This window comes from Oncorhynchus masou, chromosome 13 (assembly GCF_036934945.1).
Source record: "Oncorhynchus masou masou isolate Uvic2021 chromosome 13, UVic_Omas_1.1, whole genome shotgun sequence".
NCBI classification, from domain to species: Eukaryota; Metazoa; Chordata; class Actinopteri; order Salmoniformes; family Salmonidae; genus Oncorhynchus; species Oncorhynchus masou.
Genome location: NC_088224.1, coordinates 46656546 through 46728060, shown reverse-complemented (window position 1 = coordinate 46728060; position 71515 = coordinate 46656546). Strand labels below are relative to the sequence as shown.

Below are 71515 nucleotides of genomic sequence, written 5' to 3'. Positions count from 1 at the left end.
AATAATGACATTTTTAAACTTTTACTTGAAAAAAAGTAATGTATTTGGATTTGATAGTTGGATTTAGATTTGAGATACAGATTTAAAATACAGAGAACTCTTCCCTGTCCACCTGCGGAAGGAAGGATTTTCGCCAACACTTTTCCTTTTTTCTTTTAGGTGTTGTCTTTTTTTTTACATTTAATTTAATGTATTATTTATCTTGTCTAATTCTACATTATTTTTTGTTAGGTTATCTAGATGTAAGGTATGGAGGTCGACACAGCATTTCTTGTTCACAGCATTCCTTGTTTGTAATTTCCACTTTGAAATTTCAGACTTGATTTTCCCTTATGAAAAATGTATCAACCACCAACAAAAAATTATATGTATTATAATCCACATAACAATTCACATGTCTTGTAACTGCAGGATTATTTTCCTGCTGTAGCAAATTAACTCAAATGAAGATCCTACATCTGTACCTCTTATAATGCCTAAACACACTCATACAGTACAGTGCCTCTTTTATTGTTACATCTAGGCAAACCTGTAGCTTCACAGTCAAAGTTCAAGGGGTTCGACAAGGATAGGGTGCAAGGAGTACAAGCCCTATTCAACCAGAAGTATTGTATATAATTTTATTTGAAATAACTATTTAAAAAGGTATTGTATGTCCATGATCCAGCAATTAAATAACGGTCCTGGTTTAAGCAAGCTTAAAACATGTAACCACTCAAATTCACAGTCAGAGTTCTAGGTACGGTAAGGGATGACATTTGATTCATAAAAACACATGTGGTAGCTGTGCCTTGTTGGTTTACATTGTTGATATTCAAGTTAGCAGATTTCTTGTTTTCTGGATCACTGGTAGAAGGTCGGAATAATTTGTACACTTTATCTTCCTTCACTAAAGCCTTCTTTCGATTTATGTTTAGATCAATAAGGTGGACAGGGCAGAGTTCCATATATGGCTTGGCTGCCAAGGTGATCATTGAAATAGAGGGCATGCCTGGTGGGATAGAGTTAAAAAAAAGCCTTCCCAATATGGTATGGACCAAGCATTTACCATTTTGGATGCCAGCCGTGGCATCAGGTTAACATTAAGTAAGACACAATGCTCTGTACAAATGTATCAATGCAGAATTGTAATGTCTTGGTCATTGAGATGAACAACATTGACATGTACAGTACAGGCAGTGACTTGACCATTTCTTTAGACAATCAGGACATTCGCTTTAAACAGATACCCATTGTGGCCATTGCTCTCACCTAAGGTCAATAGTGGGCTTTGATTTTAGAATATCTGTTTGCAGCTGGGAGTGGAGTGGAGCTGGGCCTGGAGCTGGAACAGGGCCAGTAGTTGGTGCTGGGCCTGGGCCTTTAACTGGAGGTTGGGCGGAGGCTGGAGCTGGAGGTTGGGCTGAGGTGTACCCAATCCATGTCTCAATTGTCTCAAGGCTTAAAAATCCTTATTTAACCTGTCTTCACCCCTTCATCTACACGGATTGAAGTGGATTTAACAAGTGACATCAATAAGGGATCATAGCTTTCACCTTGTTTCACCTGGTCAGTCTATGTCATGAAAAGAGCAGGTGTCCTTCTAAGGTAGGACCACAACCTCTCCATCTGTTCTCCGTCAGCAACCCCACTACCAGTCACATACCTGACACCATCAGTGACCTGAAATGTGAAGTACAAACAGAAACCATAATGAGTATTACAATGCTTGATGATGATTACTGTTAGGGCAACTGTCTGCAAATACAAATATGTGGTGTTAAACAGCATAAATGAACATTTTATTTATGACCTGACAGGGAACATCATGAGCATAGGCATGAAAGGCTGGCACTGCAAATGTGGTGTCCACCATCAAATCGGAACTGTTTTTCTAAATGTCAAAAATGTAGTTAGGGTAGGAACAGTTCGGTTGTGCATTTTTGTGTAAAACATTACTCATGATTTCAAAGCAGGTATGCTTTGAGCAATACGTTTCAAGCCATTCATAAAACTGTATCAAGAGATTCATGAATCATGGCTACATGGCTACGTGATTATTGTAGCTCAATGGGTGTAACTTCTGTTGACAATTTCGATACCTTTTGGAAACAAAACACGTTTTATAAGGAGGATGGGATCCACCCAAATCATTTGGGTTCCTGGATCCTTTCACAGCATTATAAGGCTGCATTGAGACATTGACCCAAGCCCAGTTTAGCTAATCCCTACCATTATGACAGAGAGTTGTCATAATGCTTTAGCGAATGTACATTCAACCGGGGTGTTGGTAGACACAATGTAAGTAACCTAACTTGTCCCTCTAACTGCCCTGAATGCCTCTGCTGATCCTATAGCTATTGTATGCTATTGTATGTGCCTATGAACCAGATTTATACTGTTAGCACTGAGGCGGTCTGCCCTAGGAGGAAGTCCACTGTGTGCAGCTCACCCTGCACTAAAATAAATATGGGCATATCTACTTCTGCTAAGCTTCCCAGTAAAGCAACGTAAACAAGTAAGCATCTCAGAGGAAAAGGGCTCAAAATAGCCCATGTTAACATATGTAGCTTAAGAAACAAGGCTCGTGAAATTAATAATTTGCTAGTAAGAGATGACTATTCATAATATAGAACAATATGTTTTGTAGTGATTCCTATGTTGTTGATGTAAAGAATATTTGTTGGACCGTTGTGTTTAAAAAGAGGAGCAAACAGATGCTGCACTTGACACATTTATGAAATTGCTTATTCCAGTTACTAATAAGTATGCACCCATTAAGAAAATAACTGTAAAAACTGATGATAAAAATGATGTTTGACCAGATACAATACAAACCAGTAAACAAATTGACATCAAACATTCAGCATACTTATAGGGAAGGACATTCAACAAGCACAGCACTTACACAAATTACTGATGAGTGGCTGAGAGAAATTGATGATAAAACGATTGTGGGGGCTGTTTTTTGTTAGAAGTATGTCGATAATAAAGCACGGCTCTAAATGTTATTTTTTTGTACTTTTACCCCTTTTCTCCCCAATTTCATGGAATCCAATTGGTAGTTACAGTCCTGTCTCATCGCTGCAACTCTCATACGGACTCGGGAGATGCAAAGGTAGAGAGCCGTGCATCTTCTGAAACACAACCCAGCCAAGCCACACTGCTTCTTGATACAATGCCCGCTTAACCCGGAAGCCAGTCGCACCAATGTATCGGAGGTAGCACCATACACCTGGCGACCGGGTCAGCATGCACTGCGCCTGGACCACCACAGGAGTCGTTAGAGCGTGATGGGACAAGAACATCCCTGCCGGCCAAACCATCCCCTAATCCGGAAAACGCTGGGCCAATTGTGCGTCGCCCCATGGTTCTCCCGGTCTCTGCCGGCTGCGACAGAGCCTGGACTCGAATCAGGATCTCTAGTTGCACAGCTAGCACTGCGATGCAGTGCATTAGACCACCGCGCCACTCGGGAGGCGGCTCTACCTTCTTAACAGAATTATCAACTAGGCAGGTCCTACAGGCCCTAGTTTTGTCACACCTGGACTACTGTTCAGTCGTGTGGTCAAGTGCCACATGCCAGAGTGTGTGACAATTCAGGGTGAAAACTGCAAAACTGCAGCCAGACATTATGCGCTCTTCCTGACATGAGGACATTCCGTTTCTTAGATTGTATTCCTAAACATTACATCTGATGTTGGTGAGATTCATGTCTTTTAAGAATGTAGATTGATCAACATATTTTCATCATAACAACAGAGTGAAGAGTGAACAGGGTTATGGTAAACTAAATCAAATAAAATCAAAGATGTACAATACAATGAAATAAGTAGATTACTACAGTGTATTAAGTACAGTACAGTCGGTGCCAGTCGTATGGCTTTGAGGGAGAAACTGTCTCTAAGCATGGTGCTGCTACACTTAATGCTCTGATACAGTTTGAAAGATGGTAAAGGAGTCAGAAGTCTTAGTTTCCAATTTTTATATAAGGCCTACCTCTAACGTCAACAACAGACGGTTGTACAGAATGTGACAGTCATGGTCATCTTGTCTCCGCCACTCCCATCGTATGCCCAACGGGACACATGGGATGAACTGCCCTGACTAAGACAGACAGACTACAGTAGCTGCAGATTTGAAACTACACTATCAGGGGATATTTCCTTGCACAAGTTGTCAGAAAACTCCAAATCAAATCAACTCCAAATCACATTTACCTTACCGCTGCAGGGAACTGTAACATTTATATAAACTGAACTATACATGATCAACATTTTTGACTGGGAAGCCATTTTTTTAAGCCAGAGGTTGACAGGTTTGTTGATATAACATAACATACATTTCCGTCCATAACCCTAACTGTTGGACATTGTTAGGAGTGCTTTGTGTTCTCACAGCACAGGTGGCACAGAAATATTTATCTGAGCCACAATCTTTACAGCACCATAGATCAGCCTCCTCCAAAACTCTACACACACCGCAGATGGCATTGGGTGGAGGACATCCCAGCTCCACTGCAGGCATGTGGAGTAGCTCCCTCAAATTCTGCTGCAGAGGGAACCAGCTCTGTTCTCCCAGGACTCCCTAGAGAGTAGTGACAATTGTTACTGAGTATAATATTCTGGTTCAATTAAGTAGAACAGAACTGAACAGAGAAACGTTCTCACTGATTTAAGTTGATGGCAGGGGTGTACGCACTATCAAGACTCTAGTCAGGTCTCTGTAAACCAGTGTGGCTCTTTTTCTTCTAAAAGATGGCATCTGTAGAGAAAAACAAGACAATGACTAAGTTTGACATTCTAAATCAGGATACAATTTTAATTACATTTAAATGATCTGATACATAGGACATAATTATCTATCATAATGCATGACTAGTGGAGTTACTTTGCTTACACTCGTATTTCCTTATAGGGACTCTAAAGACAGTTATGGGTAGGAAGATGTGCTTAAGATGGAGATTAAGTAGTATTAATTGGCTCCAGAGACAGTTGATGACATATTTGGGCTTCAACAAGCATGGGACAGGAATATATTGTTTTCATGTCCATCTAATACTTGCCTAGTCCAGTAGGCCCAATCACATCTTGCTATGCCCATAGAGCCCCCAAAGTACCCCTTCATATACATTTTAAATGTAGGCATATATGAAATGAGTCTTTCTAAGTAACCACATTGGATATTGATTTCTGGTTGAATGAATGGTGTAAGCATTGGCTAGAGAGAGTTTAAATCCATGCAAGATAGTGTACTAGTGCACACTTTGAGAAGTATGGAGATTTAAGACACAAGCAAAAGACGCAGCCCCAAAAATTTGACACAGCCTTGCACCAAAAACAGGAAATGACACTGTGCCATGGTTTACGGGAAATTTAAGCTGAAAAGATTGCGAATGCAAAATTGCAAATCCTTTCAAATGTATTATAAATTCAGATCGAATTTTAGCAGGCTATCCCAGTGTAAAAACACTTTAAAAAATAATGTGATTACGTACCGTTGATGAAGGGAAAGATCAGAAGATCTTGTTCTAGTTTTAGTTACAGCAGAGTAAAGATGGGCATTACCGCCACCACCGTATACAGGGTGCAATAACAGCCGAGGTTGATACTTTTTGCCTACTCGGAAATTACGATATGAAATATTGATTTGAACCTTCTGACCAACTAGTCTAGTGGGTCAGGTGATGCACCACTGTCAGATTCATATCGCGTGATGTCTGATGATAGCCATAGTGGTTATGGCTGACTTGCTAGATGAATTTTATTGGCGTTAGAGTCATTTGTTTTTGTTTAGAATATTGAGCCATTGAAACTGAAACAGTGCATCCCAAATGGGTGGAGGCAGCAAACAATGTACCAGGCCAGCTGTGATTTACAACATGATAGCAATATTTTTTGGACAACCAAAAAATGTATCTGTGAATAATACTGGACAAAAATATAAATGCAACATGCAACAATTTCAAAGGTTTTACAGAGTGACAGTTCATATAAGGAAATCAGTCAATTCATTAGGCCCTAATCTATGGATTTCCCATGACTGGGAATACAGATATGCATCTGTTGGTCACAGATACTTGGGCCACAGGATCTCATCACGGTATCTCTGTGCATTCAAATTGCCATCGATAAAATGGAATTGTGTTTGTGTCCATCGCTTATGCATGCCCGTACCATAACCCCACTGCCACCATGGGGCACTCTGTTCACAACATTGACATCAGCAAACCACTCACCCACATGACTCCATGCACGTGGTCTACAGTTGTGAGACCGGTTGGACGTACATGCAAATTTGAGAGAAATAAGCCTTTTGTGCATATGGAACATTTCTTGGATCTTTTATTTCAGCTCATGAAACATGGGACAAATACTTTACATGTCGTGTTTATATTTCTGTTCAGTGTAGCTAGTTAAATAGCTACCGGACTCTCTTCATTGACCCTTTCTGAACTTAGAGTGCAGTATAACTGCAGTATACTGCAAAAACCACGTCCAAAATAAAACTACAATTTACTGCAGTAATTTTGCATTGTAACTGCAGTTATTTTGCAATTACTGTGTCCGAAATACCATAGTTGACTGCAGTTACAGCACCTTTACTGCAATTTCAAAACTGCAATCTTTTTTTGTAAGTGTTCATGCACAGCGCAAAATTGGAGTTGCATGTCGCAACCTACACTACATTTGTCTGTCCAATGCATATACATAACAGGCTGCTTTAGCCACTGGTAATTTCATGTCAATTTCAGAGGTTTAAAAAGGAACAGAAAGGAACGATACAAACCATTAGTTCACTTTGGTTCAAAATGGTTCAGAACTTTTTTGCTGGTCGGAACAGTGGAACGGAACGAAAAAAAGAATGGTTCTGTTCAGAACTATACCATATATTTTTGGTTACAACCCCTGATCCAATGATTGATTTATTAGATATCATTTTATTTCACCTTTATTTAACCAGGTAGGCTATTTGATAACAAGTTCTCATTTGCACTTGTTCTTAAGGAAATTATAGTCTACTTTCAGACATGTTTTCATAGTGTAATTTACTTCTACTGAGGTGAAACTAGGAAGGGGAGGGACCAGTTTGGATTGCTGACTGTCTCTCACTGGTTCCTTGGCCTTTTCCAGGTTGGTGTGGTAATGGTAATAAAACACCACAGCTGTCAGTGCATGTCAGGGTACATCCTGAGGGGTTCGTGCTGATTATAAGGAGATTGTGACAGCCGGTTAAATGGCATCCCTTGAGAAAGCAAGAACAAGATGTATATCAGGAGAAGTGCAGTATTATAATAAGGAGACGGGAAATGGCGGGAAAAAGAGAGGCTGAGGAGGTCTAAGAGAGAGAGTGAGGAAGACAGTGAGCTTGAGTCGGTTAAAAATGGTGGGGAAAAGGGAGATAGTTTGTAAAAGAGGAATGGAAGAAAGTGTAAGCACAACGAGCTGAATACAGGAGGAGAAATGGAAGTGAATGAGGGCTAAGAATCAGAGGTTGAGGTGTGGTGAAGTTCTTAGTGCCCGAGGCTTGCACCGATGGACAAGATAAAGAGGAGTCTGTGACAGCAGGAGTAAAGTTTTGGGAAAAACTGGACCCTTGTCTTTTGGCTGATCCATTTGTGGTTTCACAGTGGGTGAAAACAGAGTTGGGTACTGTGAAATTTGTGAGGGTAACCAGAAGTGGTCTTCTGATAATTGTTTGTTTCTGCTGGTCAGAGAGAGAAGGCGCTCGGCGTTAAACGAATGGGGGCAAGAAATGTGAATAGTTTCACTCCCAAGAAAAGGGTGCCATTGAAATTAGTGATTACCGGGGTAGCAGTAAATATTGACCAACTAAAAGGGGAAGATTCCTTGTGTTTGTGATGCTTGTCGTTTGGTGCAATGCAGACAGGGTGGCGAGAGTGGTGAAACAGTCATTGTCTGTTCTTTTGAGTTTTGATGTTGCTCGAAAAAGTGATGTTAGGATATATAAGTTATTCTTTACAAGCTTTTGTGCCAAATACATTACGTTGTTACAGTTGTAAAGCTTATGGACATGTGGCAGTGTGTAGGAGCGAGGTTCCTAGGTGTGAGAAGTGTGCAGAAGGGCATGAGACAAAGAAATGTGTAGCATTGGGGAAAGTAGTGGTATGTGTTAAATGTAGGGGTGCCCGTAGGGCTGGGGATCAGAAATGTCCCGTGCGAGAGAGGCAGGGTTAGAGTAGTGCAGAAGTTGTCATATGCTGAGGCAGTGAAGAAAGTGGAGGAAGATGGGTCAAGGGGGAGGGATCCTGAGAGGAGTGATGTGAGCAGTAGATCTGTACCAGTACATAGGGATAGGCCAACAAGTGATATGTGTTTCAGTAAGATTGGATTTTGGGCATTTATAGCAATGGTTATCAACTGTACTGCAGGGATATTGCAGAAAAAGTAGGTTGTCGTGACAGCTGCAGAGAGGTATTTGGGTGTGAGACTTGACATCAGAAGAGTGACAGGGTGTATTAAGTGGTGATTTCCCGTCCTTTCAGGTTTGTTGGCATGAGGTAGGCCTAAACTGATTTACATTTTATTTTTTGTGAGTGTAGTGTTAAATGATTTGTTTATTTTTTCAAGCAAAGTATAAGGGAGTTGTACTCAATCTATTAGGTGGCGTTAATGCAACATATTGGATGCCAACTGCTGTTAAACCTCATCAAAGGCAAATATGCATGTCGGGGCAGTGTGTTGCTCGATGCGGGGTTATGCAAGTACTAGCAAGCTGTACAATCTCCGGGAATTGAACAGAAACAAGAGGACACAACTAAATCAAATCTGAGATGCCCAAAGAAGCATCCACTAATTACTACGCACTTCAATTGACAGTGTTAACTTGGTAAGCAGAGAAATCCATTGTTATCAAGATTCGTTGCTAGCACTACCAGAATAACGTCACTGCCTACAGTAAATCTGTTTTTACTTTCGATCTACTAAGTTTGCTTGTCAATAAGCTCTCAGACGAAAGGTCCTAGGTCGATGAGTGATATACTGTATCTAGAATCAGATGATGCTAGAGAGCAAGGTTTTTCTTGATAGTTGAACTCTTACCTTAATGCCAAAAAGGAGGTAAAATGCTGTTTTCTTGTGCTCCGGTGGTTTAGGGACAATCTTAAAAAGTGCAATACCAGTGATTAAGTGTAAGCATTCCCATTCAGGAGGGTTAGAGCTAAATTACTGTTACACACACTGTATAGGGCCTCCAGTCGCTGAAGGGCCAAGCATTTTTATTAATTACATCTAGCTACTAAGATATTAAACCACAATGTGAAGTCACTGACCCCCCTCCCTCATTCATGCTATATTAATTATATTTCTAGTTCTTGTGATTGATCTAAATTTCAATACCTTTCTATCAATATGAGCTACAGGTCTACAGACAATTGCGGTGGTTTACTTAATCTCTTCTTCTATATCATGGCGGTCCGCAAACAATTGTTTAAGAGCATGCTGCTAACTACTGTGCTGGAATGTACGATCAATCATGATCTGCCCAATTCTGTACTACCATGAAAATAAAAAATAAAATAAATCCCTACTAACTTCTACCACACCTTCCCCCCTGCCCCCACTCCATAAAACATTATCTATATATTGCTGAAACACTCCACACTTAGGATTGTTCAGCATGTCAAAAACATATGTTAGCCCCAATATCTCTTTTGCTGTCTCCACAATAACGATCAACCTGGCATTTTTGCTTTCCACAACTTGAGGCCTATTGATAACCTTACCAATAAAAGCTATTAAAGTCAACTTTATTCATTATCAGAGTTTCCTTTGACACCGCACATTGGTGAGCGCAAGACTTCTGACTACAACATCATAGCATGGGGGCGTGCATATTGACATCTCCCTTTACTTGTCTTGTGAAAGGTACACCGTTTATTTTTTCCAATTCTTCCCCCTTTTTTTCCCCATACATATCTAATTTTCAATAGTTTGTTATCCAAATGACATATACAGTGCCTTCAGAAAGTATTCACACCACTTGACTTTTTCCACATTTGCTGTGTTACAGCCTGAATTTAATACTCATTCTGTGTAATTAAAAATTAAAAGCTGAAATGTCTTGAGTCAATAAGTATTCAACCCTTTTATGGCAAGACTAAATAAGTTTAGGAGTAAAAATGTTCTTAACAAGTCACGTATACTCACTCTGTGTGCAATAATAGTGTTTAACATGATTTTTCAATGACTTCCTCATCTCTGTATACATACAAAAATCTGTAGAGTACCTCAGTCGAGCAGTGCAATTCAAACAGATACAACCACAAAGACCAGGGCCATTTTCCAATCCCTCTATAAAAAAAGGCCACCTATTGGTAGATAGGTAAAAATGTAAAAGCAGATATTGAAAATACCTTTGAGCATGGTGAAATAATTAATTACACTTTGGATGGTGTATACCCAGTCACTAAAAAGATACAGGCATCCTTCTTATCTCAGTTGCCGGAGAGAAAGGAAACCGCTTAGGGATTTCACCATGAGGCCAATGGTGACTTTAAAACTGTTACAGGGTTTAATGGCTGTGATAGGAGAACCTGAGGATGGATAAACATTGTAGTTACTCTACAATACTAACCTAAATGACAGATTGAAAAGAAAGCCTGTACAGAATAAAAAATATTCCAAAACATGCATCCTGTTTGCAACAAGGCACTGAAGTAATACCGCAAAAAAAAAATGGGGCAAAGCAATTCACTTTTACAAAGTGTTAAGTTTGGGGCAAATCCAACACAACACGACATTAGTACCACTCTCTGTATTTTCAAGCATAGTGGTGGCTGCATAATGTTATGGGTATGCTTGTAATCGTTAAGGAGAGTTTTTCAGATTAAAATCATTAACTGAATGGAGCTAAGCACAGGCAAAATCCTAGAGGAAAACCTGGTTCAGGTATGAACAGAGTACCACATAAAACCTAGCATTCAAACAAGGTAATGGTTCCAATCGTTTTTCCACCATACATTTTTCCTATAGGGGATTTTAGAAACACTATAGTGTATATATATGTGCTATGTGTAGGCTTAACCTGGCGTGACATTTTGATAACCGTGTAAACCTCTCGAGGACAAGGTGACTCACCTGTATTTACCCCTCAAAATGAAACACTAATTAGCTGTAACGATTATCGTCTGTTGAAGGAGAAGCAGACCAAAATGCAGCGTGGTGGTTATTCATGTTCTTTAATGAAATTAACTCGACATGAAATAACTAAACATACAAAACAACAAACGGAACGTGAAAACCTATACAGCCTATCTGGTGACAACAAACACAGAGACAGGAACAATCACCCACAAAATACTCAAAGAATATGGCTGCCTAAATATGGTTCCCAATCAGAGACAACGATAATCACCTGACTGATTGAGAGCCGCCTCAGGCATCCATAGACTATGATAGACACCCCCAAGACAAAACACACCACAAAAACCCATGTCACACCCTGGCCTAACCAAATAAATGCAGACAAACACAATATACTTCGACCAGGGTGTGACAGAACCCCCCCCTAAGGTGCGGACTCCCGGACGCACATCAAAACAATAGGGAGGGTCCGGGTGGGCATCCGTCCATGGTGGCGGCTCCGGCGCGGGACGTGGACCCCACTCCATCAATGTCTTAGTTCCTCCTTCTCGCCTCCTAGGATAGACCACCCTCGCCGCCGACCATGGCCTAGTAGTCCTCACCCAGAACCTCACTGGATTGAGGGGCAGCTCGGGACTGAGGGGCAGCTCGGCACTGAGGGGAAGCTCGGCACTGAGGGGAAGCCCGGCACTGAGGGGAAGCCCGGCACTGAGGGGAAGCCCGGCACTGAGGGGAAGCCCGGCACTGACGGGAAGCCCGGCACTGAGGGGAAGCCCGGCACTGAGAGGAAGCTCAGGCAGGTAGTTGGATCCGGCAGATCCTGGCTGGTTGGCGGTTCTGGCAGATCCTGGCTGACTGGCGGATCTGGAAGAGTCTGGCTGACTGGCAGATCTGGAAGAGTCTGGCTGACTGGCAGATCTGGAAGAGTCTGGCTGACTGGCAGATCTGGAAGAGTCTAGCTGACTGGCAGATCTGGAAGAGTCTAGCTGACTGGCAGATCTGGAAGAGTCTGGCTGACTGGCGGATCCTGGCAGACTGACGGATCTGGCTGCTCCATGCTGACTGGCGGCTCTGGCTGCTCCATGCTGACTGGCGGCTCTGGCAGCTTCTTACAGACTGGCAGCTCTGGCGGCTCCGTGCAGACTGGCAGCTCCTTGCAGACTGGCAGCTCCTTGCAGACTGGCAGCTCTGGCTGCTCCATGCAGACTGGCAGCTCTGGCTGCTCCATGCAGACTGGCAGCTCTGGCTGCTCCATGCAGACTGACATCTCTGGCTGCTCCATGCAGACTGACAGCTCTGGCTGCTCCATGCAGACTGACAGCTCTGGCTGCCGGGAGACTCCGGCAGCGCAGGAGAGGAGGAAGGCTCCGGCAGCGCAGGAGAGGAGAAAGGCTCCGGCAGCGCTGGAGAGGCGAAGCGCACTGTAGGCCTGATGCGTGGTGCTGGCACTGGTGGTACTGGGCCGAGGACACGCACAGGAAGCCTGGTGCGGGGAGCTGCCACCGGAGGACTGGTGTGTGGAGGTGGCACAGGATGGGCTAGACCGTGAAGGCGTACTGGAGATCTTGAGAGCAGTGCTGGCACAGGACGTGCAAGGCTACGGATGTGCACAGGAGGCCTGGTGCGTGAGGCTGGCACCAACTTCACCAGCCGACTAACACGCACCCCAGGACGAGTATGGAGCGCTGACCCAGGTGCCATCAAATCCCCGACACGCTCCGTCGGGCGAATTCCATGCAAAAAGCACCAACACAGCAACTCCCTCATTTCTCTCTCCTCCAATTTCCCCATTAACTCCTTCACAGTCTCTGCGTCGCTCACCTCCAACACCGGCTCTTCACGATAAACAGGGAGAGTTGGCTCAGGTCTGACTCCTGACTCTGCCACACACTCCCTGAGCTCCCCCCCCCAATAAATTCTTGGGTCTGACTCTCAGGCTTCCTTCCGCGCCGCCATGCTTGCTTCGCCAACCTCATTCTCTCATAACCTTCCACACACTGCTTCATCGAATCCCAGGCGGGCTTCGGCACTCTCTCTGGGTCGACCGCCCACCTGTCTATCTCCTCCCAAGTTGTGTAGTCCAGATATTGTTGCTCCTGCTGCCGCTGTTGCTTCTCCTCATACCAGCGCCTCTCAGCTCTAGCCGCCTCCAGTTCTTCTTTGGGGCAGCGATATTCTCCAGGCTGATCCCAGGGTCCTTCTCCGAACAATTCGTCCTCCCATGTCCATTCCTCTCTTTGTCGCTCCTGCCTGTTACCACGCTGCTTGGTCCCGTTGTGGTGGGTGATTCTGTAACGATTTTCGTCTGTTGAAGGAGAAGCGGACCAAAATGCAGCGTGGTGGTTATTCATGTTCTTTAATGAAATGAACTTGACATGAAATAACTAAACAACAAACGGAACGTGAAAACCTACACAGCCTATCTGGTGACAACAAACACAGAGACAGGAACAATCGCCCATGAAATACTCAAAGAATATGGCTGCCTAAATATGGTTCCCAATCAGAGACACCGATAATCACCTGACTCTGATTGAGAACCGCCTCAGGCAGCCATAGACTATGCTAGACACCCCTAAGACAAAACACACCACAAAAACCAATGTCACACCATGGCCTAACCAAATAAATGCACACAAACACAATATACTTCGACCAGGGCGTGACATTAGCTGCTAATAAGGCTATCATAAAGAACTACAAATACCATGATAATCTGAACGAGACTGCCGACTTGAGGAATTAATAAATTGGCAAAATTTCTTTAGATATAAAATTCTGTGAACTGTCTTGTGCAAGTTTTAAATTGACACAATACCTGTTAGCAAAGGTGGCAGCTAGAGATGACCTGCAGGAGCTTGCAGGGATTAGTAGTCCCTCATGATGTCTTTTTAAGTGGGAGAACTTGCACAATTGGTGGCTGACTAAATACTTTTTTGCCCCACTGTAAGTGCTGTTATTGTGAAGTGGAAACGTCTAGAAGCAACAACAGCTCAACCACGAAGTGGTAGGCCACACAATCTCACAGAATGGGACCGCCGACTGCTGAAGCATGTAGCGCGTATCATCCATCCTTGGTTGCAACACTCACTACCGAAATCCAAACTGCCTCTGGAAGCAACGTCATTCCAATAAATGTTTGTCGGGAGTGTCAGCAAATGGGTTTCCATGGCCGAGCAGCCGCACACAAGCCTAAGATCACCATGCGCAATGCTGGAGTGCTGTAAAGTTCACCGCCATTGGACTCTAGAACAGTGGAAACGCATTCTCTGTAGTGATGAATAATGCTTCACCATCTGGTTGCCCGACAGACTAATCTGGGTTTGGAGGATGCCAGGAGGTCACTACATGCCCCAATGCATAGTGCCAACTGTAAAGTTTGGTGGAGGAGGAATGGGCTGTTTTTAATGGTTTGGGCTAGGCCCCTTAGTTCCAGTGAGAGGAAATCTTAAAGCTACAACATGCAATCACATTCTATACAATTCTGTGCTTCCAACTTGTGGCAAAAGTTTGGGGATGGCCCTTTCCTCTTTCAGCATGAAAATGCCCAGTGCACAAAGCGAGATCCATACAGATATGGTTTGTGGAGGCTGTTATAGCAGCAAATAGAGGACCAACTCGATATTATGCTCATGAGTTTGGAATGAGAAGTTCGAAGAGCAGGTGTCCTCATACTTTTTTATGTAGTGTATTTTAAGTGTTTCTAAAATTCCCTATGGGAAAAATGAATGGTGGAAAAACGATTGGAACCATTTCCCTGTTTGACTACTAGGTTTTATGACACTATGGCTCTATTGTCTTCCCTTAACCCTATGACCTACACTACAGTTTTTGAAAGAAAATCACATTTTTGTATCAATTAAAATAACACAAAATTGAATATCTACATAGGCGTACAGAGGCCCATTATCAGCAACCATCACTCCTGTGTTCCAATGGCACGTTTTGTTAGCTAATCCAAGTTTGTCATTTTAAAAGGCTAATTGATCATTAGAAAACCCTTTTGAAGATCTCGTACAACGCTGTGTATTACTCCCTTCACAGAACAGCGCAAACTGGCTCTAACCAGAATAGAAAGAGTGGGAGGCCCCAGTGCACAACTGAGCAAAATGACAAGTACATTAGGGTGTCTAGTTTGAGAAACAGATGCCTCACAAGTCCTAAACTGGCAGCTTCATTAAATAGTACCCGCAAAACACCAGTCTCAAAGTCAACAGTGAAGAGGCGACTCCAGGATGCTGGCCTTCTAGGCAGAGTTCCTCTATCCAGTGTCTGTTCTTTTGCCCAGCTTAATCTTTTATTTTTATTGGCCAGTCTGAGATATGGCTTTTTCTTTGCAACTCTGCCAATAAGGCCAGCATCCCGGAGTCACCTCCTATCTGAACTAAAAACTATTTTGGCATGTCTGTGCATCCTTGACCATCACGAATCAATATCCAAAAGCAGCATACGTTTTTTCCGCGAATCTGCAGATCATCCTCTTTCTTTTGTGGCGCCAATGTGAGTGAGGATGTACGACAGGTGAAACGGTGTTGCAGTGGTCTAGTGCACGTGTCAAACTCATTCCACGGAGGGCCGAGTTTCTGCGGGTTTTTGCTCCACCCCTGTACTTGGTTGACTAATTAATGTTAGTAACTCCCCTCATCTGGTTGTCAAGGTCTTAATTGAAAGGAAAAAACAAAAACCTGCAGACACTCGGCCCTCCTTTGCATGAATTTGACACCACTGGTCTTGTGTGTGGTGCGGGAATAATGACGAACGAACCTGGGGAGCTTTGTCTTCACATTGCCCTAGAAAAGGAAACCGAAACTCAAACCAATTCTCGATATAGTCTCACTTCGGTTTGCTTCGGGGGGCTCTTTGGAGGGGTCAGAGTTCCTTTGGAGTGTGCACACTGCACGAAAAATGAAGCGAACTGCAATGAGTTCACAAAAATTGCTCCTCTTCAAGGACAATCAAATTATTTATTTGCACCTCTACTCACATTGGTTGAGCGCCTTCCACTTCTTTCCAAATTTGAAAACGTTAACACTTAATTTAAGGTCACTTTTTTACCACTGACATTAAATCCCTTCCCCCCCAAATACTGGCTTGCCTCTGCATGAAGGAAACTGGGTGGCCTATCCTATCTGGTTAGAAATGTGGCATTACACACCAGATGGTCCTGTAAGTGGTGGTGGTGTATGGCCCAATCCCAAATCGATCCTTATGCACTTGTGGAGATCTAAGTGGATTTGACAGTTGTAAGCAATATGGCAATAGCTCCAATTTTCCCTCTCACAGGATTAGGTGTAAGTTTCACCATACTGCTTATACCAATCTCCACATGCAAGGGGTTGAGTGGCGCAGCGGTCTAAGGCACAGCATCTCAATGAAAGAGGCGACACCACAGTCCCTGGTTCGAATCCAGGCTGAATCACATCCGGCCATGATTGGGAGTCCCATAGGGCGGTGCATAATTGGCACATCGTCGTTCATGTTTGGCTGGGATAGCCGGTCATTGTAAATAAGAATTAGCTGACTTGCCTAGCTAAATAAAAGGTTAAATATATATATATTTTTAAATTGGGTATTGTCTCTATGACATTGCCCTGTGGAGGATGCAGTCTTTTGGAAGGGGCATTAAACAGTGTCTTGACTATGATTATTGAATAGCTTAACATGGTAGGCCTACTTCTCGTAAGAGAGGCTTAAATTCCCAATTTGGACACTCTACCACAATGTTCATGTAATCATTCCCCTAACAAGTAATTATAGCTCATGAATCCACTCTCCTCCCAAGCAACTTTTTAGCAACTAAAAATAGGCATTAAAAAAATTATATTTGATTTAAACAACTAATAAAAGATTGTTTCGGATGGCCTTCATCAAAACAATGACACAGATGGAATGGACAGATACATAGGTCATAGGGAAGAACATTTGCAAAGAAACTATTCAGCTGTCGGTACATCCGCAAGGTAAGAGGTACTGTGGTCAATGGCTCCACCTAGTAGCAAAATTCAGAATCGAAAATAATAAATCAAAGGCAGAGGCAAGGCAAGCATATTACAACTGCACAAGAGCGTAAAGCTGTAAAACCAATGTTAGAATAAAAATACCTAAGTAGGGAGTGTTAAATCTGTACAATATTGGAAAGTTTTCAGTGTTTGATGTCAAATCCATCTGGATATAGCTACAGAATATTATCTCTACGTGACAGTAATAGGACAAATATTTATAGAGAATCAAAGGGGAGGAATTTAGAGAAAATTAGCTGAATCTTTTATAAGAGAGGTAAAGGAACCTACCACACTTGTTCGTAGATCTGTAGCTCATATGGACAGTGAGGTGTTGAAAAGAAGACCCATAACTGGAAATATTCATATAAGATCAGTATAATGAAAAAAATAATTGTAATGGGTGTACTATGGAGGAGAGAGGTGGCCTAAAATCAAGTGGCTAGAGGTACATGTAATTTGGATAAGAAACTATTGAAAATTGTATCTGTATGTGAACAAATGACCACAGCTGCAATAAGATACATATTTGTACAATATCAAAGGGGAGGAATTAAGAAAAAAGGTGTCCCTTTGGATAGAGGTAAAGGAACCCACCGTATTTGTTTGTAGATCTGTAGGACGATATTGAAAATGGCATGTTACAATGTATAGTTGTAGCAAACAGACCAAGCAGTGGCACGAATGAGAGCCATGAGCATACAGCCACCGCTTGCTCCTCATGGTCTCCCTACACTGCAGTGGCACGCATCAGTTTAATTTCAGATGATGTCAACATAATTTTACTTTCATGCATTGGAGTAGAATGTATTTCTAAAAGGTCACCAGAAGTGACATCGTCACAGTCATTCTATATAAAAAATTAAAAACCGACCCAGGAAAAAAAACACCCCACCCATACCTTTGATTTAAAATATCCTAGGGGAAACACTAAAGATAATAGGCCAATTTGCTTTATGGCCTAAACAAAATCACATTTCAAAATGCAATGGTTGTGGGGGGGATTGTTGTGGTTTAAAATCTCTAGATTTTTTAATTGAGACAAACATGACATTTTCCTGTAAATACCAGGGGGCTCATTTATCATTATTGCATAGTGATGGGTTTGGATTGCTGAACCACTATTATAACTAATGATTAATAACATTTAGAGACCTGAGGGGTGCCATAGCCGAGGGGCTACACCAGAGTTTAATGGTTATCTGTAGGAGGAAGGTATATGGTGGATGCAATTAAGCTTGGAATGTACGGAGTGTAGAGAAAACGATCACTTGGCAGGCATTGATAAGGGGAGAGAGCCATGGATTAGTTATGAAGGGGGTCGAGGTCTGGTCACATTAAGGGAGAAGGAAAAGTTTATGGCCTGTATCACTTAGTTTCCTGCCTAGCAAAAAAGATACAATGTTTAGCAAGGAGGAAACTCCACCCAAGTTGGGGTACATATACACCACTATTGTAAATATATTTTTGTCTGTTCAGCTGTTAGATCCTTTGGGAAGAATAAACTTGGTTTAAGCTTTCATAGTTTCCGTTGAGTTCTTACTCTGATAATTAGAACCTAACAGTAGAAACTACTCTAAAATACTACTTACTAACGGAATTTAGAATGTTCATACGCATAGAACAAGTGTGATTTATCAAACAATCCTACGGGTGCCAAACGCACAACGGTAGGAGATAACCGTTGATAAATACTAATTGTTCTCAGCCTCAGTGCGCCTGCACGACCTTGGCTATTTGTATTTCGAAACGCCCCTAATTAACCATATATGGTCAAAATCATCCCTTTAAACCTGTGAGAATATACAACACCGTACCATGAAATAGCCTACAATGGAGCAACCAGAAAAAGCTTAAAATAGTTTTTTGATAATGCAATAGAAGTGCTGGTGTCAGAGACTGAGCACAACCAAAAAGGTTTTATTTGGCTCACTCCGTTGTAAGTTTGACCAGTAAAAACATAGCTACAAGGAGAACCATTAGGACAATTTGAGGTTGCTGTAGCAAATTGACATCAAATGAGTAGGCAACACTCACCAATAAGCCATCCATCCTCAACAGCTCAGTTCTACCTGGCCACCACATTCAGCAGTGTTTTTTTGCGCATTACATGACCTATGAATTCAATTTGCTTTATTGGCATGACGTAACAATGTACATATTGCCAATATATCACCTGCACATTGAGTGGAAGCCTGTTTTGTACACATACACAAATGTACACATACACAGGTGTCCACCTGCTTGTCGAACATCTCATTCCAAAATCAAGGAACATAACATCCTACACTCTTCTGGGAAGGCTTTCCACTAGATGTTGGAACATTGCTGCGGGGACTTGCTTCCAATCAGCCACGAGCATTAGTGAGGTTGGGCACTGATGTTGGGCGATTAGGCCTGGCTCGCAGTTGGCGTTCCAATTCACCTCAAAAGTGTTCGATAGGGTTGAGGTCAGGGCTCTATATAAGCCAGTCATATTGTTCTACACCGATCTCGATAGACCATTTCTGTATGGACTGTTCACAGGGGCACTGTCATGCTGAAACTGGAAAGGGCCTTCCAAAACTGTTGCCACAGAATCGTGGAGAATGTAATTATATGCGGTGGCGTTAAGATTTCCCTTTATTAGAACTAAGGGACCTAGCCCAAACCATAAAAAACAGCCCCAGACCATTATTCCTCTTTACAGTTGGCACTATGCATTTGGGCAGGTAGCGTCCTCCTGGCATCCGCCAAACCCAGGTGTCCTTCAGACAGCTAGATGGTGAAGCGTGATTCATCACCCCAGAGAACGCATTTCCTCTGCTTCAGAGTCAAATGGCAGCAAGCTTTACACCACTCCAGCCGACGTTAGGCAGTTTAGAACTCGGTAGTGAGTGTTGCAAACAGGGCAGATTATTTTTACACGCTAAGCACTTCAGCACTCACCGGTCCCATTCTGTGAGCTTGTGTGGCCTACCACTTCGCAGCTGAGCGGTTGTTGCTCGTAGTAGTTTCCACGTCACAACAACAGCACTTGCAGTTGACTGGGGGAGCTCTAGCAGGGCAGAAATTTGATGAACTGATTTGTTGGAAAGGTGGCATCCTATGACAGTTCCAAGTTGAAAGTCACTGAGCTCTTCAGTAAGGCCATTCTACTGCCAACATTTGTCTATGGAAAGTGCATGGCTGTGTGCTCGATGTTATACACCTGTCACCAACGGGTGAGGCTGAATTAGCCAAATCCACTAATTTAAAGGGGTGTCCACATACTTTTGTACATAGTGTATTTCAACTGTTTTTAGGATGGTGCTGATGGAAACACCTCTTGATTTCAACCTGTTGTGCGATGGTGTATGCGAATTGTATGTTACAGTTGGTTTGCTGATGATTGATTCCAAAACATTGGCTCATCGAGGGAAGTGAGATGCCGATCGGAACGCTCCCGCTGTAAAGTGCTTGTTGCCGAGGCTGAAAAAGATGGCGGACTGAACACAGCAGTGTATATCACCTCAAGATAAAAACGTAATATTCATTATTGGTAAGTTAGACTAAATATTAGCATTTCACAAACTGGTCTCACCTTCAATCTAGATAACAAAACAAATCATGAGGCGAGAGAAATGTGCCGACAAATATTACGAAAACAAGCAACACCCAAACATGATGGAGAGTAAAACTGGGGAACCAATCCCGGATAGGAAACGTGACTCTTCGACAGACAGACAATTTAATATTTTCACCACCGGGAATGGTAAGGGTGGAAACCGATCTGTTAAAATCAATAAATGACAAACTGGGAATACTTTAATTAGTCAGTAAGGATATAAGAGGAGATGAAAGCAAACCTCTAGATGAGTGACGAGAAATCTGCGACATTGGAGAAAGATACAAACAAGCTAAAAGGGACAGTCAATAAGATTGAAACCGATGTTAATGAACTTCTTTCTGAGAGAAGCCTTACTTGAAATACTGTACAGACTAGATCCATGAGAGAAAATATGGTACTTACGGATATCCAATAGAAAGAAGGAGAAGTTCCTGAGGGAGTTCCTCTTTACAGGGAAGCTGTCGACAAAATCCAACTCGAACGTGTACACCGTTTTGGGCAGAGATATGAACGCCCAATCGTTTCCAAAGTTGCTTTCTTTAAAGATAAAATAATGGTTAAAAGCTAGGTGTAAAAGACTTGCTGGCATGAATGATCAGTTCCCGAAAGAAATTGCAGAACGGCTCGAAGTTCTGTATCCAATCTTCAAGAGAAATAGATTGAAAGGGAAACGTGTAGCTCTCGTAGTCGATAAACTGTATATTGAAAACCAAATGTTCAGACACAAAGACTACTCCATGGCTATTCTAAAAATTACAAAGTTCCCATAGAGGAGTCGAATAATGGAACACGCAATACTAGACATGGTAGAGATTGTAATAAATAATAAATATAGAAAAGCAATAAAATACAACAATTGTTAAATAAATAAACTACACTATACCATTCTAGATAGGGAATGTTAGAAAATCACTCGTTTTAGACTTTCCATTTATAGTATTTCAGAAATTGATGACAGCATTATAGAAGAAAGGAAAATTAGCAAAATAACACATCTTCAAATATAAGGAACTGGAACACAAAAGTACTCAATCAACACGGTAGAGATAACACAGAGGACATGCAAGGCACAGTATGTGAGTAAGTACACATGTATTGTGATGGAAGGTGGGGTGTGTGTTTTTGTGTTTGGAAAGTGTGGAGTTAAGTGAGTGAAAAAGGATACGGGTTGCAGAGCCATTGTGTGTTTGAGAGCAGGGGTTATAAAGAGCAAGCTTTCAATTTTGTGCAGATGTAACGGATGTGAAACAGCTAGCTAATCGGTGACGTCACTTGCTCTGAGACCTTGAAGTAGTAGTTCCCCTTGCTCTGCAAGGGCCGCGGCTTTTGCAGAGCAAGGGGAACTACTACTTCAAGGTCTCAGAGCAAGTGACGTCACCGATTGAAACGCTATTTAGCACGCACCACCGCTAACGAGCTAGCTGTTTCACATCCGTTATACTCACCCCCCTTTTGACCTCCTCCTTTTCCGCAGTAACCAGTCATCCGGGTCACGGCACCAATGTAACAGTATAACTTTAGACCGTCCCCTCGCCCATACCCAAGCGCGAACCAGGGACCCTCTGCACACATTAACAACAGTCACCCACGAAGCATCGTTACCCATCGCTCTACAAAAGCCACGGCCCTTGTAGAGCAAGGGGAACTACTACTTCAAGGTCTCAGAGCAAGTGACGTCACCGATTGAAACGCTATTTAGCGCGAACACCGCTAACTAGCTAGCCATTTCACATCCGTTACACAGATATGGGATATACATTTTAAAATAAACGATTTATTTACTGTCCTATCATGATGGAACTGTTCCCAACCCTAGTCACCCACCTGAGCGACCCATACACTAAGGTGAAGTCCTTATCTGTTTTATTGGCCAAATGTAAGTATCCTTTACACAGCCAAATCAGAAAGATTAATGTGGTCAGAGACCTACTAAAGCAGGACTTCCCCCTCAAGATTTTGAGCCTGCCTGGCAGGGTTGGTCCGACAAAGTCAAAGCCCCCTGATGGGAGAGCATAATATACAAGGAAATTCTCAAAGCTGCTAATGAGAACCTTGACGACCTTGTATCTAGCCGGTGGGGATTCCGGTCACACTCAGATGGAACAACTGTTGAGCATCTGAGTGTATGGTTGTTTGTGAGGGAAAGGGATTGAGTGTGTGTGTTGCTAGGGAGTAAACATGTTAAGGACAATATACAGGATGAATCACAATAATTGTTTGATAAAATAATAATTGCGTGCCAAATTGTAATTTTTGTAATGGCAATACTGGTAAGAGGCAACAATCCTTTTCTTAAACTACCTACATTATTACAATGGTTAATTATGGAAATTAAGATAAGCAGGATTATTATCTACAGTGGGGAGAACAAGTATTTGATACACTGCCGATTTTGCAGGTTTTCCTACTTACAAAGCATGTAGAGGTCTGTAATTTTTTATCATAGGTACACTTCAACTGTGAGAGACGGAATCGAAAACAAAAATCCAGAAAATCACATTGTATGATTTTTAAGTAATTAATTTCCATTTTATTGCATGACATAAGTATTTGATCACCTACCAACCAGTAAGAATTCTGGCTCTCACAGACCTGTTAGTTTTTCTTTAAGAAGCCATTCTGTTCTCCACTCATTACCTGTATTAACTGCACCTGTTTGAACACGTTACCTGTATAAAAGACACCTGTCCACACACTCAATCAAACAGACTCCAACCTCTCCACAATGGCCAAGACCAGAGAGCTGTGTAAGGACATCAGGGCTAGAATTGTAGACCTGCACAAGGCTGGGATGGGCAACAGGACAGTGGGAAAGCAGCTTGGTGAGAAGGCAACAACTGTTGGCGCAATTATTAGAAAATGGAAGAAGTTCAAGATGACGGTCAATCACCCTCGGTCTGGGGCTCCATGCAAGATCTCACCTCGTGGGGCATCAATGATCATGAGAAAAGTGAGGGATCAGCCCAGAACTACACGGCAGGACCTGGTCAATGACCTGAAGAAAGGCTGGGACCACAGTCTCAAAGAAAACCATTAAAATCCTGCAGCGCATGCAAGGTCACCCTGCTCAAGCCAGCGCATGTCCAGGCCCGTGTGAAGTTTGCCAATGACCATCTGGATGATCCAGAGGAGGAATGGGAGAAGGTCATGTGGTCTGAGACAAAAGTAGAGCATTTTGGTCTAACTGTCACTCGCTGTGTTTGGAAGAAGGATGAGTACAACCCCAACATCATCATCCCAAATGTGAAGCATTCTTTGGGGATGCTTTTCTGCAAAGGGGACAGGACGACTGCACCGTATTGAGGGGAAGATGGATGGGGCCATGTATCGCAAGATCTTGGCCAACAACCTCCTTCCCTCAGTAAGAGCATTGAAGATGGGTCGTGGCTGGGTCTTCCAGCATGACAACGACCTGAAACACACAGCCAGGGCAACTAAGGAGTGGCTCTGTAGGAAGCATCTCAAGGTCCTGGAGTGGCCTAGCCAGTCTCCAGACCTGAACCCAATAGAAAATCTTTGGAGGGAGCTGAAAGTCTGTATTGCCCAGCGACAGCCCCGAAACCTGAAGGATCTGGAGAAGGTCAGTATGGAGGAGTGGGCCAAAATCCCTGCTGCAGTGTGTGCAAACCTGGTCAAGAACTACAGGAAACGTATGATCTCTGTAATTGCAAACAAAGGTTTCTGTACCAAATACTTATGCCATGCAATAAAAGGCAAATTAATTACTTAATCATACAATGTGATTTTCTGGATTTTTGTTTCAGATCCCATCTCTCACAGTTGAAGTGTACCTATGATAAAAAATTAGACCTCTACATGCTTTGTAAGTAGGAAACACTGCCGATTTTGCAGGTTATCAAATACTTGTTCTCCTCACTGTATATGTATGCAAATGTGGGTATGTGTATGTATGCATACACTACCGTTCAAAAGTTTGGGGTCACTTAGAAATGTCCTTGTTTTTGAAAGAAAAGCATTTTTTTGTCCATTTAAAATAACAAAATTGATCATTAATAAAAATGTAGACATTGCTAATGTTGTAAATGACTATTGTAGCTGGAAACGGCTGATATTTAAAAAAAAAAATATCTAGAGGCCCATTATCAGCAACCATCATTCCTCTGTTCCAATGGCACATTGTGTTAGCTAATCCAAGTTTATAATTTTAAAAGGCTAATTGATCATTAGAAAAACCATTTTTAACAATGCTTTTTTTCTGATAACTAGTTCCATTTCATAATATTACCATATGTCCCAGCTGCCTGCTGTAGTTTAAGTAATCACAAAAAAACAAGACTTATTTTAGGGCATTTTTCACCCTGCCAGTTCCTAAATAGTTCTATTGAGCACTTTAGCACCAATTTGCCTTCCGAACGTTCTATTCCCAGTTTATGGTTCTACATCACAATGCCTGTTTTGCTGTTGGCAATGGAGACCTGTCCACATTGTAGTTCAAATGTAAACAAAATTACTCATGGAACTCTTGAGGTCGTGTTTACTATAGGGAAATATAGGTATGTCTATTTCGCAATGTGTATATTTAGATTATTTTACATTGAATACCATTTTAATCATGAGAATATCCTTTCTAATTACGTAATGCTGGGCAGTGTATTCCGTTGTCATCAAATGCTAGACTCGAAATACCTTTTGCCCTTGGAAAGCTGCACTTCCCCCATTGTTTTCCTATGGAGAGTCATGCTGGTATATTTTGCCAAATATCTCACAATGTGTATATTTACACAATGTGTATATTATATATCGAGTTTTTTTCAATTCGGACACCATTTTAATCATGATAATCTAATTATGTAAGGCTGGGCAGTGTATTCCATTGTCATCGATAGCTTGACCAGAAATAGTCAAAAGTTGCACTTTCCCCCCCCTACTTCCTCTTTATGTAGACATAAGCACACATGGCACCATCGAGGTGGGGATGTTTACTATCTACACTAGTTGTTATTTTTCAATTTCGTCCTAAGAACAGATTGTAGTGGTAAAATTAAAAAGGGATACATTTTTGGTGCCATTTAGGCTAAATTGAATTCTAAACGTAACCCCAGTCAAAACGGCTCTGTGATGGGCCTCTGCGCTGGTGTTCCCGTTTAGCCAACGTTCTTTTGCCATTTTCAGCCTTGGGTGAATTTCGACTTGTTCTATTGTCCAGCCTACCCCTGGTTCTGCCGATTGCACTTTTAAGACAGTCCCATAGCCGCAAGTGCATAATATTCCCCCATTGAAAGCCAACGTAAAGTCACTTTTTGAAAATAAAGATACCTTGCGCTATACCATCGAAATTAAGATATCTCTAGGACCTTCAGTTGAAGATGTTAGATATTCGGAGCTTGCTCGTCAATACCACTATCCAAACTGGAAACAACCCTACTGCGGTGAATCTCGGCTGACATTAGCTGGAAAACTACGCTAGGTTAGCGTAGCTGTTTGAAAATGATACCAACAAAGGTGAGATGGTGTCGGCAAGAGCAACTAGCTAGTAATTATTGTAATGAAACAGGTCGTTACATTATGTTGACTAAGTAATACGTTACTTTTAAATATGTTATTTGTTTAAATAATTATTAGCTAGCAGTTGCTTTTACCGACACCATGTCCCATCCTTAGCTAGTTAGCCATGTGAAATAAGATACATTTTCATTTGCTAGGATTCAGGAAGCCAACGTGGCTTGCAGTTTGAACCAACTAAAGTTAGCTAGTAGCTGTAGCTACCTACGTGTCTCTGGATAAGCGCGTCAGCCAATTACTAAAATGTAATGTGAACGTTGGCTAGCAATGACCAGCCAAGACCTGTGAATCTAACAACACGTCAGTTTGTTAATGTCAGGGGCGCTATCTTGCTTGCAAGCTAACGTTAGCTAACTGTTTTCTTTTCAGCTGAGTAAGAAGGACCCAACCCCTCAGCTCATCCCAGCAAAACAAGCAGAGAGTAAAGAGTGTGGGGTATCCAGAATTTTGCCCAGTCACTCGGTCCAGTTTATTTGGCTTGATCCTGGATCAGAACTGTGTTGAAACGCACCAGAACAATCGCTTCGACGAAAATAACAACGTTATACCTTGCGTTTTAGTCAGCTAGCTTGTTGAAGCTTAGCAAGAAAAGTGCACGATTCAGAAATGGCCACAGCCGGAACAGTTCATTCAGGTCCAGCGAGTTCCACTGGTAAGTGCACGTTCTATCTATACACCAAATAGCTAAAGTTACTCGTTTTGATGATCAGGTCTTTGAGACTCATCCTGTGGTATGTGGATTGCTCTTTAAATACAGCCATGTGACAGAACCCACCTTTGCCAAGTACACAACTCCTTGTCCTAGGGTTGGCACTGTCCATTTGGGCACAACATATCTACTAACAGGACCATAACCATTTACCCCCCCCCCCCCCCCCATGCCTACCCACCCCACAGATGTGCACACTCAGTTCTGAAGGAGACTATCCTCAGAGGTACCAGTGTGTCTGTGTGAACTGGTTGACATGAACTATTCCGGTTTTGTCAATTTAGGCCTGTGAATGTTTGCATGCCTTGTTGTCTTGGAAACTAATTCAGCTGCCAATAGCTGTAACAATTGGTAACTGATGACATCCCATGTATGCATCTTACTCCTTGGGCAATGTCATTTTAATAATAATAATAATGTATTACATTTCTATTGCGCTTTTCGTAACATCAAAGCACTTCAAAAGCAAGCAACAAACAAGCAATACATCATCGTTAGTAGCCTAGCTATTTTTTTATATTTTGTATTCAGTCTTAGGCCACAATGTGATGTCTTGACACCTTTGAATGTATTCATGGCCAAATCACCTTTTTTATAAATTGGGTCTAAGAAGGTTTTTGTGTGTTTTTAGACTGGTTGAAATTGGCATGACCAGCAGCTCTACGATCTATTACAGTGCTTTGTGTGCGGTAAACAACGCCACTCAACTTTTTTCTTGTTCTTTCTGTCCCTCAAAAAAAAAAATCTCAGTAGGCTCAACTGGGACTCAGAAGATAGCTTCTTTAGAGGTGAGAAGATGATGTACATTGGTTTTCATGCCAATAATTTATGCCTTCAGTAATCCCACTCATGTGTATATAAAGTAGGCTCACCAAAAGGTTGTGTTATGTCCTTTGACTCTTCCTGTGACTCACTACTTCTCCTCTCTTCCACTCACAGGTTCTAGGGTCCTCAGGCTCGTCTCAAACTATAAAGAAGACTATTGGCCACCGTGGGCTTGACTCCACTGGGGAGACCACCTACAAGAAGGTCAGAGTTCTTGGTCAACTCCCATTCACACATTGTAACATACCTCATATTTCATACTTAAATGTTTTTCTTATGAATGAACATATTCAGTCCCTGTTGTCAGTTAATTACATAACCGCCAATCATATGTTTAGTCTTGTGAAGATAAATCTGCTGGTTTTGAAATGTCTCATCTATTTATGTTTCCCCATTTGAAGAGGTCATAGCAGTGTATTCACTAGGAACTAAATGTGACAAAATGGGGAGGGACTTATATGAATTTGTCTAATAGGAACACTAGTTTTCAGTATGTATGTGTGTATTTGCTACGGTGTGCACCCCAGGCATGCACTTCAAACTCAGAGCACTCCTCTGCTGACTTTAACATGTGCATATGTTCAACCTGGGAAATACATTCTCTTCCTTTCTATTCAATCTCGATCTCTGCCCTCCTCCAGACTACATCGTCTGCCCTGAAAGGTGCCATCCAGTTGGGCATCACACACACAGTGGGCAGCCTGAGCCAAAAACCTGAGAGAGATGTACTCATGCAGGACTTTGAAGTGGTGGAGAGCATCTTTTTCCCCAGGTGTGTGTGATTTATTGACAGGAAAGTATCGCAGGAGTATGTGTTTCTGTTATGTTTTTATGTCAATATTTCAAGTTTGGAATTGTGACAAAGAAGTAAGTTAAATAATCCCAATTTTTACCATGGCATTGTTAAATACTTGTTTCTGATTGGCTTGAAGGGCATTCTAGAGCTTGCATTATTTCCCTATAACGCATGGTATATTTGCACGGTAGAATTCAATGGCTATAGTTCATTCTTACATACCCTGTTTGAGCTACTTTTGAAAGCAAAAGTCAAATTAAACATTGGCATTGTTGAATTTTATTTTCATGATAGCAAGCTAGTATTCATGGTTTGGGTAGCTAAACGAGCAATTCTGTTTGTTTACCAAGGCAAATACTATAGCTATTTAGTACACTTGCTAGCTACTTCAGTGGATGTTGAACACATTTCTAGCGGCAAATGTGTTAAATTATAGCCATGATATTCAAAGGGGTATTCAACTCGTGGCCCTATGCGCTTTCTGGAAAATAATGCAACTCCGTGGAAGGTTAGTTCCACTCTGTTAGCAGGTCGTGGAACATACCTCCCACTTTGTTCATTATTTTCCAAAGAATGCATAGCCTCTCGTTGATTATCCCTTAATGTTCTCCTCTGCTTTAATTTTGCATTCTTAACAAGTGTAGAATTGTGTTTATGTAAGTTCATGTTCTCTGTCTGCAGTCACTTGACCTATTAATTAATTAATTTGTCTTTAGTGAGGGCAGTAACCTGACCCCAGCCCACCACTACAGTGACTTCAGGTTCAAGACCTACGCTCCCATCGCCTTCCGCTACTTCAGGGAGATGTTTGGTATCCGACCAGACGATTACCTGGTACTACACTCTCTCAACCCACCTTGAAAGCAATACTGGAAGTGGAATGGTCTATTTACCTACCGTAAAAATGTCAGTTGAAAGCCCAGTCTCGGACAGCCGCCTGTCCCTTTTTTAATAGCTGGGCAACAGCAGATATTTCAAATAAACGCCTGGTAAATTAATTTAAGAGGATGGCATGAATTATTTTACATGGTTTAATGGTTGATTTGTTGCATTACATAATTCACTAGTGACTCCAAGAAATGATTGCAATCATCTGTTTTTATTGCCAGTAAAAAACTGCTAGGCATTGGCTGCTAGCTAACAGCTGCTGCTAGCTAGCTGGCAAGCACAAAGACAGTCAACAACTCCGGAGCACAGATCCCCAGAAATTGGCTGATCGCCCTCTAGTGGCAAAAGTAAGAATGGCAGAAAATGCACAGTGAACGAGGATAATCATTATTATTTTTCTCAAAATAGAGGCATACTAAAGACGAGAATGTGACACTGTGTCTAAATGATAACACTAGTGCAGGAAATGTATTAAAAATGCAGGATTTAACAATGAATTATTAAGGATAAAGAAGCCTGTCTCTAAGTTCCAGTTATGTCCAGTGATTTAATTAAATAGACTCCTGGCCTATTAATATAAGTTTGATGGTAACAAATGAGTACTGTTTTTGTTGCAGTACTCGCTGTGTAACGAGGAACTGATTGAGCTGTCCAACTCTGGAGCCAGCGGATCTCTGTTCTACGTCTCCAGCGATGACGAGTTCATCATTAAGACTGTGCAGCACAAAGAGGCTGAGTTCTTACAGAAACTATTGCCTGGCTACTTCATGGTAAGCGAGTGAGTGGGTACGCCTGTGCATGCAATAGTGTGTGTCTGTCTGATGATCCATTGTGTACCCTATGTTTTGTCCTTTGAGTTACCAAGTTGACCTAGTAGTTGCTGCACAATTCAATCTTTGTCCTGAATGTTTCCTGATTTATTGCGTGTGTTGTATTCTATGCTAGGAGTGGATTTGATTGACATAGTTGGACCCCAATCCTTTCCCCTCCACTCGCTCTCTAGAACCTGAACCAGAACAAGAGAACCTTGCTGCCGAAGTTCTACGGTCTCTACTGCATCCAGGCAGGAGGAAAGAACATCCGCATTGTTGTCATGAACAACCTGCTCCCGCGCGCCGTGCGCATGCACCTCAAGTACGACATGAAGGGCTCCACCTATAAGAGACGAGCCTCGGCCAAGGAGCGAGAAAGGGCTGTGCCCACGTTCAAGGATCTGGACTTCATCCAGGACCTTCCCGATGGTCTTCTGTTGGAACCAGAAAATTACAACGCCCTCAGCAAGACCATCCAGAGAGACTGCCTGGTGAGATGGAGGGAGAATGGGTCTGTAGAGGTGTTTGTGGATGGTGGTGTATATTTTAGGGCCGGGACAATACCAGTATTGTGATTAGAGGTCAACTGACTATGTTTTTCCAATACCGATTATTGGAGGACCCAAAAAAGCCGATACCGATTAATCAGCTGGTTTTAATTTTTATATATATGTGTGTGTGTGTGTGTGTGTGTGTGTGTGTAATAATGACAATTACAACAATACTGAATGAACAATGAACACTTATTTTAACTTAATATAATACATTAATAAAATCTATTTTGTCTCAAATAAATAATGAAACATGCTCAATTTGGTTTAAATAATTCAAAAACAGTGTTGGAGAAGAAAGTAAAAGTGCAATGTGCCATGTAAAAAAGCTAAAGGTTAAGTTCCTTGCTCAGAACATGAGAACATATGAAAGCTGGTGTTTCAATATTCACAGTTCTTCAATATTCGGGGTTAAGAAGTTTTAGGTTGTAGTTATTATAGGAATTATGACGCGTCGACTATTTCTCTCTATACCATTTGTATTTCATATACCTTTTGACTTTTGGATGTTCTAATAGTATTGCCAGCCAAATCTCAGGAATTGATAGGCTTGAAGTCATAAACAGCGTGTGAATCAAGCATTGCTAAGGGCTGCTGGCAAATACAGTAAAGTTTGAATGAATTCTTACGAGCCTACTGCCGCCTACCACTGCTCAGTCAGACTGCTGTGTCAAATATCAAACCGTAGACTTAATTATAATAAACACACAAATACGAGCCTTAGGGCATTAATATGGGCAAAACCTGGAAACTATGATTTCGAAAACAAAACGTTTATTCTTTCAGTGAAATACGGAACTGTTCCGTATTTTATTGAACGGGTGGCAACCCTAAGTCTAAATATTTGTTACATTGCACAACCTTCAATGTTATGTCATAATTGTAAAATTCTGGCAAAATAGCTCGCAAAGAGCAAGGCGGCCCAAACTGCTGCATATACCCTGACTCTGCGTGCAATGAACGCAAGAGAAGTGAAACAATTTCCCTAGTTAATATTGCCTGCTAACATGAATTTCCTTTAACTAAATATTCAGGTTTAAAAAAAAATATAGTTCTATGTATTGATTTTAATAAAGGCATTGATGTTTATGGTTAGGTACAATCCTGCAACGACTGTGCTTTTTTTGCGAATGCTCATTTGTTAAATCATCCCTCGTTTGGCAAGGTAGGCTGTAATTCAATGATAAATTAATAGGCACCGCATTGATTATATGCAACGCAGGACAAGCTAGTTAACCTAGTAATATCATCAACCATGTATAGTTAACTAGTGATTGTGAAGATTGTTTTTTATAAGCTAAGTTTAATGCTAGCTAGCAAATTACCTTGGCTCCTTGCTGCACTCGCTTAACAGGTGGTCAGCCTGCCACGCAGTTTCCTCATGGCATGCAAGATATTCGGCGTACAAAAATGCCGATTACCGATTTATGAAAACTTGAAATCGGCCCTAATTAATCAGCAGCCATAATCGATCAACTTCTAATTCTGATACTTGATAGTATCGTGGCAAGGAAACGAAACACAAAGTGTATTTAACCTCAAACTCTGACGCCGTCTCGTTGCATTTTCTAAACAACGTTTAATATTGTATACTACACTAAGTATATTTTGGTTTCAAAATGTAAGTCGATTTCCAAAAACACAAGAACTGTAGCTTTCATGGGAGGTTAACAGGCTAAACAACTGTTTAACCACTCAGCGTTTAACGGGTTCACTTTTTTAGGAAAACGAATCCAATTGTATTTGTCACGTGCGCCGAATACAACAGTGCAGTTTAAGTAAAAAATATTTGGTATAAAATAAGCTGAAGAAACAAAAAAATGACAAAATCAATACGAGGCTATATACAGGTAGAACCGGTACAGAGTCAATGTGTGGAGGTACAGGTTAGTCAAAGTAATTGAGGTAATATGTACAGTACCAGTCAAACGTTTGGACACACCTACTCATTCAAGGGTTTTTCTTTATTTTTACTATTTTCTACATTGTAGAATAATAGTGGAGACATCAAAACTATGAAATGACACAAATGGAGTCATATAGTAACCAAAAAGGTGTTAAACAATTCAAAATATGAGTTTCTTCAAAGTTGCCACCCTTTGCCTTGATGACAAGCTTTGTATTCTCTCAATGAGCTTCACCTGGAATACTTTTCCAACCATCTTGAAGAAGTTCCCACATATGCGGAAAAACCCTTGAATGAGTAAGTGTGTCCAAACTTTTGACTGGTGCTATAGGCAGGGGTGAAGTGACTATCCATAGATAATAAACAGCGAGTAGCAGCAGTGTAAAAAAGGGGGGTCAATGAAAATAGTCTGGGGAACCATTTGATTAACTTTTTAGCAGCCTTATGGCTTGGGGGTAAGAACCTTTTGGACCTAGACTTGGAGCACCGGTACCATTTGCCGTGCGGTAGCAGAAAGAACGGTCTATCACTTGGGTGGCTGGAGTCTGACAATTTTTAGGGTCCTGGATGGCAGGAAGCTTGACCCCAGTGATTTACTGCGCCATACGCACTACCCTCTGTAGCGCCTTGCGGCCGGATGCCGAGCAGTTTCCATACCAAGCGGTGATGCTCTCGATGGTGCAGCTGTAAAACCTTTTGAGGATCTGGGGACCCATGCCAAATCTTTTCAGTCTCCTGCGGGGGAATAGGTGTTGTCATGCCCTCTTCACGACTTTCTTGTTGTGTTTGGACCATGATAGTTTGTTAGTGATGTGGTCACCAAGGAACTTGAAATCGCTCGACCCGTTCCACAACAGCCCTGTCAATGTAAATGGGGGGGTGTGCTCAGACCTACTTTTCCTGTAGTCCACAATCAGTTCCTTTTGTCTTGCTCACATTGAGGGTGAAGTTGTTGTCCTGAATCCACACTGCCAGGTCTCTGACCCCCTCCCTATAGGCTGTCTTATCGTTGTCGGTGACCAGGCCTACTACCATTGTCGTCAACAAACCTGATGATGATATTGGAGTCATGCTTGGCCACACAGTCATGGGTGAACAGGGAGTACAGGAGGGGTCTAAGCATGTACCCCTGAAGGGCCCCTGTGTTGAGGATCAGCGTGACAGATGATGTTGCATACCCTTACCACCTGGGTGTGGCCCTCAGGAAGTCCAGGATCCTGTTGCACAGCGGGGTGTTTAGTCCCCCCAGGGTTCTTAGCTAGATGCCCTCAATCTCACACAAATCATCAAGGAACCCACCAGGTACAACCCTAAATCTGTAAACAAGGGCACCCTCATAGACGTCATCCTGACCAACTGGCCCTCCAAATACACCTCCGCTGTCTTCAACCAGGATCTCAGCGATCACTGCCTCATTGCCTGTATCCGCTACGGACCCGCAGTCAAACGACCACCCCTCATCACTGTCAAACACTCCCTAAAACACTTCTGTTAGCAGGCCTTTCTAATCGACCTGGCCCGGGTATCCTGGAAGGACATTGACCTCATCCCGTCAGTTGAGGATGCCTGGTCATTCTTTAAAAATAACTTCCTTACCATTTTAGATAGTTCTGTATTTTTTTGAACGGAGCATGCCTAAGAACAGATATAGCCATTGGTTCACTCCAGACCTGACTGCCCTCGACCAACACAAAAACATCCTGTGGCGGACTGCAATAGCATCGAATAGTCCCCGCGATATGCAACTGTTCAGGGAAGTCAGGAACCAATACACGCAGTCAGTCAGGAAAGCAAAGGCCAGCTTCTTCAGGCAGAAATTTGCATCCTGTAGCTCTAACTCCAAAAAGTTCTGGGACACTGAAGTCCATGGAGAACAAGAGCACCTCCTCCCAGCTGCCCACTACACTGAGGCTAGGTAACACGGTCACCACCGATTTAAATCCATGATTATCGAAAACTTCAACAAGCATTTCTCAATGGCTGGCCATGCCTTCCTCCTGGCTCCTCCAACCTCGGCCAACAGTCCCCCCCCCGCAGCTACTCGCCCAAGCCTCTCCAGGTTCTCCTTTACCCAAATCCAGATAGCAGATGTTCTGAAAGAGATGCAAAACCTGGACCCGTACAAATCAGCTGGGCTTGACAATCTGGACCCTCTAATTCTGAAACTATCCACCGCCATTGTCGCAACCCCTATTACCAGCATGTTCAACCTCTCTCATATCGTCTGAGATCTCCAAGGATTGGAAAGCTGCCGCAGTCACCCTGGACCCAAACTGTTACAGACCTATATCCATCCTGCCCTGCCTATCTAAGGTCTTTGAAAGCCAAGTCAACAAACAGGTCACTGACCATCTCGAATCCCACCGTACCTTCTCCGCTGTGCAATCTGGTTTCCGAGCCGGTCACGTTGGTCACGACGCTGGGCCAATTGTGCGCTGCCCTATGCGACTCCCAATCACGGTCGGATGTGATGCAGCCACTGAGATGCAGTGTCTTAGACCACTGCGCCACTTGGGAGCCCAATGGTATACTTAAGGTCATTGTGTGAATCCCGGAACATATTCCAGTTTGTGCTAGCAAAACAGTACTGTTGCATAGCATCTGCGTCATCTGACCACTTCTGTTTTGTGCGGGTCTAGTACCTCTTGCTTTAGTTTTTGCTTGTAAACAGGAATCAGGAGGATATAACTTTGGTCAGATTTGTCAAATAGAGAGCGTGGGATAGCTTTGTAAGCGTCTCTGTGTGTGGCGTCAAGGTGGTCTAGAGTAAAAAATAAAAAGTTATCTAGTTGCACATCTCAGAGTAGGAGTGTAGTTCTAGAATCGAGTCCATGTAGTCTTATTCCTTTTAATCTAAAATGCTAACTTTATCCTAAATTGGTACTCAAAATTCTTCTGAGTACTGACTAGGGCTGTGGCGGTCATGACATTTTGTCAGACGGTTACTGTCATGCAAATGCCTGCTGGTCTCACGGTAATTGACCATTAATGAACATAAACATGTTTACCATGTTTAACATGTTACTCCAGGGCTGCCGGTATACAAGCCTCTGATGCACGCCTTTGGAATATCTACATTTTAAAAAGTTGAATAAACCCATTTAATATATAACCTTCACATTATTTATTTTAGGCAGGTCTAAAGAAACATATGAGAAATGTATTTCAGAAGAACCGTCAGTCATTTTACTGTATGTTATCAGACTATGTGCCATGCCATAGGCTGTAGGCTAGTTAATTTAGCAGACAAGATATGCTTAAGTCCTGTGGCATTATATTATTGTAAGAATATAATTTAACGTAGCTGAATAAAATTATATTTTTCCCATTCCAGAGTGAGTGGCTATGTTGAGTGTAAAATGTATAATTTGAAACCGGTCCTATAACACTATATTTAGTTATTTGGCAAATGTAGTTGTGAATGATACAATCCTTAGAATGTCTTGTAGCCCATATCTGTTTTGATCTCTATGATGCGACTACAGGCTTGACTATTTGAAAATGTCACAAAAGCTTGCACTTTTTTCCTTGCTGCAGGCTGCACACCCTGTTCTCTCAAGTGATCATATTTTCAATTCTCAATTGAATCTTGTCTTTAACTAATATGAAAAATGTCTTTTGATTTAGAATGTCCCTTTATGAAATGGGTAAGAACAAGTGCAGGGGGAAAAATACATATCGTCTGTATGCACTCGAATACCAAGTGGAGGCCACTCGGTTTTATAGCAGAGCAGCTGAAAAATAAGTATAATAGCAGCTTGGATCCTCCTCTTTTTAGTGGCAGCCATCAAAACATTAACCACTGTGCTTGAGGAGCACGCAGCCTTCCTTTGCGCAACAGGTGATATTCCGCCCAAACTCTGTATGCCACGGGCTTTCTAACCATGTTCTTGCAGCTATCCAATGCTTAATGGTGAAATCTGTTTGGGAACATCGATTGTGACATGTTTTCACAATGAAACATATTTCAACTGTTGACAGCCGCTATCTCTGCGCACTCGAGAAAGGAATGAAGGAGACGGAAACGTATGGTGGTGAGATATTCTGTAGCTAAAAGTATTGGGGCGTTAGAGCGTTGGACTAGTAACCGAAAGGTTGCCAGATCAAATCCCCGAGCTGACAAGGTACAAATCTGTCGTTTTGCCCCTGAACAAGGCAGAACCCACTTGAAAATAATAATTTGTTCTTAACTGACTTACCTAGTAAAATAAAGGTAAAATAAAATTGTCAGGCTGATAGTTATGAAAATATCAAAGCCGCCCTATTCATTCAAATTCACTATAACTGTAAGCCGCCCTGCACAGCATTGCCATAGTTCCTATACGTTCTCTCTGACTCATGGACAGAAAGTTTGTAGCGTAACATGAGGTAACCAGTCCATCCAGTATGCATAAATATTTGGCAGCGATTACAGCCTCAAGTCTTCTTGGTTATGACTCTACACGCTTGGCACACCTGTATTTGGGGAGTTTCTCCCATTTATTTTGTGCAGAACCTCTCAAGCTCTGTCAGGTTGGATGGAGAGTGTTGCTGCACAGCTATTTTCAGGTCTCGCCATAGATGTTCGATAGGGTTGAAGTCCGGGCTCTGGCTGGGCCACTCAAGGACATTCAAGAGACTTGTCCTGAAGTCACTCCTTTGTCTGAGCTGTGTGCTTAGGGTCGTTGTCCTGTCGGAGGGTGAACGTTCGTCCCAGTCTGAGGTCCTGAGCGCTATGGAGCAGATTTTCATCAAGGATCTCAATACATTGCTGTTTCTCTTTTCCTCTATCCTGACTAGTCTCCCTGTCCCGTCTCTGTAACACATACCCACAGCATGATGCTGCCACCACCATGCTTCACAGTAGGGATGGTGCCTGGTTTCATCAAGACGTGACGCTTGGCATTCAGTCCAAGTAGTTCAATCTTGGTTTCATCAGACCAGAGAATCTTGTTTCTCATTTTCTGAGAGTCCTTTAGGTGCCTTTTGGCAAACTCCAAGCAGGCTGTCATGTACCTTTTTACTGCGGAGTGGCTTCTGTCTGCCACGCTACCATAACTGCCAGATTGGTGGTGTGCTGCAACGGTTGTCCTTCTGGAATGTTCTCCCATCTCCACAGATGAACTCTGGAGCTCTGTAACCTCACTGACCAAGGCCTTTCTCCACCGATTGCTCAATTTTGCCGGGCGGCCAGCTCTAGGAAGAGTCTTGGTGGTTCCAAACTTCATCCATTTAAGAATAATGGAGGCCGCTGTGTTCTTGGGGACCTTCAATGCTGCAGACATTTTTTGGTACCCTTCCCCAGATCTGTGCCTCGACACAATCCTGTCTCAGAGATGTACAGACAATTCCTTCAACCTCATGGCTTGGTTCTTGTTCTGACATGCACTGTCAACTGTGGGACCTTATATAGACAGGAGTGTGCCTTTCCAAATCTTGTCAATTGAATTTACCACAGGTGGATCAATCAAGTTGTAGAAAGATCAAGAATGATTAATGGATCATTGATTAATGGATCATTGAATGATTAATGGAAACAGGAGCTCAATTTCGAGTCTCATAGCAAAGGGTCTGAATACTTGTGTAAATAAGGTATCTTTTTAAAAATGTGCAATACATTTGCAAAAATGTCAACTCGTTTTTGCATTGTCATTATGGGGTATAGTGTGTAGATTGAGGGGGGATAAGGCTGTAACATAACAATGTGGAAAAAGGGAAGGGGTCTGATTTACTTTCTGAATACACTGTATAAGCTCTAATATGGATGTTCTACATGCAACGTCTTAAATGCTTTGAATTAATCATCACCTTAGAAAGCACTGTCCCTTTCGTTGTTTGGCTCTGAAACAACACCCACAACCATGTATTCCACTCAGAAGCTCAACAACAGGTTGAAACTTTCTTCAAATTGATCATAGTGAGGTAATGAATGAAATGTAGCCTAACAGTGAGTTTTAAAAGCATGATGCTGTTTTGATGTGATTTTCATTTGCATTGATCTCAGTGGTTAGAGGAACAATCGAGCACTGAGTACCAAGCCATCAGCGGCCTGTTGGTAGTTAGTGAGTTGGGTACTACCAACTCATGTCCAGAGTGCATAAGAGGAGATTACCGTGACACGGAATTTGACTGCGGTCATGACTGCCAGTGTGGTGGTAATACGGTCACTGCAACAGCCCTAGTCCTGACTCCTTTATCCCATGTAGCTGCTACAGAGCTTTAAGATCATGGACTACAGCATGCTGGTGGGAATCCACAACCTGGAGCAGGCGGCCCGGGAGCGGGCTGGAGAAGAGGTGGCCGACCAGAGGCCCCCACCGTCTCAGGGCCAAAAGTCCCTCTACTGCACTGCCATAGAGGCCATCCAAGGAGAGGCGCACGGCAAGGGAGCAGTGGACACTGATGACAAGTGAGTATTATGCATTCTCTTTTGTTTCAGGAGCGTAAACAAGGCCAGTGATTGGTTACCTTGTATGTCCGCTACGCATCTCAATTTGATCATTAGACACGTTACGTCTGCATATCTGAAGTAATAGGATATGTATTGTAGGCTGATGATGATAAGTTCATGCTTGTTAGTGTATTCATGTATTCTCTATGTCCTTGTAGCATGGGAGGTATTCCAGCACGCAATTCCAAGGGCAAGAGGATGCTGGTGTACATTGGTATAATCGACATTCTGCAGTCCTACAGGTAACGAAATACTGCTCTTATTGTACGTAGTGGTATATTAATAGTTTTGTCAGCATTTGTGTCTGTCTGAAGTATGTGTGAAACTATGAATACATTAGGCTGTCCCTCCAGGAATTTGCAATTCTGCAACCGCAAGAGTTTTCGCAAAATCCACAATTCTCCGCATTTTATGCGAGGACTTGCAAATTTGACCAATCACCGCACTATTACCGAAGTTGACTGTTTTATAACTGTCTGATCACCGCACCACAAAGAGGGCTCTCAGTTTTAACCAATAGCCACACTTTTACATCATAAAATGGTTCAATCAAACAACACGTTAAATGTTTTCCCCCGTCAGCCCATTTGTGACAAATTGGACAAAATCATTGCAAATTGCCTAGCTAAATATCTGAATTGCCTCTGCAAAATGAATAATTTTGGCCCACAACTATTGCCAAAAAATGCTGCAGAGTCCTGGAGGAATTGATTAGGTTGATAGCACGGTTGGGGTCAATTCTATTTCAGTGAATTCAGCAATTATACTGATTACAGTTCTCTTCAATGTTTTTCAATTGGGAAGAATTGGAATTTGGTTTTACTTCCTGTATTGACTGGAATTAAATTGCAAGTGACTCCAACCCTGGTCTGTAGTAAGCAACCCATTTATTTTACCTTTATTTAACCAGGCAAGTCAGTTAAGAACAAATTCTTATTTTCAATGATGGCCTGGGAACAGTGGGTTAACTGCCTGTTCAGGGGCAGAACGACAGATTTGTACCTTGTCAGCTCAGGGGTTTGAACTCGTAACCTTCCGGTTAGTAGTCCAACGCTCTAATCACTAGGCTACCCTGCCGCCCCATGTCAGGTTTGTGAAGAAGATCGAGCACTCCTGGAAAGCTCTGGTCCACGATGGGGTAAGAGTTCAGACACACTATCCTCTGTGGTGACCTTTTTCATAAGCTATCTGGTATTTTAAACCCCTCTTTCTTCCAGGATACAGTGTCAGTGCACAGACCAGGTTTCTACGCTGACCGCTTTCAGAAATTCATGTGCAACACAGTCTTCAAGAAGATTCCATGTAAGCGCTTGAGTGTTCCTCTACAAAACCTCTCTGCACAATGGCTGCGTCCTGATTCTCTACCCTTCTCTGGAAGTGTGCACTCCCCATCATGTATTGATAAGGAATTAACTATTGTGTGGATTACGGTGGAAACTCCTTCCAGCCATGCTTGCACCAATACAATGCTTTTAAATGCATAATGGGGCGTGAGCGAGTGCACACTTGTTGAGAAGGGTAGAGAATCGGAACTCAGCCAGAGTAGCAGTCCTCTCACCACTCCTTCCTCTCCATTTCACCTCCAGTGAAGACATCCCCATCAAAGAAGACCCGAGTGGGGACCCAGGGAGGCTTACGGAGGGCCAACACTGCAAGCTCCAGACCCTTTCCATTCCCCCAGCCCAGCAGTAGCAGCAGTCTAGGAGTCCCAGAGACTGAGGGAGTCAGCGGTGAGCAATGGGAGGAGGAAGGGTTTTGGAAGAACTTTAATGTTTATTTTATAAATTTATTAAGGATATAGTTGTCACTGGAAGTTGCAGTTGAGAGCACGTATTAGTGGTCGACACCTTTTACAAAACAAATTATTCATGTGTTGTCCCTCCTCCCAGTGGTGCAGTCAGGATGCCCTGACATACCACCAAATACCCCCACACATGATGTTGTCACCAGTAACTCTGAAATAACCCTCTTCAATTCCTTGTTGGGAAGCTCGAAGCTCGCTACCACAGCTCCCTCCGTCAGGTTTGTTTGTGTCTTTCTCCAAGCTGTCTTGTTATACTGTTGTATTGAGTAATTTCCCATGGTCTCATCACTGCATCACATCTGTGTCATGTTTATATGGTTGAATCATGTTTATTAATCTGTCCTCTCAGATCTGTGGGAGAGGTCCATGAGGCAGCCAGTACAGAGGACGCTAGCACCCCCAAAAGGTAAAGAAGGGAAATGCATTCCCAGACCTTTCCACTATAAGGTATATGCTCTACACACAAACAAATTATATCTCTTGTCCTCAGTTTTGAAGCCGTGACCTCAGTGTCGTCAGTTGATGAGTGCATCGGTGAATGTGACGTCATCTCACTCAGTGACATAGTTCCTCAGACAAGCAGCTGTTATGTAAGTATGCGATACGTTAACCGGTCAATACCTCAACCTATCAATGTCTAACAAGGAAAATATTCAATATCTTAACCCTGGGGTGTCAAACTCATTCCATGGATGGCCTAGTGCAGTGTTCACCAACCTATTCTGAGACAAGATCACTTTCACAGTCAAAAAGCAAGCTAAGATCTACTACTCAGATTTTTATTTTTTACATTAACCTCACACAAACAGTTTTTTATGAGGTTTGGGCAGTAGGCCTAATACATTTTCACAGCATATTGGCTATGTGATTGGCATGCCAATATTGTTAATCAGACCATATTTCAAAACTGGAGCATTGATAAGAAAATAGATCAGTTGGTTTAGCACTTGTGAGGCACTGGAGCATGAATTGAAGTTAGCTTTTTTATTTTACTGGACTGATGGTACCTGCATCTGATGGTCAACGAGGTCAAATCACGACATCAGTGATCTTCAGGTCAAAAAATCGGAGCTCTAGAAAGATGCCAGAGTTTGACTTGGAATTCCGAGCTGGATGACTGTTCAAAACAATTTTTCCCAACTGCTTTCTCCTTCCTTTCCTCTGGTGTGATTGACCAGAGAGAGGGGACACCATCTTCCACCTGATGGTGAAACTGGAGTCGCACCGCATCTGACTCATGCACAAATTCATGTTGTTCCTATGACCAGAGAAAGTTAAATATTCCTTAATACAGCTGTGCTTTGCTGTATTCGCTGACAGTCTCTGGTAATGGTTTTAAAAGTTATTAAATTTAACGTAGGCTAGTAGCCTATGAAACTTGTCTGTGGCCAGGGTCATGGAAGCTCTGTAGCCACGGTGATTTGAACTATCTGATTGGGCAGTGCAGTAGGTGCACTCGATTTTCCGGGTAGGTGGAGTTTGTCTCATGGGAACACCCTGCATACCCGGTGCGCAGGACTTTTGAATCAAGTGCGCCCACCGGCGTGATGGCTTTAGAAGCTTCTGATAGGCTAAAATCAAAAGAAAAATCACAGATGAGCCAGATTTTTCTTTTGATTTTTCCCTTTGTCAAGCACAATCCTTCCACAGGTTCACCTACGGAAACATTGTTACGACTTTTACTTCCTCTAGATAGTCAAGTTTGATCGTCTTCTCGGCTGAGTTTGAAGGTACAGGATGGCAGGAACAACTGCCCGAGTTACACCAGGAATGCACAATCCCTCCACAATCCCAGTGCTCAGACTGTCCGCAATAGGCTGAGAGAGGCTGGACTGAGGGCTTGGAGGCCTGTTGTAAGGCAGGTCCTCACCAGAAATCACCGGCAACTACGTCGCCTATGGTCACAAACCCACCGTCACTAGACCAGACAGGACTGGCAAAAAGTGCTCTTAACTGACGAGTCGCGAGTTTGTCTCACCAGAGGGGATGGTCAGATTTGTGTTTATTGTCGAAGGAATGAGCTATACACTGAGGCCTGTACTCTGGAGCGGGATTGATTTTGGCGGTGGAGAGTCCGTCATGGTCTGGGGCAGTGTGTCACAGCATCATCAGACGGAGCTTGTTGTCATTGCAGGCAATCTCAATGCTGTGCGTTACAGGGAAGACTACCTCCTCCCTCATGTGGTACCCTTCCTGCAGGCTCATCCTGACATGACAATGCCCCCAGCCATACTGCTCGTTCTGTGTGATTTTCTGCAAGACAGCAATGTCAGTGTTCTGCCATGGCCAGCAAAGAGCCCGGATCTCAATCCAATTGAGCACGTCTGGGACCTCGGAGGGTGAGGGCTAGGGTCATTCCCCCCAGAAATGTCCGGGAACTTGCAGGTGCCTTGGTGGAAGAGTGCGGTAACATCTCACAGCAAGAACTGGCAAATCTGGTGCAGTCCATGAGGAGGAGATGCACTGCAGTACTTAATGCAGCTGATGGCCACACCAGATACTGACTGTTACTTTTGATTTTGGCATCCCCATTTCTGTTATTCCACTTCTGTTAGTCACATGTCTGTGGAACTTGTTCAGTTTATGTCTCAGTTGTTGAATCTTATGTTCATGCAAATATTTACACATGTTAAGTTTGCTGAAACAAAATGCAGTTGACAGTGAGATGTTTTATTTTTTTGCTGAGTTTATTACGTGTGTGTGTGTGTGTGTGTGTGTGTGTGTAAACACATTGTTCAACTTATTTTTAGGGAAAAAAGTATTTGGTCTCCACAATTCTTTATTTCACTGTTAATAGTACAGAATCTTTTGTTTTTGATTCAGAACTTAATATATCCATTTATTAAATCTGAAAATAAATAGAAATGGCATTGACAATATTGACATCCTAGCCTTCTCCTATCTGCTGTTTTCAGATCTCTCCACAAATTTTCAATGGGATTTAGATCTGGACTCATTCCTGGCCACTTCAGAACAGTCCAGCGTTTTGTCTTGACTGATTCCTGGGTGCTTTTTGAAGTGTGTTTGGGGTCATTGTCCTGCTGGAAGACCCATCACCTTCGACGGAGACCCAGCTTGTGCTCCAAAATACCTTGGTATTTACCTGATTTCATGATGCCATGCACGTTCAAGGCACCCAGTGCCACAGGCAGCAAATAACCCCTAAACATCACTGAACCTGCTCCATGCTTGATTTTCTTTGAAAGCTTAATTTTGTGTTCTGTAAACATGTGCTTACCAAAAATCTCAAATTTGGTCTCATCTGTTCTCCCAGAAGGCATGTTCAGGTGTGTTTTGGCAAATTGGAGTTGGGCTTTGTCTTTCTCTCAGCAGTGGATTCCTCCTGGTTCTCCATATAACCCCCTTTCATTGAGTTGGCGACGGATGGTGCGATTTGAAACTGTCGTACCTTGTGTCTGAAGGTCAGCTTGAATCTGTGTGGCGGTTGAGAGGTGCTTTCTCCACCATTCAAACAATCCTTCACTGCAGTCTTCCATCAAGTTCCCTTGCGGCCACATCCAGGGAGGTTTGCTACAGTGGCATGTGGCTTAAACTTCTTTAACATTACTTAAGGTGGAAACAGGAACATCAAGGTCTCTGAGATTGTGGCCAAGCATGGACAATCTCCTCAGATAATTATCTGGTTTCCTTTCTTTTGTCCATGCTCATTGTGGTCCACACAGTGACACAAAACAGAATGAGTGTCAAGAAGGGCAGCAAAGAAGCCACTTCTCTCCAGGAAAAACATCAGGGACAGACTGATATTCTGCAAAAGGTACAGGGATTAGAATGCTGAGGACTGGGGTAAAGTCATTTTCTCTGTTGAATCCCCTTAACCGATTGTTTGGGGCATCCAGAAAAAAGCTTGTCCGGAGAAGACAAGGTGAGCGCTACCATCAGTCCTGTGGCATGCCAACAGTAAAGTATCCTGAGACCATTCATGTGTGAGGTTGCTTCTCAGCCAAGGGAGTGGGCTCACTCACAATTTTGCCTCAGAACACAGCCATGAATAAGGAATGGTACCGACACATGCTCCGAGAGCATACATCCATAATAATAATACGTCCACCTGACAGGGGTACAAAAACTGATGTAAACAGGTGCACCTTGTGCTGGGGACAATAAAAGGGCACTAAAAATGTGCAGTTTAGTCACACAACAGTGCCACAAATGTCGCAAGTTGAGGGAGTGTGCAATCCAGGCTGTATCACATCCGGCCATGATTGGGATTCCCATAGGGTGGAGCACAATTGGCCCCGAATCGTCCGGGTTTGAAAGTAACATTCTAGTATGGAACAGTTTTTTTTATATTCTAGTGTCACAAAAGTACATGCGTTTCGGTATACCTTGCAACACTAATGTACATGTGCTCAGGAGACAGCAAACTTACCTGGATCCAGGGCCAGCTCCACAGTTTGTTGTTCAAAAGGGCGACCAAAATGCATATTTACAAAACAAACTAAAACAAAACACTGTCAAGCCGAGAGGTGCTCGCTCTCAAGTTGTGATCCACATGATTGGCTGCACCTGTGGGCTTTATCAAGGCTTGACAGTTCGAATTGAACCCAGTTGCTGTTGCCCCCCTGGGAATGAAGTGTGGTAGTGTATAATCATGCTCCTAAGACCTATCCTAATATTCCGTAACACTCTCAATACCTCCTAGGGCTGGACGATATATCAAATTCATTTAAATGTATGTTTTTGCGTAATAATCCAAATGCCTGTATTTTAGTTTTATGGGCGTTTATGTCCCCTTGTTCTCATGTCTGTCTTGTCATTCGCTCTTAATGATGAGATGCTCATGTCTCTGCCCTAACAATGGGAGTTGTTGTCCCAAAGGTGGGAAGGCAGGTGACAAGCTTAGGTCCAAAATAAGCCCATTAAACTCACGGGGCTAATTTTGGACAGGTTTTGTCGAGTGAAACCGCTTGCTTTGCCTCTTCCACTGTTTACACTGACACCAAATTTGGAACAAATATTGTGTTTTCATAGACTTGAAAGCCAGATGGGTGATTTTATTACAAAAAAGCAGGTTAAACTAGTTTGATCAAATTATTAGTGTGGCTTATATTTAGCCTAATTTCACACACCCTGAAGTCATTACATTATTGCTGACTGTTTGTACAACAAAGCTTAATTTAGAGAGAATTTAAAGATCCCCATCAGTTTGAAAAATTATTTTTAGGCCATATCGCCCACTCCTAGCCTCAACCTCTGAAATACCTCAACCTCTCAGTACCAAACAATGAAAATACTAATCATAGATGGCACACAGGTGTTGTCTTCTGAAGGTAAGTTTCATGATTGACTGGGAAAAGGCCAAACTGGAGTTATTTTTTTTGTTGTGGTTTGAAACTTATCTAATCAACCTCTTTCTTTCTTTTTTTGCAGTGAACAATTTACTGTGAAAGACTGAAATGGACTGTAAATGTGAGGACAATTAGGTCAAAGCAAATCAATGGATGGGATAAGTGTAAGATGAAAAACTTTTTGAAGGCCTTATGAAAGAGAAACAATGGAAGGATAATGCGACAGAGGTAAAGGAGGGAAACAGAAAAAGACTAAGAGGGGTACATTTGGAATGCTACACACTCCAGATGCTATTATGGGGACCATACATCCAAAATCCATTGATGGGATCCTTTTGTTTGAACTCTCCAAACCCTGCACGGGATTAGGTAGTACTGTGTCAGTGCCTTTTCTATTAGACCACAGTTGGTGGTGTATTAGACAAGTACATCTAAGTTGTAGTTGTTGTGCATTGCATCTCCGAACGGGTGCCTCTGTCAGGACCGGCACATCTCTGAAACTAAGACTCCTAGTATTGTTATAGTCGAGGCAATGGTAGACATGCTACATTAATAAGTTGCCTTATGTGAGAAGAGAAGAGGCTAAACAAGCCTTCACAACAGTGACCAAATGGCGTCAAGACTGTTTCTCCCTTTTGTGATTCATTCATCCTGCCTGTGAATTGGATTGCTGGAGATCTTCCATATTGAGCTTTCCTGTACTATACTATCATTGTTATATTGGTATATATGATTTTATTCCAAACTGTGGCACTATGACAGAATGCCACTTGGTGTTCAGAAGTACTGTTTGAAGATTTTTTAATTAAAAAAAAAATCTGTGACATATTTAGATGTTTGGCCTTGCTCCACAAGCTCACTGTGAATGTTACTACACACCCTGTATGCTGGAATGGCTAGAATGTACAGTGTTTGGTAAACCCATTAAGAAAGCATTTTAGGGCATGAAGCAAGCAGGGCCTATAGTTTATGTGTAAAGATGGGTCTTAGCTAGTGCTTCGTGGCATGAGACAGTTGAGCCTAGAGGGACTCAGTCTGGAAACAGTGTCCCCTTATAGAACAACATTTTACTATGGAAAAGCACATATACAAGGATCAACAAATAGTTTCTGAACAGGATTATTTTTAGGGTATGAAAGAATACTTCTAATGATCCCCTATACATTTTTATAACTCATTCCACAACCAGAATCAATATAGAATGATTTTACACTGTTATAATTCCTATGTATAATCCCTACCTTTTCTATAACAGGAAGCAGCCACAGCACTTCTGTAGGTGATACTTGAGGGTTCATGTGTGAAATGTTGTCCCCTTTTTAGTTTTCCATTGATCCCCTAATGACAAAGGTGTTATTTTAAACAAAATGACAGGTTCGGCCATAGAGGAACACTGAACAATAATATAAATGCGACTTGTAAAGTGTTGGTCCCATGTTTCATGAGCTGAAATAAAAGATCCCTGAAATTTTCCATATGCACAAACCCTATTAGTCAGCATTTGTCCTTTGCCAAGATAATCCATCCACCTGACAGGTGTTGCATATCAACATGATTAAACAGCATGATCATTACACAGGTGCACCTTGTGTTGGGGACAAAATACCACTCTAAAATGTGAAGCTTTGTCACAACACAATACCACAGATGTTTTGAGGGAGCTTGCAATTGGCATGCTGACTGCAGGAATGTCCACCAGTGCTGTTGCCAGAGAATTGAATGTTAATTTCTCTACCATAAGCAGCCTTCATCGTTTTTGAGAATTTAGCAGTCCATCCAACCGTCCTCACAACCACAGACCACATGTATGGCGGGTGCCGTGTTGGTGAGCGGTTTGCTGATGTCAATGTTGTAAACAGAGTGCCCCATGGTGGATTATGGTATGGGCAGGCAAAAGCTACAAACAACGAACACTTGCATTTTATCGATGGCAATTTGAATGCACAGAGATACTGTGATGAGATCCTGAGGCCCATTGTTGTGCCATTCATCTGCTGCCATCACCTCATGTTTCAGCATAATGCACTGCACCATGTCGCAAGGCAAATGGTGTTCACACCAGTTTCTTTTAATGTATCTGACCAACAGATGCATATCTTTATTCCCAGTCATGTGAAATCCATAGATCAGGGCCTATTGAATGTATTTCAATTGACTGATTTCCTTATAGGAACTGTAACTCAGTAAAATAGTTAATTGTTGCTTTTTCTATTTTTGTTCAGTTTAGATAGCTACCACCCACTGGCAGGCAGCTTGTGGTCAGTTTTAAAACAAGGTACCTAAAATACCTTGTTTTACAAATAACATGACAATAACTTGAACATAAACTGTAATTGGAAATAAGAATTTGTACTTAACCGACTAGCCTAGCTAAATAAACTCAAATAGCCAGTTGGAGGGGGGGGGGGGGCAATAGATTAGCTTAATAACGTTACAGCTAGCTAACGTTAACTATACTGTTTTTGCCTACAATGCATGCATGCTGCACAGTTTAAAAAAAATAATTTTACCTTTATTTAACCAGGTAAGCTAGTTGAGAACAAGTTCTCATTTACAACTGTGACCTGGCCTAGTAAAAGTAAAGCAGTGCGACACAAACAACAACACAGAGTTACACATGGAATAAACAAACGTACAGTCAATAACACAATAGAAATAAAAGAACGTCTATATACAGTGTGTGCAAATGGCAAGCGGAGGTAAGGCAATAAATAGGCCATAGTAGCGAAGTAATTAGAATTCAGCAAATTAACACGAGTGAGAGATGAGCAGATGGTGATGTGCAAGTAGAAATACTGTTGTGCAAAAGAGCAGAAAAGTAAATAAAAAAAATATGGGAATGAGGTAGGTAGATTGGGTGGGCTATTTACAGATGGGCTATGTCTGTACATATCTAAGTCAGAACCGTCCAGAGTTCTGATGCTAGTCAGGCGGGCGGGTGCGGGCAGCGAACGGTTGAAGAGCACGCATTTGGTTTTACTAGCGTTTAATGGCAGTTGGGAGGCCACAGAAGGAGTGTTGTATGGCATTGAAGCTTGTTTGGAGGTTAGTTCAAAAAAGGACCAGATGTATACTGAATGATGTCGTCTGCGTAGAGGTGGATCAGGGAATCACCCGCAGCAAGAGCGACATCGTTGATATATACAGAGAAAAGAGTTGGCCCGAGAATTGAACCCTGTGGTACCCCCGTAGAGACTGCCAGAGTTCCGGACAACAGGCCCTCCGATTTGACACACTGAACTCTGTCTGAGAAGTAGTTGGTGAACGAGGCGAGGGAGTCATTTGAGAAACCAAGGCTGTTGAGTCTGCCGATAAGAATACGGTGATTGACAGACTCGAAAGCCTTGGCCAGGTCGATGAAGACGGCTGCACAATACTGTCTTTTATCGATGGCGGTTAGGATATCGTTTAGTACCTTGAGCTTGGCTGAGGTGCAGCCGTGACCAGCTCGAAAACCAGATTGCACAGCGGAGAAGGTATGGTGGGATTCGAAATGGTCGGTGATCTGTTTAATAACTTGGCTTTCAAAGACTTTAGAAAGGCAGGGCAGGATGGATATAGGTCTATAACAGTTTGGGTCTAGAGTGCCACTCCCTTTGAAGAGGGGGATGACCGCGGCAGCTTTCCAATCTTTAGGGATCTCGGACGATACGAAAGAGAGGTTGAACAGACTGGTAATAGGGGTTGCTACATTGGCGGCGGATCATTTTAGAAAGAGTCCAGATTGTCTAGCCCAGCTGATTTGTACAGGTCCAGGTTTTGCATCTCTTTCAGAACATCTGCTATCTGGATTTGGGTGAAAGAGAAGCTGGGGAGGCCGGGGTAGGGGTATTCAGGGGGAAAGCATGGCCAGCCGTGGAGAAATGCTTCTTGAAATTCTCGAGTATCGTGGATTTATCGGTGGTGACAGTGTTACCTAGCCTCAGTGCAGTGGGCAACTGGGAGGAGGTGCTCTTATTCTCCATGGACTTTAGTGGAGTTAGAGCTACAGAATGCAAATTTCTGTTTGAAAAAGCTAGCCTTTGCTTTCCTGACTGACTGTGTGTATTGGTTCCTGACTTCCCTGAAAAGTTGCATATCGCGGGGACTATTCGATGCTTGTGCAGTCCGCCACAGGATGTTTTTGTGCTGGTCGAGGGCAGTCCGGTCTGGAGTGAACCAAGGGCTATATCTGTTCTTAGTTCTACATTTTTAGAAAGGGGCATGCTTATTTAAGATGGTGAGGAAATTACTTTTAAAGAACGACCAGGCATCCTCGACTGACGGGATGAGGTCAATGTCCTTCCAGGATACCTGGGCCAGGTCGATTAGAAAGGCCTGCTTGCAGAAATTTTTTAGGGAGCGTTTGACAGTGATGAGGGGTGGTCGTTTGACCACTGACCCATAGCGGATGCAGGCAGTGATTGCTGAGACCCTGATTGAAAACAGCAGAGGTGTATTCGGAGGGCAAGTTGGTCAGGATAATATCTATGAGGGTGCCCATGTTTATAGATTTAGGGTTGGACCTGGTGGGTTCCTTAATAATTAGTTTGAGATTGAGAGCATTTAGCTTAGACTGTCGGACTGCCGGGGTGTTAAGCATATCCCAGTTTAGGTCACCTAACAGAATGAACTCTGAAGCTAGATGGGGTGCAATCAATTCACATATGATGTCCAGGGCACAGCTGGGAGCTGAGGGGGGGTCTATAACAGGCGGCAAAACAGTGAGACTTATTTCTGGAGAGATTCATTTTTAAAATTAGAAGCTCAAACTGTTTGGGCATAGACCTGGAAAGTATGACAGAACTTTGCAGGCCATCTCTGGAGTAGATTGCAACTCCTCCCCCTTAGGCAGTTCTATCTTGATGGAAAATGTTGTAGTTGGGTATGGAAATCTCAGAATCTTCACTGTGGGTGAAGATTGGATAAGTTAAAATACCGTGAGAATTGTCGCTATTGTCATGAAAAGAACAGATTGGCTATCTATCCAATATTACAATTAGAGCTGTCTGCCTATGTATTTTAGAAAACAATAGATGGTGCTGGCCAGCATACAGGTCAGCTCCAACAGCTCCTTTATAGCTATTTAGCATTTCCTCCATGAACAAAGCAATCAAACTACCAATTTAAAGAAACGTGTAAGTGTTTTACACCCCCCCCCCCCCCTTTCCTAATTTCCTTACATTTTGTGGTTGCACAACACTGGAACTGCTTTGTTTACCAACATTATGATTTGGTCTACAGAAATCCCCGAACCACGTGTCAGCAATGTCTTCGATGCTTTAAATCTGGTTTTAAGGTGGCGTCACGTCAACACAGGGGGGCCTAGTGAATGACCTGCAGAGAGCTGGGACCAAAGTAACAAAGCCTACCATCAGTAACACACTACGCCGCCAGGGACTCCTGCAGTGCCAGACGTGTCCCCCCTGCTTAAGCCAGTACATGTCCAGGCCCGTCTGACGTTTGCTAGAGAGCATTTGGATGATCCAGAAGAAGATTGGGAGAAAGGTCATATGGTGAGATGAAACCGAAATATAACTCGTCGTGTTTGGAGGACAAAGAATGCTGAGTTGCATCCGAAGAACACCATACCTACTGTGAAGCATGGGGGTGGAAACATCATGCTTTGGGGCTGTTTTTCTGCAAAGGGACCAGGACGACTGATCCGTGTAAAGGAAACAATGAATGGGGCCATGTATCGTGAGATTTTGAGTGAAAACCTCCTTCCATCAGTAAGGGCATTGAAGATGAAACGTGGCTGGGTCTTTCAGCATGACAATGATCCCAAACACACCGCCCGGGCAATGAAGGAGTGGCTTCTTAAGAAGCATTTCAAGGTCCTGGAGTGGCCTAGCCAGTCTCCAGATCTCAGCCCCATAGAAAATCTTTGGAGGGAGTTGAAAGTCCGTGTTGCCCAGCAACAGCCCCAAAACATCACTGCTCTTGAGGAGATCTGCATGCCAAAATACCAGCAACAGTGTGTGAACCTTATGAAGACTTACAGAAAACATTTGACCTCTGTCATTGCCAACAATGGGTATATAACAAAGTATTGAGAAACTTTTGTTATTGGCCAAATACTTATTTTCCACCATAATAAATTCATTAATAATTGTACAATGTAATTTTCTGGATTTTCTTCTCTCATTTTCTCTCATAGTTGAAGTGTATCTATGATGAAAATTACAGGTACATACATACGTGCACACACACACACACACACACATACATACTCACTCCAGCATTTTGTTACTTATTCTAAAATTGATTAAAATTGTCTACAACATGATTGTACATGATTCTGAAAAGCAAAGGTCCCACAGTTAACAGTGCATGTGAGAGCGAAGAAATTGCCCGTAGAGCTCCGAGACAGGATTATGTCGAGGCACAGATCTGGGGAAGGGTACCAAAAAATGTCTGCAGCATTGAAGGTCCCCAAGAACACAGTCGCCTCCATCATTCTTGGAATGGAAGAAGTTTGGAACCACCAAGACTCTTCCTAGAGCTGGCCGCCATGCTAAAACAGAGCAATCGGGGGAGAAGGGTCTTGGTAAGGGAGGTGACCAGGAACCTGAGGGTCACTCTGACAGAGCCATCTCTCATCTGTGGAGATGAGAGAACCTTCCAGAAGGACATCCATCTCTGCAGCACTCCCACCATTCAGCCCTTTATGGTAGTGGCCAGAAACTCCCCAAACAGGGGTGCCAAGCTTATAGCGTCATACCCAAGACGACACAGGGCTGTAATTGCTGCCAAAGGTGCTTCAACAAAGTACTGAGTAAAGGGTCTGAAAACTTACATAAATGTGATATTTCATTAAAAACATTTTTTTTTTAAATAAAAGTGCAAAAAGATTCTACAAACCTATTTTTTTCTTTGTCGCTATGGGGTATTGTGTTTAGAGTGAGTTGGGGAAATAACTATTTAATACATTTTAGAATAAGACTGTAACGTAACAAAATGTGGAAAAAGTCAAAGGGTTTGAATACTTCCCGAATGCACTGCATATATACAGTACCAGTCAAAAGTTTGGACACTTACTCATTCAAGGTTTTTTATTTTGTTTTTACTATTTTCTACATTGTAGAATAATAGTGAAGACAAACAATGAAATAACACATATGGAATCATGTCGTAACCAAAAAAGTGTTAAACAAATATTTTAGATTCTTCAAAGTAGCCACCCTTTGCCTTTGACAGCTTTGCACACTCCTGACATTCTCTCAACCAGCTTCATGAGGAAAGCTTTGCTAACAGTCTTGCAGGAGTTCCCACATATGCTGAGCACTTGTTGGCTGCTTTTCCTTCACTCTGCGGTTCAACTCATCCCAAACCATCTCAATTGGATTGAAGTCAGGTGATTGTGGAGGCCAGATCACCTGATGCAGCACTCCATCACTCTCCTTCTTGGTCAAATAGCACTTACACAGCCTGGAGGTGTGTTTTAGGTCATTGTCCTGTTGAAAAACAAATGCAGTCCCACTAAACACAAACTAGATGGGATGGCGTATCACTGCAGAATGCTGTGTGCCTTGAATTCTAAATAAATCACTGACAGTGTCACCAACATAGCACCATCACATCTCCATGATTCATGGTGGGAACCACACATGCAGCGATCATCTCTTCTGTTCTACTCTGCCTCCTACAAAGGCGTTTGGAACCAAAAATTTAACATTTGGACTCATCAGACAAAATTACAGATTTCCACTGGTCTAATGTCCATTGCTTGTGTTTCTTGGCCCAAGCAAGTCTCTTGTTATTGCTGTCCTCGAGTAGTGGTTTCTTTGCAGCAATTTGACCATGAATACCTGATTTCACGCAGTCTCCGCTGAACAGTTGATCTTGAGATGTCTGTTACCTTGAACTCTGTGAAGCATTTATTTGTGCTGCAATACTTTTGTATGTACACGTATGTGGACACCTCTTCAAATGAGTGGATTCAGCTATTTCAGCCACACCTATTGCTGACAGGTGTATAAAATGGCCTTACTGATGAGCTCATTGAGTTTCCACGTGGCACCGTCATATGATGCCACCTTTCCAACAAGTCAGTTGTGAAATTTCTGCCCTGCTAGAGCTGCCCCAGTCAACTGGAAGTCATTTTTATTGTAAAATGGAAACGTCTAGGAGTAAACTGCTTAGCCGTGAAGTGCTAGGCCAAAAAATAATGTCCTCGGTAACTACTGAGTTCCAAACTGCCTCTGGAAGCAACGTCAACACAAGTACTGTTCGCCAGGATCTTCGTGAAATGGGTTTCCATGGCTGAGCAGACGCACACAAGCCTAAGATCTCCATACGCAATACCAAGCGTTGGATGGAGTGATGTAAAGCTCACTGCCATTGGACTTCGCAGCAGTGGAAACGCCTTCTCTGGAATGATGAATCATGCTTCACCATCTGGCAGTTCGACAGACAAATCTGGGTTTGACGGATGCCAGGAGAACGCTACCTTTCCCAATGCTTAGTGTCAACTGTAAAGTTTGGACGAGGAATAATGGTTGGGGTCGTTATTCATGGTTCGGGCTGGTCCCCATAGTTCTAGTGAAGGGAAATCGTAATGCTACAGCATACAACGATATTCTAGAGTATTCTAAGTAGTTTCCAAACTTTTTATAGTCCCGTACCCCTTCAAACATTCAACCACCAGCTGCGTACCCCTCTAGCACCATAGTCAGCTTAGTCTCAAATGTTTTTTTTTTGCCATCATTGTAAGCCTGCCACACACACTATACGATACATTAATTAAACATAAGAATGAGTTTGAGTTTTTGTCACAAGCCGGCTCGTGGGAAGTGACAAAGACCCAGGGCACAAATAATAATAATAAATAATTTTGCTCTTTATTTAGCCATCTTACATATAAAACCTTATTTGTTCATCAAAAATGGTGCTTAACTCACCACAGGTTAATGAGAAGGGTGTGCTTGAAAGGATGCACATACCTCTGCAATGTTGGGTTGTATTGGAGAGAGTCTCGGTCTTAAATAATTTTCCATTCACAGTCTGTGCCTATATGTAGTTAGTTAGTTCATGCTAGTAAGGGCCGAGTATCCACTCTCTCATAGGTACGTGGTTGCAAAGGGCATCAGTGTCTTAACAGCGCGATTTGCCAATGCAGGATACTCGTGAGTGCAGCCCAATCCAGAAATATGGCAGTGGCTTCTGATTTAAATTAAATTTTCACAGAATCGCTTGTTGCAATTTTGATGAGGCTGTCTTGTTCAGATATTGGTAAGTGGACAGGAGGCAGGGCATGAAAGGGATAACAAATCCAGTTGTTTGTGTGGTCCGTTTCGGGAAAGTACCTCTACCCCAGCTCACTCACTTGCTTTGCTATAGCACATGACATTGTCCGTAAGCTTGAGTTCATTTGCACACAAAAAATTATACGATGGAAAGATGTGTGTAGTCCTTGTTATTGCAGACAGAAAAGAGCTCCAACTTCTTAGCCTCAATTTTGTCATCTCTCAATTTAAAAGAAACGTGTCAATACGTTGGCGTGGACCCCAGCGCTGACCCCGAGCTTGTTCTGGTAAGAAGGCAATAGTTTTTTTGTGTGTGTTTAAAAAAACATTTTGGTCATTTAGCAGATATTTTTATCCAGAGTGACTTAGTCAAGTGAACCAGAGTTACCAGCTCTATTATTGTTTCCCTGGCCTCTGTGTGCCCATCTACTCAGGCTCTGCGTGTGTCCATGGAGGAGCAGAGACAGAGGCAGGAGGAGGAGGCTCGCCAAGTGGCTGTTGCTTCTGCAGCCGATGTCACCACAGTGTATGGTAAGGAGAGGGAGGGTAGGGATAGATGTCTCTCTAGTGAGTAGGTTTTGTATCCCTTGTCTAATATTTTTTTATGCCTAACCATTCTCATTTCTAAAGTATGTAGGGTATAAAAGAAGAGAATACTGATGTTTGTACTGTATGATGGTTTAATTGACCAATTCGCTTGCTCTCAGAATCTGAGGATGCCCTGCTAAAGATGTCGGTAACTCAGCCTGAGACTGGTAGAGCTGCAGTGCTGCCTGACTGCAGCAATATAACCGAGGAGGAGCAGATTGCATATGCCATGCAGATATCCCTGGCCGGAGAAGGTGGGTTATAAATCACCATCCACACTCATGCTTTCTGAATAGCACCCACTGACACACACACACTTGTTAGCTGTGTGGTGATTCTAAAAAGTGATTGTAGGTCTTTTTTAAAACTGTTTTTGGTTCAAAGCTTGGGACCTACCAATTACCCAGCCTGACGCACTGCAAACCATAACAAAGAGACAGATGCGGCCACTTACCATTGCCAAATACAGTGCCTTGCGAAAGTATTCGGCCCCCTTGAACTTTGTGACCTTTTGCCACATTTCAGGCTTCAAACATAAAGATATAAAACTGTATTTTTTTGTGAAGAATCAACAACAAGTGGGACGACATTTATTGGATATTTCAAACTTTTTTAACAAATCAAAAACTGAAAAATTGGGTGTGCAAAATTATTCAGCTCCCTTAAGTTAATACTTTGTAGCGCCACCTTTTGCTGCGATTACAGCTGTAAGTCGCTTGGGGTATGTCTCTATCAGTTTTGCACATCGAGAGACTGAAATTTTTTCCCATTCCTCCTTGCAAAACAGCTCGAGCTCAGTGAGGTTGGATGGAGAGCATTTGTGAACAGCAGTTTTCAGTTCTTTCCACAGATTCTCGATTGGATTCAGGTCTGGACTTTGACTTGGCCATTCTAACACCTTGTCTTGTTGGAAGACAAATCTCAGTCCCAGTCTCAGGTCTTTTGCAGACTCTATCAGGTTTTCTTCCAGAATGGTCCTGTATTTGGCTCCATCCATCTTCCCATCAATTTTAACCATCTTCCCTGTCCCTGCGGAAGAAAAGCAGGCCCAAACCATGATGCTGCCACCACCATGTTTGACAGTGGGTATGGTGTGTTCAGGGTGATGAGCTGTGTTGCTTTTACGCCAAACATAACATTTTGCATTGTTGCCAAAAAGTTCAATTTTGGTTTCATCTGACCAGAGCACCTTATTCCACATGTTTGGTGTGTCTCCCAGGTGGCTTGTGGCAAACTTTAAACAACACTTTTTATGGATAACTTTAAGAAATGGCTTTCTTCTTGCCACTCTTCCATAAAGGCCAGATTTGTGCAATATACGACTGATTGTTGTCCTATGGACAGAGTCTCCCACCTCAGCTGTAGACCTCTGCAGTTCATCCAGAGTGATCATGGGCCTCTTGGCTGCATCTCTCATCAGTCTTCTTGTATGAGCTGAAAGTTTAGAGGGACGGCCAGGTCTTGGTAGATTTGCAGTGGTCTGATACTCCTTCCATTTCAATATTATCACTTGCACAGTGCTCCTTGGGATGTTTAAAGCTTGGGAAATCTTTTTGTATCCAAATCCGGCTTTAAACTTCTTCACAACAGTATCTCGGACCTGCCTGGTGTGTTCCTTGTTCTTCATGATGCTCTCTGCGCTTTTAACGGACCTCTGAGACTATCACAGTGCAGGTGCATTTATACGGAGACTTGATTACACACAGGTGGATTGTATTTATCATCATTAGTCATTTAGGTCAACATTGGATCATTCAGAGATCCTCACTGAACTTCTGGAGAGAGTTTACTGCACTGAAAGTAAAGGGGCTGAATAATTTTGCACGCCCAATTTTTCAGTTTTTGATTTGTTAAAAAAGTTTGAAATATCCAATAAATGTCGTTCCACTTCATGATTGTGTCCCACTTGTTGTTGATTCTTCACAAAAAAATACAGTTTTATATCTTTATGTTTGAAGCCTGAAATGTGGCAAAAGGTCGCAAAGTTCAAGAGGGCCGAATACTTTCGCAAGGCACTGTACATATCAATTTCGATTTTCCATATGATATACATTATATTTGATTTTGACTCTCCCTCCACTCCCTACCAACCCGTCCCTGTGATTAGAGTATGGAGATGTGATGGCTATGGACACAGGTGCCCCCATGGACACTGAGACTGCCAAGGTAGGTAACTCACATGATCAATGAAATCAGGAACCTTACAATTTGTTGTTCAATACATTCATGTGTGGTATCGGTCTGCAAAAAAATCCCAGCTGCATTTATGAAACGTGCTCTCTCTTGATTGTGTATGTTCTCTATCTCCCTTCCAATCAGAATCACATTTATTTGGTCAAGTACATTTACAGGTACCAGGAATTTGACCTGATGAAATTATTCTGACAACAATAAACAAAATATACAATCAGTGCCCTTCATTAATAATGTACCTTGTGGCTCTTCCTCAGGAGGATGATGACTATGATGTAATGCAGGACCCAGAGTACCTCCAGAACGTTCTGGAGAACTTGCCAGGTGTCGACCCTAACAATGAGGCCATCCGAAACGCCATGGGCTCCCTGGCCTCCCAGACAGGCCCACCCAAGCCTGGCAGCAAGTAGGACGAGGAGAAGAAGAAATGAGGAATGGGGACAGACAGATTGACGACACCCATGTGGCTGCATCCGAAATGGCACCGCACTGGTCTAAAGTAGTGCACTATAAGGAATAGGGTACCATTTCAGATGAAACCATGGACAACCAGACAAAGACATGACACATATAGGGTTGACACTGTCATACGGGAACACAGTTGGACGGACACGAATGCATGATATGACTTACTGATGACGGACTGTCGACAATATCCACAAGAAACCCACAAGCACACACAAATAGACCAGACAACAGTAAGACCAAACTGGGATGCCACCAGTCTTTACTGCCATTCAATGGAATATGATCTTCTTCTCTGCATATAATCTCAGTGTAATAGACATCATTTCTGGTTTCTCACTGATTTACCCTGTCCTAACTGACTTACTCGCCAACTGGCATTATAAGTGGCATTTAATGACAGGTCCCCAAGCTTGTAAACTAAACAGTATCCATCTTTCATTTTTCCTTTTTTTTCTGTTGCAATAAAAAAGATGGATGAAGCTTGTTTGTATGAATGTTTTCTTTTATGACCCTCTCTACTCCATATAGCTAGAATAGGAACGTTTTAATAAGAGAACATGTTTCCCATGCCAATAAAGCCCTTACATTGAAATTGAATTGAGAGATGTGTGATCTGTGGCAATAATTAACATATCTGGTTTTATTATATACAAACTGTAGACATCAGTTTAGTGTCCAATTTAGAAAAAAAAAAAAAAAACACATTTGTTTGTTTTTGGCACCATTCCCTTGACAAATTATTTTTGTGGAATCGGCAGTAAAAAAAGAAATTGCATCGATACAATGATCTGATAGGAGCTCTTTTCATCATGTGACGGGAAGTAAAGGGCTCTTCGTCTGGAGCGAGAGACTATAGTCGGGAATCACAGATCCAGGTAAACAATCAAAATGTGCAATTGAGATTGAAAATACCGGTCCCACCAATTGTCCACAGTGGCAATGATCAACCCATAAGATCACTTTATTGACAATAGTGCATGGTTATTCCCCAGTAACCCGTTATGAATGGATACAATGGCCTCCGCTAAAGAAACCCTCGCGCTGCTTGGGCTCATTGGCCAGTTAGCCTGGCTGAATATGATGAAGGGGAAGCCGAAAATAAACTCACAGCTGCAAGACGTTTGTGGTGTTAAATTATTCATCATCGTGAAACCATTGTAGGTTATGTTATTCCATATGTAAGGCATCTCAAAAGCTGCATTTAATGTCTTCACTCAGTGAATTAAACTATTAAACAGATCAACAGAAGTGCATTTCTTTCTTAGCTAGCTATAGTAAGCTAGCTATGTTGTAGCTTTTAGCTAGCATTAGCTAGTTGTTGACATAATCGTAGACAACACGATGTCTGTTTCAGAAACGGTATTGTGTTCATGTTAGCTAGGCAACATAGCCCCCTACTCGCAATGTTTACTGTATGCAATACTTTGAGAAGCTGGCTAGTAATCTTAGTGTCGAACAGTCGTAGCTACCACTGCTCGGGTCAAAGAAATCCTGCTCTGTTGTCCATTGACATGGATCTGCTGCTAACTAGCTAGCTGGCCTAAGTATTAACTAGGTAGCTAGTTATATTTACTGAACAGGAACATGAAGGATTATATCCCTTTTTATTTAAACTTTTGTATACATGATTTAGGTACAATGAGAAACACAGGATGTTATCGTGCCATCATGTCACTCATTCTCTGTCCGCTTGGTGTACTCTGTCTTCCAGGATTAGGTCCCGGCATGGGGGACATGAAGACCCCAGATTTTGATGACCTGTTGGCAGCGTTTGACATTCCTGACATTGATGCTAAAGAGGCCATCCAGTCTGCTCCTGATGAGGCTGAGGGCCCACACGGGCCAGGCGGTGCTCCTCTGGGAAAGCCAGACGGTGGGGTTGGTGTAGGGCCGTCTCTGAGACCACCTAGCCCCCCAGATCCCCAAGCTGACACCCCTATTGTCAGCGTTATTGTAAAGAACCGTGTGCGACACGACACCATCGACGGAGGGGATGGGGACACAGACCAGGACACTATGGACGGCATTGCTGGGGTCGCTGTGGGTCCACGGCTCGGTGCCTGTACCCCAGGCATGGCGGAATCTGAACCACTCAACCACAATGGGTTTGGGGTCTCTGGTGTGACCCCGCCCCTAACCCAGGCTCATGCCCAATCTAATGGGGAGCCGTGGTCCGTGTGTAAACCCAAAACAGCTTCAGAGGGTGGAGGATGCGGTGCTGGATCAACTAAATCTGCCAAGCAGGTTGGCAATATATTCAACAGACTGAAGCCTCTCATGGTGCAGGGGTCGGGAGACCCTGTAGGGAAGGCGAGAAAGATGCAGCTTCTACAGCAGCAGCACTACCAGCAGCAACAGCATACACAGCAAGAGACGGGCCAAGGAGGAGGAGATGAGGACAAAGCGTCGTTATACTCCTCTTCATCTGTCGAGTCTGCTCCTCTTGTCCCAGCAGTGTCAGTTGGACTGTCCTCTCCTTTCTTCCCGCCTTCCAAGCCTCTGCTCCTGTCTCCGTCATCAGCCCTCTCCTCACACCCGCTGCACTCATCTCAGCCGTTTAACGGGGCACCTAAAGCCGGCCCGGCATTATTTAGTCCCCGAGACTCGGAGGAGGATGATTCTGATCCGGACCTAGGGCCCCCGCTGCTGATCCAGGAACCCCCTGACTCCCCGTCCCGCACCCCTCCCAAACTGGCACGTCGTTTTAGATCCCCTGCTGCCATCTCTGACTCCACCCATCCCATGGCCTCTTCGGCAGCTCACCCCAAACCAGGGGACACTCCCTCGGGCACTAGCGTGACCTCAACTCCCCAGTCAGGCTCCACCAAGAGTCCACCACAGGAAGACAAACACCCAGAGCATGTTATAGAAGAGCGGGACTCGCCTGAAAGTCCTGAGCCAGAGAGACCCAAATCGGCAGCACCAGTAGCTGCCAAGAGGTGCTCCAGCCCTGCAGTAGCCTCCACACCGCCCCCCTCAGACCTTCAGGAGCCTAAGGAGGAGGAGGAGGAGGAGATGGAGTTGGGGAATGGAATAGAGAAGGCTATGGATGGCAAGGCAGATTTAGGAAAGGAAGAGGGTGCAAGAACAGGAGAGGAGAAAATGGAGATGGATGATGGCAAGTCTAAACCTCCAACCACCGAAGGTGGCACCTCAATTCCAGGAGGGCCTGCGGCTCCTGCCAGGCCCCTCAAAGTGCGGATAAAGACCATCAAAACCTCCACTGGTGGAATCACCAGAACTGTTACCAGGGTCGCACCCAAAGCAGGTGCTGCCGGAGCCAAGGGTTTGGACCCCAGCAAGGCTCATCAAGGGGGGCGCAAGGCCCCAGCCAACAGGTCCCGGAAGCCTGACACTCCCTCTGGTCGTATGGTAGCCTCCCAGCCGCAGAAAGTAAAGAGCCTCAACACACTACCTGTGTCTACACTAGCAGCCAGTAGCGCTATGCTAGTTGCTGCAACCAAGGCTCAGAACAAGATGGCTGCCTCAGACAAAGCCATGGTATCTGCAACTGCTGTTAGCTTCACTAAATCTGCCGCCCTGCCTGCCGCTCCCTCTGTCTCCTCTCCTAAGTTCTCAGTAGCCACTGGTGGGCTGTGCGTACGTCCTGTCGGTGCTAAAACAGCTAACGGAGGCACTCACCAGCCAAACAAGCCTGCCTCCATCGTGAACAGTACGGGTGCCGTCATCTCCCGCAGTCAGTCTAGCCTGGTGGAGGCCTTCAACAAGATCCTCAACAGCAAGAACCTGCTGCCCAGTTATAAACCCGACCTTTCGGCTCCTCCGCCCCCAGAGTGGGGGCTTCCTCTGCCTGCCACGGGTTACCGCTGTCTGGAATGTGGCGACGCCTTCGCCCTGGAGCGCAGCCTGGCCCGTCACTACGACAGGCGCTCACTGCGCATCGAAGTGACCTGCAATCACTGTGCCAAACGGCTGGCCTTCTTTAACAAGTGCAGCCTGCTGCTCCACGCCAGGGAGCATAAAGAACGCGGGCTGGTCATGCAGTGCTCTCACCTCGTTATGAGGCCCGTCAACATGGAGCAGATGATTGGCCAGCAGGACACCACACCCATCGGTAAGGCATCTCTTTCGGAAGAGTTTTTAGTGACAGTGGCTGCGTCTCGTAGGGCTTTGGACAAAGTAGTGCAAAAAAGTAAAAGCTTCACAAACAATGCTTTATTTCTGTCAGGATGTGGTCAGTAAGTTCAATTCACCTCCATCTTATTTGTGTTCTTGCTTTGCTTTGTTGACAAGGCATGCTCTCCCCTTCTTCAATCTCCTGTCCCCTCCCAGTCTCCTCCCCCACGTCCGGAGTCCCCGCCGTATCGTCCAGTTCCAGCTCACTGAAAGACACACGGTCTCCCTCCGCCGCACAGCCGAGACCAGTCCGCCGCGCGCTCCAATGCCCCCAGGCACTGATGCCCCTCCCCTGCACGAAGGGCGAGGTGCTGCAGTACCACAACTTCAAGTGTCCCGAGTGCCAGGCCCAGTTCTCTGGCAAGGCCGAGCTGGTCGCCCACTTCCAGCAGATCAGAGCTACCCCCAACTCGGTGAGTCCTTTGACATAGAGCCTGAAGTATGGGTGTGCATAATTTACAGGCTGGTAACGAACTACTAGTGTCAAGCTTAGTCATGTATAATGACTGAATGAGTATTGACTAAGGTAAAGCAGGCCATTAAACATATTAAAGTGGTTTTCCAGATACCAATTAAGCCTCGTCCTGGGCTGAGAAACACTTTCAATGGAGAACCTCCACTGAACATGCCCTTTAGTCCAGGATTAGGCTTAATCTGTGTTTGGGAAACCACTATAATATGTTTAATGGCCTGCTTTACTTTATTAGTCAATACTATTACAAAGTACTAGTGTTTACTATGAAAACAAGTCATTAGTAATGGCTCAAAATGGTTTTATTAACTCTCCCTCCCCTTTCAAGACATGTGGGTGATGACTGTCTTATTACGCAATACTAGTTTTAGTATTAGTAGAAGTTTTGCAGTATTAGAAGTAGTAGTGTATTCATAGTGTTATGCCGTAGTCAACTTTTATACCTTTTCTCCTCGCTATCCAAACCTGTACGCTGTGCTCCACTCGCATGATGCTGCTAATGTTTACTATGAAAATGAATTATGATTAATGCCTCTGTGTGTACTAAATGTCAATTGTTAAACCTGTTCCCGCTCATCTTCCTGCCCAGACCTGTACCCTGTGTTCCCCTCCCATGATGCTGCCTAACTGGTGCAGTGTGTCGGCTCACCAGAGGATTCATAAGCACCGGGCACCCCACGTCTGTCCAGAGTGTGGGGGCATCGCCCGGCAGGCCAGCTTCCAGACCCACCTGGAGGAGGCCTGTCTGCACTTCGCCCGCCGCATCGGTTACAGGTGAAGAGATAGTGTCTGCACTGATAAGTCAGCAACAAATGTGATAGGTCTGCACATGAAGGATGTTGCAAAAAGTATTTTCACTACAGACGTTTCGGCTTAGCAGCTTTTTTCAGTGTGCAAGTAATCTGCACTGATATGCAAACGTGCTACAAATACATGCATGTCTACATTCCACAAACTACTGCTTAGATGCAGCATTGTCAGGTGGATGTATGAGTGAGAGAGAACTACAATAATCAAATGCAAATATGCCTCAGATAACATTCTTTGTGAAAAGACACTTTTGTGGTTGAAGATTCTCGCCGTAGTTACATGACAATCAAGCCACCCAATTGTCAATGGACACTATATTAGCATCATTGACAACAGTGACTAAACCTATGTGTTTAACATTTTGTTTTTGTTCATATCCGTTTCCCCAGGTGCTCCAGTTGCCAGGTGGTCTTCGGGGGTTTGAACTCCATCAAGTCCCACATCCAGACGGCCCACTGCGAGGTGTTCCACAAGTGCCCCAGCTGCCCCATGGCCTTCAAGTCTGCCCCTAGTGCACAGGGACACATCAGCACCCAGCACCCTACCCTCACCGGGGGACAGGCCAAGTAAGTGCCCCACAGTCACTGAATCATGTTATCATGTCTCTTTAGGTTTAGAGCAGTGTTTTCCAATCCTGGTCCTGAGGACCCAGAGGGGTGCACGTTTTTGTCCTAGTGCTCTAGCACTAACACACTTAATTCAACTGTGTTCAGGTGTATTAAAACAAAAATGTGCATAATACCAGGATTGGGAAAACACTGGTTTAGTGTATTTTAAAGCACGTTTAGTCTCAGTTTTTGTCCAAATTTGAGCCCTGATAAAAACGTTACATTCACACCACTATTTGCCTCTTTCTCTGTATTTGCAGAATGATCTACAAGTGTGTGATGTGCGATACAGTTTTTACCCAGAAACCGTTACTGTACATGCATTTCGACACCCACCTGGCCAAGCAAAAAGTGCATGTGTTCAAGTGTCCTGACTGCACCAAACTCTACGCGCAGAAAGGTTCCATGATGGAACACATAAAGGTTTGTTTAGTTACATTCTAACTCACAGGGAAACATATGATTGCAGTAAAGGAAAGTGATATGTTAGTTGTTCAATGGTATGGTAAATAGTCATTTATATTCGCTCATTTGACATTGGTCATTCCTCTCACTTCCTCTTATACTGTTGTCCAGACTGCTCACAGAGGGCTGTCAGTCAAACAGGAGGGACAATCTGATGCCTCCGCCCCTGCCACAGCCCCCATCAACCCCTCCCCCCCATCCCCCCCCAAATCTCAGCCCTCTGAAAAAACAGACAACTCAGATGGAGAGGACTGGGGTCGAGACCAAGAAGAAGAGGAGGAAGGAGAGGAAGAGGGGGATGAGGACTATGAGAAACCTGAGAATCAGTCTAGTTCTATGGAGGCAGGCAGCCATCGTGGGACCCCCTCAGAATGGAGCTGCCAGCAATGTCAGAAGAGCTTCACACAGAGCGACGACTACATCTCTCACATGAAAACAGAGCATGGAAAGGTAAGGCCATACAAATGTAATTAATTGTTAAAAAAGAGAAGAAAAAAAATAGTTAATTTGATTCATGTCAATCTCTTTTATTAAACTATTATTTTGATTCGCTTCGCTATTGTAGTAGTTGGGATTCGGTAAGAGCTCAGTGAATTGAATAACGGGAATCAAAATAATAATTTGTGAATCGCAAAAATGAAAAGGGATTTTTTTAGTAGCCCTCCTTTTGGATTATGTTGCTGTTAGACTTGTTTTGTAGATACATTAAGTTGATTTGGGCATTGCAACTAAATAGATGCTAGTCAGCATGCAGTGAACACTTCTAAAGTCAGATAAATCTGACTAACCTAGAATAGGTACATTTCCTGGAGACAGGGTGTGCTTGCTTCTGCTGTCTAAAAATATTTGTATGATTACGGGAGTGGGAGATGTGTTAAATATAGAATTCTAGCTAAATAAAAGCTGAAGCAGTTCGATATCGTAAAAATAATTCTGATTACTTTAGTAGAATTCTATACACTGAGTATATAAAACATTAGGAGGACTTGCACTTTCCATAGACTGACCAGGTGAAAGCTATGATCCCTTATTGATGTCACCTGTTAAATCAGTGTAGATGAAGGGGAGGAGACAGGTTAAATAATAATTTTCAAGCCTTAAGATAATTGAGACATGGATTGTGTACAGTATGCGTGCCATTCAGAGGGTGAATAGGCAAAACAAAAGTAAGTGCCTTTGAACGGGGTATGGTATTAAGTGCCAGGCACAATGCTTTCAACACCTGGAGTTCATGCTCTGATTAATTAAGGCTGTTCGGTGTGCAACTCAATATTAGGAAGGTGCTCCTAATGTTTTGTACACGGAGTGTATATTATCAATTATGGACATCAATGTAGTTAATTAGGAGCAGACCCAGATCTGACTGGGACTCAAACCTTGGTCCCTGTGACTGTCACTAAGGCTAAAATCTCTTGCTGAGGTCACTAGGTGTTTGTACCAAGGTTGTTTAGTATTTTTACGACTTCTTGATTTGTTTTTTATTTTCTTCGCTTGCCTCAATTTTGTGGCGAAAAAAAATCTGTTATACAGTAAATAAAATGTGTATGGTCGAAGTGTAATGTCAGTGTCTGTGTACACATGGGGAGATTACAAAAGGACTCACCCTCTTATTTCCTTGTGTATCTGCCTCTGTAGGCTATGAAGAAGTTCCTGTGTCGTGTGTGTGAGAGCTCCTTCTGCACCTCTTCCAGCCTGCGGCGCCATGTACGCGTCATCCACGAGGGCAACAAGAGAGTCTTCCACTGCCAGTGAGTGAATCCCATACTCATCTATACATCCACAAAGGCACCATATTTGGTTCCCTGTGGCTCAGATGGTAGAGCATGGATAGTGGGTTCAATTCATGGGACCACCCATACATTCTGCTAAATGGCATATATTATATTTGAAAATGTCTGTAAGAGTGGATGGGACAAGACAATTAGCAGGGACATTGAGAATGTTATGTTCAGTCTAATATCAGCTCACCTAGGTAAAGTGTACAGCATCCTCAGAGCCTCTGTGTATACATGTGTGTTTGCAGATATTGCACTGAGGGCAAGCGGACCTTCAGCAGTCGGCTCATACTGGAGAAGCATATCCAGGTCCATCATCACGGGGTCAGATCCACTGATGGACAGGTCAGTTAGAATCCATTCTTCTTTCCATTACTTGGTGGGGGTACATTTCAGTCTCAGTCATAATTGGACAACTGTACTCGTTTACTGTGTGCTCTCTGCAACTTTGGTCTATAATGTTACCCATTGTGTGGTGACTTGGATCTGAATATATTAAACCAAAAATCAAGATAATGTTCTTTGAACGTTCTCTCCTTTTCCCATCGCCCCTCTGTCCATCTGCAGGGCCCTCAGACCAGGAAGCGTTCAGCACCGGGCAAGGGGCCAGGCAGCTCGTCTGAAGCTGACGGGGAGGGGGGGCCACCAGGGGACGAGGAAGGGGGTGGCACGGACAGCGGAGAGGCCACAGAGGAGGGGGGCGAGGAGGGCTGCAGTCCCGTGAAGAGAACTCGCGCGTCAGCGCCTCCCGATGCCGACAACGTGTTCCACTGCGTGCCGTGCGGCTTCGCCACAGAGGACGCCGCCGAGTTCCAGCGCCACATCCCGCAGCATCGCGCCGATGCCGCCTCCTTCCAGTGCCTGCAGTGTGGCGTGTGCTTCGCCTCGGCCGGCTCCCTGGGACGCCACCGTTTCATCACCCACCGCGTGAGAGACCCCCAGGGGGAGTCCGATCGCAGGCCGCCTCGCACCCCTTCTTCCCCAGATGGCTCACCACCCTCCCCCCTGGAGGGAGAGGACGGAAAGGGGAGTATGAGCTGCAGGGTGTGCAGGCGGCACTTCAACAGGGCCTCCGACCTTAACACCCACTTGAGGACCCACGGCATGGCCTTCATCACCGCCCACAAGACGGACAAGCCCCAGTAGGTTGAAGCTGCCCCTAGCTGCTGATCCTGGGTCAGTTTTGCATTTTCCCCACTAATGTTTAAGGTTAGGATTGGGGAGAGGAAGCTGATCCTAGATCTGTAACTCTGGGAAACTTCACCCCAGAGCCGGACAAGCCCCAGTATGGAGAGGGGTGAGGCCTCGGGGGTGACGGACAGGCCTGGAAGATGAGGGGTTTTGACTTGGAATCATACTTGGGTAGCTGAATTTGGATGGATAAAAGCGGACCCAGATCTACTTCTGTGCTGTTTTGAGCCATCTGAGCTCTGTGTTTCTTTGTCACTAACTGTGCAGTAAAACTCACATGCTGAGCATCATACTGAGCAGTGGACTGGACACGCATGGGGATGAGAGTTCTGAGGGTCAAGACCACCTGATCATAGCATTTACTTAAGCCATATGTGTCCATCATCAACTTTTCGATGACTTATTATTTTTCTGCCTTTTAATATTATTGTATCTTTATGTGAACCATACTATATTTTCTACATGCGTTTCCTTCTGTATTGTATTTTTTTTCAGATTTGTCCATGTCTTTCTTACTAATTTCCTTATCTGAGCCATGTGTCTTGAAAGGTATTCTGTCTTGCATTGCATTGTCAAGCTCACATCCACACACACACACTGTACAAAGAAAGCACTCCTTTGGTTGGTCCTAGATCAGTTTCTATGGGTCCATCTCTTTAGTGAGGGCTGGATAAAACTGTTCTCAAATCAGTAACCTTAGAGGTATCTGAAACAAAAAAGGGGAGTATTTGGAGAGTTTTAAACACTGATTAAGTACTAATAACATTGTTCTATTTATTTATATGAAACACATTATTGTTGTTGTTTGTGGGAGTCATTTGCCACCGATTAAATGGTAAAAGTAGTTTGAAATGGATGCCACAGACAGTGAAAGGTGAGATTTATATCTGTGTTTCATACACATTTCTGTAGGAGACGAGTTTACATAGATTATTGTAACCAGTCTTATTTTGAGTGGTACATTGTGTCGTCAATTGTAGCTAGGACGAGAGATTTTACCTGTGGTGCACATGGGTGTATGTTGCGCTGTAAATACATATTATACACTAAAAGAAAGCTTTTTGGTTTTAATTCTTATGAAAATGTGAATTTAAGTATAGTATTTGTACTCGTAACATTTTTTTTTTACCAATTTGAAACATTTTTATGGAAGGTAGTTAGCTATATTGTCACTCACAATTAAGCAGAGGGAAAGTGTGAGGGGCTGTAGTGTTTTTTTTGTGTATTTTTCTCCCCAATTTCGTGGTATCCAATTGGTAGTAGTTACAGTCTTGTCTCGTCGCTCTGCAACTCCTGTACGGACTCGGGAGAGGCAAAGGTCGAGAGCCATGCATCCTCCGAAACACAACCCAACCAAGCCGCACTGCTTCTTGACATAATGCCCATCCAACCCGGAAGCCAGCCGCACCAATGTGTCGGAGGAAACACCGTACACCTGGCGACCGTGTCAGCGTGCACTGCACCCGGCCCGCCACAGGAGTCACTAGTGCGTGATGAGACAAGGATATCCCTGCCGGCCAAACCCTCCCTAGCCCGGACGACGCTGAGCCAATTGTGCGCCGCCCCATGGGCCTCCCGGTCACAGCCGGCTGTGACAGAGCCTGGACTCGAACCCAGAATCTCTAGTGGCACAGCGATGCAGTGCCTTGTGCCATTCGGGAGGCCCTGTATTGTGTTTTAATGATGTGTATGATTGATTTCTAACTGCAGAATCCATGCTTGCTGTAACCCACTTTCTTATGTATCTGTCTCAAAAACCTCGTCACGTGAAAGCCTTTTTTTTCTTCTTCTTTTGAATTTTGCCCGGTATATTTATATAAGAGAAATAATGATCCCACGAGCTTCATTTTATTATTTTCCATTATGACTGTAGTCTGCTTGCTGAATTCCCATACAGTTTTTGTGCCGTTTCAAAATAAATGTGTAAAGGAGAACTTTTACTTTTGTCCAGTCTTTTGAATAAGCGTTATAGAACGGTTTAGAGTATGGCATGAAATATTTAATTTAGGCAAGTTTACATTATGTACAACAATTTTATACAGAAATACGTAATTCCTCTGCTCATCTTGACACAAACATTACTACCTTTGCAAGACACTAATCTTATACTACAGTCCTTTGGGATATAACTGTTCAAAATCCCAAATGCCACTATTGGATTCTCCCCTTTCACATGGTCCCCACATTGTATTTTCTTTTCTGGATGTACCCCCTCCAGCTCCACCATAGTACTACTTCATTTGTATTTTGGGGTATCTTTACTATTTATATTTAACTACTTTTACTTCACTACATTCCTAAAGAAAATAATGTACTTTTTACTCCATCGATTTTCCCTGACACACAAATGTACTCATTACATTTTGATTGCTTAGCAGGATAGGAAAATTGTCCAATTCATGCACTTATCAAGAGAACATCTGGTAATCCCTACTGCCTCTGATCTGACGGACTCACTAAACATATACGTAGTTTGTAAATTATGTCTGAGTGTGAGTGTACCGCTGACTATCCTTAAATAATTAAAAAGAAAATGGTGTTGTCTGGTTTGCTTAATATAAGGAATGGGAAATGATTTATAATTTTGATACTCAGCTATTACATTTACTTTTGATACTTAAAGTATATTCAAGTATTTTACTTGGTGACTTTCACTTTTGAGTGATTTTCTATTAAGGCATCTTTAGTCAAGTATTGTAGCTGGGTACTTTTTCCACTACTAGATTCTAGTATTGTAGATTGATATTCTACATTTTGTCCTTATTCCCTTACCATAGGCCGACGGTGGCAGCAGCCATAAAGGTAGTATCTGGAAGAAGACATAGAAAGGTAGGCATCCAAGGATGCCTGCCCAGAAAGCAGAGGCTGAGAGACACTGCAGGGTTCAGGTGAGCACCTTTGAGAAAACAATACAACCACTATTTCAGCATGTATTAATAATTTTGTCATCTACAGTGCATTCAGAAAGTATTCAGACCCCTTGACTTTTTCTACATTTTGTTACACGACAGCCTTATTCTATACACTATAATGGCAAAGCGAAAACAGGTTACAGACCCTTTGCTATGAGACTAAACATTTTGCTCAGGTGCATTCTGTTTCCATTGATGATCCTTGAGATGTTCAATGCTCATCACTAAGCTAAGGACCCTGGGACTAAACCCTTCCCTCTGCAACTGGATCCTGGACTTCCTGACAGGCTGCCCCCAGGTGGTAACAACACATCTGCCATGCTGATCCTCAACACTGAGGCCCCTCAGGGGTGTGTGCTTAGTCCCCTCCTGTAATCCCTGTTCACCCACGACTGCGTGGCCAAACACGACCAACACCATCATTAAGTTTGCTGACGACACAAC

The 71515-nt window shown here is 43.2% G+C and overlaps 3 protein-coding genes across 10 annotated transcripts; all 3 read left to right on the top strand.

The window, feature by feature from the left end:
- The first annotated feature begins 25765 nt into the window (after window positions 1–25765).
- Window positions 25766–47710, top strand: LOC135552445 (phosphatidylinositol 4-phosphate 5-kinase type-1 alpha-like). Of its 6 annotated transcripts, none has more exons than XM_064984077.1 (17): window positions 25767–26062; window positions 26565–26847; window positions 27655–27692; window positions 27844–27933; window positions 28371–28501; window positions 29242–29359; window positions 30031–30183; window positions 30417–30716; window positions 38868–39070; window positions 39271–39354; window positions 40202–40250; window positions 40330–40414; window positions 40699–40842; window positions 41002–41134; window positions 41266–41322; window positions 41407–41506; window positions 46308–47710. In XM_064984077.1, exons 2-17 carry the CDS (start codon window positions 26802–26804, stop codon window positions 46308–46310), a joined length of 1734 nt encoding a protein of 577 aa, XP_064840149.1. In that variant the 5' UTR covers window positions 25767–26062; window positions 26565–26801; the 3' UTR covers window positions 46311–47710. The 6 variants fall into 6 exon arrangements, with proteins under 6 accessions (XP_064840150.1, XP_064840151.1, XP_064840149.1 ...); XM_064984075.1 differs by having other exon boundaries at window positions 25767–26100; XM_064984076.1 differs by having other exon boundaries at window positions 25767–26135.
- Window positions 47711–55760: 8050 nt separating this feature from the next.
- On the top strand, window positions 55761–59259 carry LOC135551461 (26S proteasome non-ATPase regulatory subunit 4-like). Its single transcript, XM_064982673.1, has 4 exons — window positions 55761–55983; window positions 56160–56294; window positions 58148–58206; window positions 58491–59259. Exons 1-4 carry the CDS (start codon window positions 55902–55904, stop codon window positions 58641–58643), a joined length of 429 nt encoding a protein of 142 aa, XP_064838745.1. The 5' UTR covers window positions 55761–55901; the 3' UTR covers window positions 58644–59259.
- Window positions 59260–59516: 257 nt separating this feature from the next.
- LOC135552444 (zinc finger protein 687b-like) lies at window positions 59517–70099 on the top strand. Of its 3 annotated transcripts, none has more exons than XM_064984073.1 (10): window positions 59517–59576; window positions 60413–62776; window positions 62995–63251; window positions 63900–64084; window positions 64510–64686; window positions 64989–65151; window positions 65305–65643; window positions 66829–66941; window positions 67217–67313; window positions 67536–70099. In XM_064984073.1, the coding sequence occupies exons 2-10, from the start codon at window positions 60427–60429 to the stop codon at window positions 68112–68114; spliced, it is 4260 nt and encodes a 1419-aa protein (XP_064840145.1). In that variant the 5' UTR covers window positions 59517–59576; window positions 60413–60426; the 3' UTR covers window positions 68115–70099. The 3 variants fall into 3 exon arrangements, with proteins under 3 accessions (XP_064840145.1, XP_064840143.1, XP_064840144.1); XM_064984071.1 differs by having other exon boundaries at window positions 62956–63251; XM_064984072.1 differs by lacking the exon at window positions 59517–59576 and adding an exon at window positions 59707–59858 and having other exon boundaries at window positions 62956–63251.
- The last annotated feature ends 1416 nt before the right edge of the window (window positions 70100–71515 follow it).

Excerpts from the sequence above, each read along its gene's own strand:
- LOC135552445 (XM_064984077.1), top strand. The coding sequence starts at position 26,802 with ATGGCCACAGCCGGAACAGTTCATTCAGGTCCAGCGAGTTCCACTG. Across the intron at positions 26,848-27,654 it reads AGGTCCAGCGAGTTCCACTG|TAGGCTCAACTGGGACTCAG; the intron begins GTAAGTGCACGT and ends AAAAAATCTCAG. Across the intron at positions 39,071-39,270 it reads GCAGTGGACACTGATGACAA|CATGGGAGGTATTCCAGCAC; the intron begins GTGAGTATTATG and ends ATGTCCTTGTAG.
- LOC135551461 (XM_064982673.1), top strand. The coding sequence starts at position 55,902 with ATGGAGGAGCAGAGACAGAGGCAGGAGGAGGAGGCTCGCCAAGTGGCT. Across the intron at positions 56,295-58,147 it reads GATATCCCTGGCCGGAGAAG|AGTATGGAGATGTGATGGCT; the intron begins GTGGGTTATAAA and ends CCCTGTGATTAG. Across the intron at positions 58,207-58,490 it reads TGGACACTGAGACTGCCAAG|GAGGATGATGACTATGATGT; the intron begins GTAGGTAACTCA and ends GCTCTTCCTCAG.
- LOC135552444 (XM_064984071.1), top strand. The coding sequence starts at position 60,427 with ATGGGGGACATGAAGACCCCAGATTTTGATGACCTGTTGGCAGCGTTT. Across the intron at positions 64,085-64,509 it reads GCCCGCCGCATCGGTTACAG|GTGCTCCAGTTGCCAGGTGG; the intron begins GTGAAGAGATAG and ends CCGTTTCCCCAG. Across the intron at positions 64,687-64,988 it reads CTCACCGGGGGACAGGCCAA|AATGATCTACAAGTGTGTGA; the intron begins GTAAGTGCCCCA and ends CTGTATTTGCAG.